Consider the following 72,089-nt stretch of genomic DNA (forward strand, 5'->3'; position numbering starts at 1 on the left):
CAATTCATTAAAGCATATCCTACACACAGCCATCTTCTATATGTTACACAGGAAATTCTACTTAACATTGAAAAGTACCAAGCAGAATCATACCTAATGCTAATATATAATAAACATAATTACTGCAATTTGTTACACATGATAGCAAGACCATTTCAAGCTATATTAAAATATATAGAAATGTTATTTGGCATATCATCCACTGGATGAGAGCTGAAAGAATAGGAGTGATGCACAAATATATAGAGGCTGGTAGGATAATGTAATTGGGTGGTAATGCGTAGTAATTGATTGGATGTCAACTGTATTTGACAAGGAAATTAGGTGACATCACAATTGCAGTCCAAGTTTGTATGTGATGCTGTTTAAGTGAGAACATGAACATTTTGCTGCTAGGACAGTGTATACAATGGCAGTTTATTCCATAGCTCTCCAGCTGTGAAGAGAGAATCAATGTTCCATACATGTTGCAAGGTTTAAGGATGGATACTATGTGACAAACTGAGATTCACAGATTATGTGGATGGTTTCCCAAAGATACATTGAGTTAATGAAAGGCAAACAGTTGGAATACTATAGATTATGAGCAAAGCATTGTGACTGTGTTAAGATAAGCAGCAATATGTTGGTGACTCTTGTGCAATCCTGAAGCAAACCTTGAAAAAATAAAACAAATACACTATATCTACTATTTTTAGCGCCCGCCCCAATGTCATTATTCAATACAGTTCATAAGTCAGCATTCAAGAGTTACACTCACAGTATTTATTTTCTTTTTCCAAATAAAGAATATATCCCGTAATTATTTTCCATGTATTCCCCCAGTCCTTTAACAACAAACCTACCACCCTGCAGTTTCTAATTCCCATTAATTAACTTCTACAGATGTTCAAAACAGTCTTCTTCCCTGGATCATTAATCTTTCTTACAACTGTAACACATTTTTCTAACACAAATAAAAATAACTTTTATGTATGATTTTTATCAAACTTTGGACAAATAACCATGACTTCAAAATTCTTTACATTTTGATCACTAATTTTCAGGATGGCATTTACTGGTACCTCCCTTGGGAACTATAGCACAGTCATTTCGTATTTGTTTGAAAATTGATTTTTTCACAGCCAATGCAAAGTTATCATTCATGAATTAATTGCATAATAACACATTGGAATCCATAACACAGTGCCCTAAGATGACTATGTGAAAATTTTGTTCCAAAAGAGATACCTAACAAATAAAGTTATGACTTGGCAAACATTTCCTATACCTCATTTTTCATCACAGATTTATAAATTGACATCTGTATAAGTATTTTTTAAAGTTTAATCAAACATATTACTGACTGCCAAACTTATGGTTTGCATGCAATATGGTGAATATTTTTGAAGGACTTTACTAAAGTTAAATTTTTTAGAAGTTTACAAAATATTGTTTATAGTGCCTCTCCTCATGACCAGTATTGCTGTTGGTCCTTGCAAATTTCTATCCTAAAAATGAGATTAGAGGGAAACATTATTTATCATGATGATTTCAAAATATCAAATTCCATAATGACCATTCAGGTATCATGATATAAAGCAACAAAACAAGTCTTATTCCTAAAACACTGGTAATTATCAACATTACTAGTATAAGTTAAGTTCACTTGTAAAATTTGTAATGTCCACCATCTAAATGATAGTTGCAAAATCCTGTCTGAGTCCTCACATATTTTATTATCAAATTCGTATAAGTAGCGTTACAATTTATTTCCAGTATATTACTAACTACCAAAGGTATTAATATGATATCACTTTATTAACATTTTCCTCTAACAAACTGATGTACAGTTAAGAAGCTCAGTATCTCTCAATTCTTAGCTACACACGAAGCGCAGCTTTTCATATGTTTTCCTTGAACAGGATTGTTTCTTCACTACCACATATAAGTAAAGCATGACTTAACTGTCTCTGTTCTTGTTTGGACTTCATTGTTTCTCAGATACCTAATTACATAACATGTTGATCTTGCATTAAATTTTATGATACTTTCTTTAACAATTTGTTTCTCCAAATCTATCTCACACCACATGGCTACCTATATTTAAGATTTTTGGCCTAAAAAAGTCTACAGATCAGGGTATGCTATCTTTCTCTCCCACTGGAATATAGATTGAGTTTCTGAGATTAATATGCACAGTGAAGAGACAAGTCAGCTCTGCTGTCACAGATGAGTGAGTGGCTGAGACAGTAATGGCATGAAATGTGATTCTGTGCCTGACTGATAAAGTCCAGATGGGAGGAGTGCATTCAAAAGGACCTGAGTCCATGTGGGAGGATCAAATTCAAAAGGATCTGAATCCAACCTTCTACTGTTTAGAAGGGTAACTTAATTTTGATAATTTCTGTCACTTAAACAAAGGGCTGACTGCAGTGTCTATAATAAGTGTTTATCTGGGTAGAGGTTTTTGCCCATGAGCACATGTCCAGGATTATTAGCCATTTGGTGGGAGCATGAGGACAGGAAGTTAGATCAGCAAACTTATTAGTCAGAGGGGTAGGAGGAATTTAGGGTATGAAGAGAGGTAGGCTTGTAATGTTATTAAGGAAGGGAGAGGGTGGTGGTAGAAGTATTTAAGGAAAAATGAGCTCAGGATTCAGACTACTTGGTGCAAGTCTTTGTGTCAGTAAGACACTTTTGCTAGTTTTCTGTTACCTTCTTGTCAGGCCAAGGCAGGTCCTGGGTTCTATGGACGGAGTAAGCCTGTGGTTTCTTCAAAGGGACTAGGTAAGTTTTTTGGGGAAGTCAAGGGTTAGGTAGACAAGGTGGAGATTCTAAATTTAGGAGTACTTAGTACAGCAGTGGTGGTGGTGTAGGAGTGCTGTGAATGATGGGATTGTAGAGTGGGTACTGGCTAGGCAGCTGGATAAGGTTTCAAGGAGACAGGTGGGGTGAGGCTTTGGGCTAGGGTTTTTATGTTTGAGTTTTTGTTAAGGAATTAGGGTACTCAGTGGAGGGTGATGGTTCTCTATTATGCATTTATTGCAGTTATCGCCCCTCTTCCCTTATGAGCTGTTTTTGCTTCTCGAGCACAGTCAGCCTGGTAGTTATAAATCCATCCCTTGATTGCCAGGAGAATATCTATCTATCTGTCTATCCATCTATCTGTCTATAAACAAATATATGTGGGTGCAATTGGTTCGACTGTCATATGCTTTTGATGATAGGTGGAAGTGCTGTGCTTTAAGGTTGAATGTACAGTTCATTGAATGGACATTTTACTGTGTGTGTGTGTGTGTGTGTGTGTGTGTGTGTGTGTGTGTGTGTGTGTGTGTGTGTGTGTGTGTGGAAACAGGTAAATATAATGTGTAATAGGTATGTATGTGTCTGGGGGGGGTTAGGGTTAGAGTAAGGGTTAGGTAAAGGGATGGTTTAAGTGTGCATGATCACAGGTGTTTAGAGTTAGGGTTTGGGTTAAGTTAGGGGATGGATTTAATGTATTTGGCTGGGTTTTGGGTAGTGCATTGGAAAAGGAAATGTGTTTCCTTTTTTGATGTACTGTGTGTCCATGTAGTGTATCAGCGATGTAATGATTGGTCAATGTGTTATAGATGCTGTTTTATGTTTTCATTGAATAACATGTCAACCAATCATTATGTAATCATATATATATATATATATATATATATATATATATATATATATATATATGAGGTTAAACATATTTTAGCATGGAGCAGTGGCGGTTAAGAGTTGGCAGGCTATTTAGAATGGGGCTTTGCATGCCTCAGTTGTTTTGCATTACACCAGTGAGCTATGGGTGTCAGGGCATGATGTTGACATACTTGTTGGATTGTATTATTTTGGTCTGCTTCTGGGAGGGGCCATGATAAATGCAGTGGATAATGAGTAATGATGTAAAACATAATAATAAAACAAAATACAGAAATGAAAGAAGTAATTCAATAAAAGCAAAGGCAGAGAACTGGAGAGGTAGGATGCAAGTTCATCAAGGGCAGAGTCGCGCGCGTGTGTGTGTGTGTATGTATGCGTGTGTGTGCATGCGTGCAAGCATGCGTGCATGCATACGTGTGTGTGTGTGTGTGTGTGTGTGTGTGTGTGTGTGTGTGTGTGTGTATGTGTATCTGTTTCCATTTCTTCCTCCTGTAACTATGACAAGCTTTCTTCAATGAACACGATATAATAATTACGTAATGTACAGTATCTTACCTCAAAGTATCTATGTAGCAGAATAGAGAAAACTATTTAAAATGCATTTGGTGGCTTTGAAACTGATTAGTGCATCCATATAAAAAAAGTTCGATGCATAAGGAGATTCTAAACAGGATGGACTGAAGAGTGTGTAGGTGAATTTACATGTGCAGAAGTGAGCGGGCATGCATGCACTCATGGGCACACTTCCACCTTTGCTCACATTTGCAGGTATTATGTTACTTTATTCATTTCACTTGTCGTTAATCAGGTGACTGCACTAGACACAAGACTGGGAAGTCCTTGAAACATTGCCTGATGGAGTTTCACAGGGCTAAAACTCTCATCTCCAACAAACCTAACTTCAATTTAAAATCTGTCCCCACTTCCTATTTAAAACAGCTATTGTCCAAGATTAAGCCCTGATCAGCACTGATACCCTACCAACAGAATACTTAAAACTAGTTGCTGCTGCCATTGCTTATCCAGTCTCCATTTTAAACAATTGATCTATCCACGAATCACATGTTCCAGCTCTCTGGGGAAAAAAAATTACATTATCCTAATTCACAGAGGGGTAACTCTAATGAAATAAACTACAGGCTGATTAATATCTTATCCTACATCACTAAAATACTTGTAAAATGCATCCAAAGGCAACTACTAGAATATCTACTACAGGAAAATCAGTTTACTATCAAAACTTGGAAACTGCATCGGTCGACCAGTATATAGTCTACTTGCAGTTTCCAAGTTGGCAGAATATTGACCCTAAATCGATTGACTACACTACAATGAATGGGTAGTGTAGGTTGATAATTTAGGTTTGACATTGGGCATGGAGGTCGCGCTTCAGTGAGAAACAGGGAATTAGCCAATTTCCTCACTGTATTGTCATCTTGGAGTTGGTCATTTTAATGTGCAGGGGGTGTTAGGGGCACAGCCCCCACATGGGGGGTGCAGGAGGCCTTATCCTCCCTACAACATAGTAGAATTAATGTACCATTGACTGTAGAGTTCTTCCCTATAATTGACATATATACAATGTGAATATGATCCGAATGGAGAGATAAAACATCAGCAAGCAAAAGAGAGTAGTAGTAACTGCAATTCAATTCATCCTCAACTCTGGGTCAGTACCTTCATGAGGTGGACCCTGTTTTCACAAAATCTCACCAAGGCGACATTGATATATAAACTGTATTTATATAGCATATATCATGGACAGAAGTAGGTCAAAAACTAAAAAAGATAGCTGGGTGCACAAGACCCAGGATAAAAAAGTACCCAATCCTGGTAGGCGAACTGGTGCCAAGACTGGAAAAAAAAACAGTATAGAATCCTCAAAATACGGAAACATTACTACAATGTGGCCAGGCCAGACTGAGGGGGAGGATGGCCCCCATCTTGTAGAAGGAAGTAGCAGTCCACAAAAATCCTAAAAACTGAAAGTCCAAAGAAGAGCCATAAAAATGATAAAGTGGACTATTGAGGATAAGAATGAAATTATGTATTGTTGCCATTATACAAAAAGTCCAGAATTTCCAGACACAAGATATGCAAAACGATTAAGAAAGAAATTAGAGGAAAGAAAAATACTTCCGGAAGAAAAACTGTCAGAAGCTTTAAATGAAAATTCCTGTCATTAGTACAACAAATTTGTGAAAAACAGTATATAGATCAAAAAAACTTGATCTGTTTGGAAAAAGAAGCATTTGAGGAAGTACAAAATATAAACAACAAAACCAAGAGATATTTGAAAAGTGCAAAAAAATATGGACATGGGAAAGAAAGAGAGATTTGCCATGGTGCAATATTTATGCAAAGGAGAATACTAAATTAATCAATGTAACAAAGTCAGCCCCAAAGATATTCAAAGGGAAATATAGGCAAAGGCATTCAGATATGGAAAATTTCACAATAAAAAATAATATCACTAAGATGGAACATAGAAAAGAAGATTAGTAAAGTAGAAGTTAAAAAAATAGAACATGAAGTTAGGGAGTGCCTGCAAAGTGAAGGATTTAGTGTAGAAGGTCTAACACAGGTTACATCACATCAGGATGGAGTGAGTCCCCAAAGTAGGGAGAAACAGGAAGATCAGGAAACATATGAAGAAGAAATATGGACATGGGAAAGAAAAAGAGATTTAATATGGTATATTATGTATGCAAAGGAGAAAGCAAAACTAACAAATACAAAAAGGGCAGCACCAAAGATATCTGAAGAGAAATACAGGCAAAGGAATCTGGACATGGAAAACTTTACAATACAAAAAAAAAAAAAAGAAGACAAAGAGGAAAAATAGAAAAGGAGATTTATAACGGAAACATTAAAGAAATAGAAAATGAGGTTATGGAGTACCTGCAAAGTGAATGATTCAGTGTAGAAAACCTAATTCAGAAAGCACCACAACAGGATGGAGTAATGGATATCCAAATTAAGGGGAAGCCAGTGGAACAGGAAGCAATTGGTCAGGTGCCATATGAAGATAATTTGGAGCCTTCCACAAGAAACCGGTATAAACATTCACTTGAAGCTAGACAGAAAGGAAAGGAACAGGGAACTGTGGAAACTCTGATGCAGTTAGTGTGAGGAGTGATAGGCCAGTGAGTTACCACGTGATAGAGAAAAGGATGGCACAGGATGAAATTAAAGAGAATGTGCCACAGGAAGATGCTGTAGAAAGTTCTGTAAAATGTCGCCAAGAACTGGAGAATAAGGGATGAACCCTCAGTTAGGACGAAAACGAGCCAAGAGAAAAGTTGCTTGATTTCATAGATATAGACAGATATATCACGATCAATGAAATAGACTGCAGAAGGTTAATAAAACCCCAAAAGTCAGAAGTCTGATAAAACAAATGAACACAGTAATTATGACTGTTCATAGAGATCCATGCGATATAACAGAAGTAAATATGATATATTACTGTGCAGCTAAATTAATAACTGACAAAGTTCTACCACAAGAACACAGAGTTGTGAGGGAAAGGATGGGGAGAAATCAAATACCATCATGGAAATGTTGACTAGAGAAAACTATAAAGCAGTTAAGACAAGAAGTGTCACTGTTAGAACACTATAGAAGAGGGAATAGATCAACAAAAATACTAAGAAAGATAGATGTGATAAAAACAATGCACAGTATTATAACAGACCAGGATCTATCCAGCACTATCACAAATAAACTAAAAATTTCAGCACAGATGGAAAAACTTAGAAGATGCAAAGCTAAATATAAAGGAAAAGTACAAAATAAACAATTTATTGATAACCCCAAAACATTTTATAGAGAACTGGAAAATAAGGTAAAAGGAATTGAAAGACTGCCAAAAAAAGAAGAAATAGATACATTTTGGAGAAGTATCTATGAAGACCCTGTGGAACATAACAAACATGCTAAATGGATAGAAGAAGTTAAAGAAAGAATAAGAGGTTTAAAGGTACAAGATATGAAGTGGGATGAAGTAACAGCCAGAAAGATTGAAACAAAGTTAAGAAAAGCCTCTAATTGGAAAACTCCAGGCCCAGATGTAGTACCTAACTTCTGGTTCAAAGTATTAACATCTTTGCATAAGGATTTAGCCATGAGTAAGAACTATTTATATGCATACCCTGAACAGACATCAACCTGGTTAACAACAGGAAAAACAATGCTCCTACTTAAGAGTGAACCTGCAAACTACCCTAAAAATTATAGACTAATAACTTGCCTTCTGACAATGTAAAAACTATACATTGGAACTGATGCCGACAGAGTTTATAGTCATTTAGAAGAAAGCTCAATTATGGCAGTAGAACAAAAGGGCAGTAAAAGAAAGTCATATGGAACAAAGGATCATTTGTTGTTAAATAAAGTCATAGTGGAGAACTGTAAAAAGGGGAAGAATCTAAGTATGGCATGGATTGACTACAAAAAGCATTTGATAGTATCCCACATTCATGGATAAAAGAGTGATTAAAATTGTATAAGATACACTGAGCAACTACATTACAGTGATCATGAAACAGTGGCAGACCACTTTTCAATTAAGCCATGATAAAGGACAAATTATTATTCCAGGGATAAAAATTCAAAGAGGGATATTTCAGGGTGACTCTTTGTCACCACTGCTGTTCTGCCTTGCCCTTAACTCATGACGCTGTCTACTTAACAGCTTAGGTCATGGCTATACTTTGGCTCCTAGAAAACAACAAAGTGCAAAGACTTCTCATCTTCTCTTTGTCGATGATTTAAAACTGCATAGCTCATCAGATGATGAACTGAAAGCACAACTGCAAGTTGTCAAAATGATTTCAGATGATATAAGAATGTCATTTGGTCTTGATAAATGTTCAAAAGCAACCTTTAAAGGAGGAAAACTGCAACACTAGGAAAACATCAGTTTGGAACAATAATGTGATATAAAAGAACATGAGCAAGAAGGAGTGCATAAATATTTGGGAACTGATGAAGGATCAGCAATAAAACATGAACAAATGTGAATAAAAGTTAGGAAGGAATACTTCAGAAGACTTAAATTAATCCTGAAAACAGCACTGACATCTAGGAACAAAACTGAAGCTATACACCAATTTGCTCTTCCTGTTCTAACTTACAGTTCTTGAGTGACTGATTTGCCCCAAAATGTGTTAGATAGATTAGACAGGAAAGCAAGAAGGCTGCTTCATGCTCACCAAATGATTTATGATAATAAATCTTGGTATGCTTTACAGATCAAAAAGGTTTCTTACCAACTCCTCCAAGGTCACTCTTGCAAATACTTAACTCTTTCCTAATTTGCCATACTCCGGTCCCATCCTCATCAATATACAGCCCACCCTCAGAGCAAAACTTGAGGTCTGCAATAATAATTAGGCCAGATTTGCAGCCAATTAGCCTTATAACTTTCATCAGTGCTCAGCCATAAAATCTCTGAACTGGCAGGAGTTCCTTCACCACTTCATGCTCAGCGAACTTCTCTTTGCTTATAACATGATATATAAACACATTTTCAGCAGCCATCACCATTTTCAAATACTACTGACCAGGCCACCTTCTTTGCTCTTCAGAACAGCATCTCCTTGAAATATACAAACCAATAAAGTTTATAGGGCAATGCCTCTAATCCAGCTCAATATCTAAATCTTGGATTTCAATTCCCTGTTCTATTAGATCAGTACCTAACAGTCATCTGTTCAAAAAATCTTTGAGAAACATTTTTCTCAACCACTGTCTAACATCAGACTAATATTTTCCCATCAATTTCTTTTCTCCTACCTTCCTGCTTTTACTCTCCCCACCTTCTTCCTTTCTCCAATTTCTCCTGCCCTTCACTACTACTCCATATTATCCATGCCCCTAAGTACAATTTACCATTTTTTCACTCCCCTGCACTTACTTTTCTTCATTTTCCTCTCTAAACTTATCTCTTGTGTTCATTCTCCTCTTCAAACTTATCCAATCTGTCAGTTCAGTCATAAAACATTTGATTTTCTCCAATTGCACTAACTAACTACATAGAAACAGTATTTATTTACCTGTTTTGGTCTAGTTTTTCTTTTTTGTTATCAGTTTTGGTTGTCCTTTAAATCCTAACTTTTTACTGTCCTCTAAAATTCACTATATGATTATCAGCTTAAAATATTATCATTATTGTCATTGTCTGTGCTTAGCAACTGTCTTAATCTTGTTAAAAATTACAGTTCTATATTGTTTCATTATCATGTTATAAAGTTTTGCACTGTATTTGATGGAGCTTTTTACCCCAGGCCTCTGTTGAAAATGGGATCCCAGTCAGACTGTCCCACTAAACAAATGAGAAATAAATAAAATAAAATAAAACCATGGGTAAGAATGGGTAGCTGGGTCATAGCAACAGACATTAGAGAGCAATGTAAAGCATTAATAGAAAATGGTGAGACAGATGGTAGGCCTTTATAGGATCAAGTGCTTTACTCATGTTTTACAACAAAAAGAGGGAGGCAATTGTTTTCCAGGCAGAGACTTTCACCCATGAGGTTCATAGCTGAATACTAGGCTTATGAACCCAGGGGCATTTTTAAGTCTAGCCTTGCTACCCAAATGGTTTCCAGCAACTTTTAGTACTCTAAAGGTGTTTAAAGGATATATTAAGACTTGTCAAGCCTTTACAGGGTACCTCTGTCCATTGGAGACATAGATTGCAGACTGCTTCTGTCTATTAGAGACACAGATTACAGTTCAGGGGCAAATTTCCAATTCCCAATGGTCCAAGTTACACTTGAGTTGGGCTAGGGAAGAACTCTGATTCATGTAGATGGGAAGCCTATTCCACAGAAAGGGTAATTTCTTAAATAAGTACCTGTCCCTCCAAAATGTCTTTTTTTGTCACAGATTAGGATTAAGTCCTTAGATGAGGTCATTCTGATGCTATTTGTTTTGTAGATATGCAGAAGGTTCATTATGGTGGTATCCAAAGATGCCTTGTAGATGTGACAAAGATCACCTCAATATTGTCTGTAGGAGGCAGTAGTGGGATAGCATTTTGAGATATTTTGTGTAGGAAATGTTACTTAGACCCCATATTCTCTTTGTGAGGAACCTCTGTGGATATTGTAGTTGTTGCATTTGCCTGGTCAGGTGCATACTGGAAGACACATTGTATTCAATGACTGGTCTGATGAGGGCTGAGTACAGTAGAATAATGACATCTTTACAGTGGAATAATGACATTCTAGATGCCATGGCCATGCTTATAAGTTGTGCAACATAGAAAGAATTCCTTACCACTGCAGACATATGTTGATCAAAAGCCAGAATATTGTTTATATATGTTCCCACGTCCCTGATTACTAGGATTTTCTTAGGGATTTATTATCAATGTGGTAGTTACCATGGATAGCCAACCTCCCAAAGGATACTATTACGTATTTCTTGACGTTAAGTTTTAGACCATGACTGTGACACCAGTTATTAGTGTTTGTCAGGTGTTTCTGGAGGTTATTATTGTCTTTGGATGATTCTATGAGTGCACCCAGTTTGCAGTCATCTACAAATTTGGTCAGCTAGTGGCCCTTGATGTTGGCCTTGATTTCAGAGAAGTAGATGACAAACAGCAGCGGATCCAACATGGAGCCTTGAAGGGCTCCAGTAGTGACCAGTTTTTTTGTGGATGTGGAATCCCCTATCTTAACTTCCTGGGTTCTATCTGCAAGCCAATTGGCTACTCAAAGGATGATATAGGGATTTATGCCTAATTCTATGAGGTTTTTTTTTTTTTTTACAATGACTGAATGGGGTACTGTGTTGAAAGGCTTGGACAGGCCAAGTGAGGCAGTATACACCATTTTGCCCTCATTAGTTGCTTTGGCAACTTTCTCAAAGAAATCCATCAGTTAAGTATGCATGATTCTATCCTTGATGAAGCCAAACTGGGTTGGATCCAGTGTGGGAAAGTTTCTTTTGTAATTTATCATTTCCATCATAATTCTTTTATGGCTTTACATATAAGACTGGTCAGGCTTATGGAGCTGTAGTTATCAGGGTCTGTAGATGAGATGATCTTCCCTTGTGCAGAGACATGATAGTTGTAGTCTTCCATTTTCTGGGAATAAAGTCTGCCTCTAGGCTGCAGTTAAATAATGATTCTAGTGGTCTTGATAGGTCATGTTTCACAGTATTTAAGAGGCAACCTGGGATATTATTGGGCCTGTCAAAGCCATATTCTTGGCTTGGAGAGTGCAGTGAGGCCCTGTTCTCGAGGGATAGTTGGGGAATTATCTGTAATGGTATTTCCCAGTGGACTGTCTGGGCTGACAGTAAAACTGGAGGTAAAATTGTTGGAAAAAATATTTGCTACAGCTTCTTGTTCCATTTAGATGGCTCCATTTACACTTAGCTTGGCACATTGTTGTGTACTGCCTTTGAGGTTGTGGATGCGGTTGAAGAAAGCCTTATGATAGTGGAGGCTGTCTTAACCTCAAAGTTGGCTTTGGTAGCCATGATTTGTCCTAAGAGTTGCTAGTTCAGTTTTATGATTGAGTTTTTGTCTAGCTGTGTACTGCATTTCCTAATTTTTTTCTGTGATTTTCTTCCTCTTGTTATACATCCTATTGATGTTGGTATTTCATGAGAGTGGATTCTTCTTTGAGTTTTTCCTGTGTTTCTTTCTGGTAGGCACAACTTTCTCGATACAGCTGTTAATATGATTGGTCAGAGTAACTATGAACAGTTCCACACAGGCAGTTGGGTTCATAGGGTTTGGGGGAGAGGCTTAAAATTTTGCCAGGATATTGATTAACTCATTCCCTTCAATGGAGCTCTTTTGAGTTTGTACTCTAAACCGCATCAGATGTGGGCTGAGCTTATTAAAAAATAAAGTTAGCACCTCACAGTTCAAACAAATGTTTATATCTATAGAACTATAAGTGTTACTAGAAAACTGTAAATGGCAACTTTTCAACACAAAGTAAACTTTACAATGGTTGTATTCATTCAATTCTAGGTCTTAAACTGGAATTTATAAGTCACAATAACCAGAGTAAATATAAATTATGTAGTAATGTATAAACTGCTTATGATATCTCAGTAACCATTCATACAAGACACATACTGCCAGCTGTATTTTTTATGTAGCTGTGAGCTTTCATAGGAGCCTACACAGTTTTGTCTGTGTCATTTGATCAATAAGATATTTAGAAAAATATTACAATTATTACAATAGTGAGAAATAGTGTAGTAATAATATTCAATATCTCTTTATCTGCATTACATAATACTTAAGGTAAAGAGGAGCAATAAAAGTGCCCTACTAGAAAACTGTCAGCTATACTGGCAAATTAAAACCCATGCATACAGAACTCCATGGGCTAAATGCCAACTGGTGGATGACCAGTGTTTTAACTCTGAGGAAAGTGACAAAGCATACTACTGATAACTCTTGGAACTGCCTGGACTAATTTCCTGTTAAAGATATATGTGGGTCTCCACAGCAATTCTCTTTAGCAATGGACAGTAAGACCCTCACCATACTGACTGAATAAGATTTTCTGGTGACTATCCACACTATGATTTAAGCTACAATTCCAGGACACATTTGTTCATAGGTTCATAGGTTGATATTAGGCTATCTGCCCTAGGGCATTTATAAGCATAGCCAGAGTGTGTTTGGCTTTTGCCACCCTTTTAGATTAGTTGACTGTGCCTCTGTATAGTAGGTCACAGAAGATAGCCCTTTTGAGGTTAGTTTACTGTGCCTCTGTCTAGTAGGGACACAGAAGAGATCCCAGGGGTAAACCTACGATCTCCCATCCACTCATCAAGATTTCTCTTGAAGAGGGTCATTGAGGGATTCTGCCTAACATGGATTGGGATTTTGTTCCAGAGTGAGGGGAGCCTCTGGGATATGAATCTGTCCCTCCAGCATGTCCTATTTATTTCTGTGCTGAGGTTTAAGTCCCTGGAACGTATAGCTCTAAGAGATTTGATTTCCTGAGGTGGAGCATGTCCATTAATTCTGGGTTGGACATGGCTTTATACATCAGGCACCGATCGCCTCTGAGTAGGCGGTAAGCAACTGAGTAGAGCTGGAGTTTCTTTAGCCTAACTGCGTAGGGCATCCCTTGATCCTCTTGGTGAGGTACTTTTGGGGTCTTTCCAGTTTCTGCAGGTGTCGGGTAAGGTACATCCCAAATGGGGCATTGTATTCAATTATGGGCCTGATGAGTGATGAGCAGAGGGGCACAATGACCTCTTTGATCTAGATATAAACCCTTTTGTGATAAGGTGGGCTATATAGAAGGTCTTTCTAACCACTTTGGAAACGTGATTGTCAAAGGAGAGATTGCTATCTACTTCGGTCCCCAAATCCCTAATTACTTCTTCCATACTTAATGGATTACCACCTATGTGGTAATTTGTGGGCACTTTGTTTTTCCCAAAGGTGATGACTATGCACTTTTTGGCATTTAGCTTTAGGCCATGGCTCTGGCACCAGTTATCCGTCTCTGTGAGACCCTTTTGGAGGATGCTTGTGTCAGTCGGCGAGTCGATTATGGTACCCAGTTTGCAGTCATCTGTGAACTTGGTCAGCCATAGTCCTCCCATGTTAGCCTGTACCTCAGAGAAATATATACTGAACAAGAGAGGTCCCAGGACTGAGCCTTGTGGGACACCACTTGTAATTGGTTTAGAGTCTGACATGGCACCTGCAATTCTGACCATGTGGGTTCTATCCCTGAGCCAGTTTGCAACCCATCCTATGACATAGGGGTTGATATTTAAGCTGGTGAGCTTATTTATGATGCCCGAGTGGGGTATTGTGTTGAAGGCTTTTGCGAGGTCCAGGTAGGCTGTGTGGACTACCTTCCCTTCATCTATGGCCATGGTGACTGTTTCAAAGAAGTCGACCAGGTTCAAGAGGCAAGATCTGCCCTTAACAAAGCCAAATTGGGTAGGATCCAGTGTTTGGAGGTTCCCAATGTCTTTGTTTATGAGTTTCATGATGATACTCTCCATAGCTTTGCAGACCAGGCTAGTCAGGCTTTTCCGGGGTCTGTTGTGGCACCACCTTTGTGGAGTGGGACCACTGTTGCTGCACGCCATTCCTTGGGTACATTTCCTGTAGTAAGGCTGAGATTGAACAGTGACTTTATGTGAGGGTTCAGTTCTTCTTGCAGTTCGTGTAAGAAGCAGCCCGGGACACCGTCTGGTCCTATTGATGCTGTGTATTTTTGCTTTGGAGAGGGCAGCTCTCACCTGTGCATCAGTGATGTCAAGGAGGCTACACTCTGTTGGGATAGACATTTGCTCTTTTGGGGGGGAAGTGGGGGTAGTTTGCACTGAACCTGTCTGCCAGGATGTTGGCAATGTCCGTGGGTTCAGTGTATTTTTTGTCATTTTGAACTAACTCAGAGCATATCTGGGAGTTGCCACCCAGGTTCCTGAAATAACTAAAGAAGGCCTTGTGATTATCTTTAGCATCTTGTGTAATTTTTCTTTCGAAGCTGGCCTTAGATGATTTTATGAGGGATCATAGTTTCTTGCTAGTACTGATCGGAGATGCCTTCCCTTTTTGGGATTTTGCTCTATCATGTAGTAGCTTCCTCCTTCTGTTGTATAGCTTATTTATGGCTGGGGTCCACTAGACAGGTCTCCTGCCTTTGGAGGAATGAGTCTTGGTTTTATTTGGGATAGCACAATCCATGCATTCCTGTAGATGTCCATAGAAAGTGTTTGTAAAGGATTCTGCAGTTTGGGCCATATTTTCCACTGGCCCGGGGCTTTGAAAGACTCCACCTCAGTTTTGAGAAGTGTGAAGTTTGCTTTTGAGAAGTTCTTCACCGTGGTTTCCTTGGCTGGGGGTAGGGACGGTATATGGATGTCCAGTGAGATTAATTTATGGTCAGATCTTACCAATGAGGGGTATACCTCTAGTATGGAACATAGAGTCCCCATGTTGGTGATGATCAGGTCCAATATGTTTTCCCCTCTTGTGGGAGTGGTGACCAGTTGTTCCATAGCATTTGAGTTTATAAATTCTAGGAAGTGTTGGGCGAGGGTGTTGGGGCTTGAGTAGTGCTCCCAGTCTGTGTTTGGGTAGTTGAAGTCACCCAATATAATGGTGTTTGGAGAGACCTTCATATTCTCCAGTGTTCTCAGGAAAGCCGAGTGGGGCTCCTGAGTTTGGGAGGGTGGTCTGTAGCAGGTTACAAACTGAAAGGCAGTTTTGCCCACTGTTAGTTGCACATGGATGGTCTCCGATGCTTCATGCAGTGCCACTAACCTGGAGGTGTGTGTATCTTTGATGAATATGGATACTCCCCCTCCTTTTGTGGTTCGGTCCGAGTTTTGGGGCCGAAAAGCATGGTATGAGGTATAACCTGGTAGTGCCGGGGTGCTCTTGGGAGCCTTGAACCAGGTTTCTGTTACTGCACAGATATCGATATTCTCCATACTGAGGAGAGCCTCGAGTGCATGCATCTTGAGGTTTAGACTTCTGGCGTTGAGCAGTATTACCCTTAGTTTCTTTTTCTTTGTGTTGTCTATGGAGGTGGGCTTGTCTTTTGAGCCTTGCCTAAAAAAGGCACTAAGGGGGTGGCAAGAGCCTTAGCCAGTATTCGATAGCCCAGGGGTGACAGGTGCAAGCCATCCCTAGCGAAGCAATGTGGCTTGTCGAGCATGTCATCCCAGGCTGACAGACACTGGATCCCCTTTGAATGACACCAATACTTTAGCCAATTGTTAAAATTGATCATTTTGTCTTTATACTGTGGCATCATTCTTGGTGAGGGTAAGATGCTACTCAAGGTCAGGGTCATACCAGCCTGGGCTAAATGATCAGAGAGCTCCTCTATGTCTCTTTTCATGTAGTCCAGGGAGGTACGTCTCAGGTCATTCACACCAGCATGGACAATGACAGAGTCATATTTGTATTTGCTTTGGAGTGACCTGAGTGCTTGTGTTATGTGGCACATCCTAGCACCCGACAGGCAGCTTACAGTGACCTTCTCCTTGTTCAGCCTGCCGAGTGGGACGTCAGTGTGTCTGACAATAGAGTCACCTATTACAAGTGTATTAGGTGTGTTGTTTAGCCTTAAGGGCTGTGACTGTGTGGCACACTGACTTTGTGAACTATGTGATACGTGGGTATTGTTGTGGGGTAGCAGTTGCTTGGATGTCTGCTTTGGAGGTCTCTGCTGCTTGGGCAGATTTTTATTTAGAGCCTCCAAGTATGTTTTTGTGTTTATGTGTTTGGTTTTCTGTTGCGATAGGTCTATGTGAGACTGGATTTGTGGTGTGTGTGGTTACCTTCTCCTCCTGACTGACTGCACCAATATTGGGTTGAGAGAGCTCAGCCTCCAGTTTGGCTATATAGTTGCATCTCTCACATATATTTGAGCTTGTAGGGAGGAAGAGAGGGTGGTCTGTGTACATAAGGCAGTTGAAACATTGCCTCAAGATTCCCAGATTCACCAGCTGGAGAGTAAACCCGAAATTGACTTTTGGACATGCCAGAATAGTATAAGGAACTACTTTTTGACTGATCAAAAAGGACCAATAGGGAGCCAAGTACTTAAAGGGAGTATAAGAGGGTGTAGTGCTTTGTTTTATTAGTGTTTACTTATAAGATTACTTATACGAGCAACTGCAGGGCTTTAGAATGAAAATAGAGTGCTTACTTTGAGATTTAGAACAGTTCTAAGGGAAAAAGTGAAGAGCAGACTTTGTGGATCCGGGAATAGTTTAAACCCATTTAAGCGGCACTGCCCGATGCTGCGCTATGCGCAAAATCATGCCAAACTGCACAAATGCAGGTTCTAAATCAGGGGAAACTGAAAGAGATAGGAATTGACCCAGAGCGACCAATAAGCTACTAGTTTCAGGGCTGAGACCACTCCTCCAGGGACAGATAGGCTGCTCAAAGCTCCCCACTCTCACTGGTGAACAGAGAAGCTTCCTCCTATCCACGTAAGGATATGGGCAACACAGGAAACTATACCACGGTCTGGAATTCAGCAAAACCTGAAATCTGGACTAATCTAGTTCAGCAAAGGCAGGAAAAGAGAATATTTTTTTTGTTTTGTTTTTTTCAGGAAACAGCAGAAAAACACACATAAAACACTGTAAATGCTATAAACAGTTTAGTGCACTTTAGTGTGTAGCCTACAACAGTTATACAATACAAAAATGACTTAAATTGATATAAAACAAGTGCAAAAACTGTAAAAAGCAGAAGGCAAATGCAATTTAAACTTTTTAAAGCACAGATCAGTTAGAAATTTACTTTTTAGGTGGGAAAAGGCAGTCAGAGCATAAAAAAGACAGATAAAAAAATACTTAAATCTGGAAAAGTCTCTCTTGGGTCTCTCTGTTGCCTGTATCACTCTGCAGGACACCACGAGGAGCTGTGCGGAGTTGTATACTGGCACAAACCGCGCAAATGCAGGTTTTAAAGCAGGGAAACTGAAAGAGATAGGAATTGACCCAAAACGGCCAATAAGCTACTAGTTTCAGAGCTGAGACCACTCCTCCAGGGACAGATAGGCTGCTCAAAGCTCCCTCTCTCACAGGCGAACAGCGAAACTTCCTTCTATCCAAGTAAGGTAATGGCAACACAGAAACTTATAACACAGCCCTGGATTCAGCAATAACCTGAAAACTGAACTATACTAGTTCAGAAAGGTGGGGGACACGTATATAATTTTTTTTTCAGAAAATAGAGCAGATACAATCAAAATTAGCCCAAAAAGGCCAATAAACTACTAACGTCTGGGCTGAAACCACTCCTCCAGGAACAGATAGCCTGCTCAAAGCTCCCCTCTCTCACAGGTGAACAGAGAAACTTCCTTCTATCCAAGTAAGGTATGGCAACACAGAAACTTGTAACACAACCCTGGATTCAGCAATAACATGAAAACTGGACTATACTAGTTCAGAAAGGTGAGAAACAAGTATATATATATATATATATATATATATATATATATATATATATATATATATATATATATATATATATATATATATATATATATATATATATATATATATATATATATATATATCTTCCAGAAAATAGAGCAGATACAATCAAAACAACACTTTACCCAATTAACCAGTTAAAAAGCTTAAAACTGAGCCTTGTTTCAGCAGTCTTCAATCAGACAAGTTCTAACTGCACAGTCCTGCCACTAGGGTACAGAGAAACCTTCTCCAAAAAAGACGGCCTGGGTCAGTGCACAAGTCATACAAACAAAGCTAGATCCAGCTGGCCTGAATCTAGTCTATGCTACAGCAAACAAGGTGTACCAATTTCAGAAAGAAACAGTTCAAATAAGCATGCAGAATAAGCCTTTAACCAGAAATTCCCAGCTCAGAAGGGCAGAATCTAGCCTCTCCTCCCACAAGAGTGCAGACCACAAACCTTCTTAATGTAAAATAACTGGCCTGAAGCCCAAGTCCTTAACCTAGAACTAATACACTTTTAGAATAACAGACACTGAGCCTTCAATCAGCAGTTCCCAACTTAGAAGGATGTACGCTGCATGTCCTGCCACAACATTGCAGACCACAAACCTTCTTAATGTAAAACAACTGGTTTGAAGCCCAAGTGCTTAAACCAAGGGCCTTAGGATAACAGTTACAATTTAATCAGGCTACTAACAAGCAGTAATAAAGGCAGCAGAATAAATTTAATTGAGTACTTTTAAAAGAGGCAAAAGCAAAATAAGGTAATAAAGTAGGAAGAAACACAAATACAGTAAGGCAGATGTAGTGCAAATTTTTTTTTTTTTTTGAGATGGAGGAAACAGAGCAGATTAAGATACTATAGGGGAATGCCATTCCCAAGTGCTCTCTCTGTACACCGCAGAGGAGATGGGACTGGTAAGAGTATCCAAAATCAAAACATGATCTCACTGTACTCAGTTGAGTGAGTGAATTAGATGGGTCCAGGAGGAGTGTGCAAAAAGAGATTTACAGCAGGGGCGGGCAATTCCAAAGCCACCAAGATTAACACCACAAGAAGAAACAGAGAGAGGGGGTGGGGCACTAACTGCAGCAATTCAGAGACACAATTTTTACTGAATCCAAGACGCACAATATTTACTCACTCAAATCTTAAATAAGTGCAGAAAACATACTTAAATCAGCTTGTGTCCAGTTGATATATGCAGACAAGCCTCAGTAGCCAGCAACTCGATTTAAAATGATTACTAGAAATGTAACCAACACAGATTTTAATGCTAGCAGAAACCCCCAAGCTAATTAACACTAACAAAGGAATTTCAAGCGGTCTAACAACTTTCAGTGAGCTCAGATGGCTAACTGCAGAGATTCAGAGACACAATATTTACTGAATCCAAGACATACAATATTTACTCACTCAAATCTTAAATAAGTGCAGAAAATATACTTAAATCAGCTTGTGTCCAGTTGATATATGCAGACAAGTCTCAGTAGCCAGTAACTCAATTTAAAATTGTGATTATGATCTTAGTATGTATCATGTGAGCTTCTGGAATTTATGCTTAATTTTAGTTTTATTTTTTATTAAATGAAAGGGCCATTAACCCTGTAAAAGTGGACCATCACCTGAATGCTGCAATTTTAAAACATTTTAATTGTTTTTTGTTGTATTTTTTTTTTTTGCATTTTTTATTTTAGCTTTTGATACATGTTTAGTTTTAAATACTTTCTCAGATGATGAAGGTGCATAAAAGTGCATTTAAATCATACACTGACATTTAGTAACACTTGGGTCAGATTCAATAAAGCCTACACTAAGTGTTCACTATGTGTACACGATCATCATCTTCTTTCGGCTGTTCCCATTAGGGGTCGCCACAGCGGATCATCCGTTTCCATTTCTTCCTGTCCTCTGCATCATGCTCTTTCACACCAGCCGCCTGCATGTCATCTCTCACCACATCCATAAACCTTATCTTAGGCCTTCCGTTTTTCCTCTTACCTGGCAGCTCCATCCTTAGCATCCTTTTCCCAATATACCCAGCATCCCTCCTCAGCACATGTCCAAACCAACGCAATCTCGCCTCTCTTGCTTTGTCTCCAAACTGTCCAACCTGAGCTGACCCTCTAATATACTGATTCCTAATCCTGTCCATCCTAGTCACACCCAGTGCAAATCTTAACATCTTTAACTCTGCCAGATCCAGCTCTGACTCCTGCCTTTTCGTCAATGCTACCGTCTCCAACCCATATAACATAGCTGGTCTCACTACCCTCTTGTAGACCTTCCCTTTCACTCTTACTGGTACCTGTCTGTCACAAATCACTCTTGACGCTCTTCTCCAACCATTCCACCCTGCCTGTACTCTCTTCTTCACCTCTCTTCCACACTCACCATTACTCTGAACTGTTGATCCCAAGTACTTAAACTCATCCACCTTTACCAACTCTACTCCCTGCATCCTCACCATTCCTCTACCCTCCTTCTCATTTACACACATATATTATGTTTTAGCCCACCTAACCTTCATTCCTCTCCTCTCTAAAGCATATCTCCACCTCTCCAGGGTCTCCTCAACCTGGTCCCTACTCTCACTACATATCACAATGTCATCTGCAAACATCATAGTCCACGGGGCCTCCTGTCTAATCTCATCTGTCAACCTGTCCATCACCACTGCAAATAAGAAAGGGCTCAGAGCTGATCCTTGATGTAAACCCACCTCCACCTTAAACATATCTGTCACTCCCACCGCAGTCCTCACCAATGTCACACTACCCTTGTACATATCCTGTACCACTCTTACATACTTCTCTGCCACTCCTGACTTCCTCATACAATACCACAACTCCTCTCTAGGCACCCTGTCATATGCTTTCTCTAAGTCCACAAAGACACAATGCAACTCCTTCTGACCTTCTCTGTATTTCTCCAACAACACTCTCAGAGCAAATATTGCATCTGTAGTGCTCTTTCCTGTCATGAAACCATACTGCTGATCAATAATCATCACCTCCATTCTTAACCTAGCTTCCACTACACTGTCCCATAACTTCAAGCTGTGACTGATCAATTTTATCCCTCTGTAATTAGTGCAGCTCTGCACTTCACTCTTATTCTTAGGTACCAAAACACTTTTTCTCCACTCCTCAGGCATCCTCTGACTTTCCAAAATTTCATTAAACAATCTTGTTAAAAATTCCACTGCCATTTCTCCTAAGCACATCCATGCTTCCACTGGTATGTCATCTGGGCCAACAGCCTTTCCATTCTTCATCCTCTTCATAGCTGTCCTTACTTCTTCCTTGCTAATCTGCTTCACTTTCTAATTCACTATACCTACATCATCCAACCTTCTCTCTCTCATTCTCTTCATTCATCAGCCCTTCAAAGTAATCTTTCCATCTACTCAACACACTCTCCTCACTTGTGAGTGCATTTCCCTCACTGTCCTTTATCACCCTTACCTGCTGCACATCTTTCCTAGCTCTGTCCCTCTGTCTAGTCAGTCGGTACAGGTCCTTTTCTCCCTCTTTAGTGTCCAATCTCTCATACAACTCTCTATATGCCTTATCCTTAGCCTTCACCACCTCTCTCTTTGCCATGCGCCTCATCTCCTTATACTCATGTCTACTTTCTTCATCTCTTTGACAATCCCACTTCTTCTTCGCCAGCCTCTTCCTCTGCATACTCTCCTGTACTTCCTCATTCCACCACCATGTCTCCTTGTCCTCCTTCCTATGTCCAGATGTCACAACAAGCACCTTCCTAGCAGTCTCCCTTACTAGCTCTGCTGTAGTTACCCAGCTATTCGGTAACTCTTCATTGCCTCCCAGTGCCTGTCTTAACTCTTCCCTGAACTCCACACATATACACGATATGTATTCAATAAAATTCTTATCACATTTTTTGTGCTTTCTAGTCTCTCAGAAAGATTACATTAAGTGTACATGTTGTCTTCACTTTGTGGTTATCTGTATGAATCCCTGTCAATATTTAAAGCTGCAAGAATATCAGTAGGAAAACTAAAATCAGGAGGAGGAAGGTGTTAGTTATGTCTGCATTGTCTTTTCACTCAAAATAGTGTACACTTAGTGTAGGCTTTATTGAATCTGGCCCTATTGGTTTTGGCCTGAAATTTAAAAATTGTATTACATTTCTTTCTTTTGTTCAGTTATTTGGGAGTGTACACATGAAAGATAAACCTGTTCATATCTGGTTGGCTGAAAAAGTGATCCATGCTAATTAGGTGAAAGCCACATACCCAATGTGATGCAAGACAGGCTCAGGCCAATCATAGCTTTTATGCTAATTAGGTGAAAGCTGGACACCCAATCCAATGCAAGACTGGTTCAGGCCAATCACAACCCTCCTCCAGTGTCAAGCCCCTCCCCTACTAAACCTAGTTGTATATAAGTCAACATTTCACTGGCTTGCTACTGCATGAAAAATGACTTATCCATCATTATTAATAAAGGATTTGGATGTCAGCTTATAAATGGTCTCCACTCTTTACTGAGAGAAGTCAAGCAGCCATCAACATATGATTATTATACTACTTTTTGAGAGGCTCCAAGTGGGTTAGATCTGCAGGAAATGTTTCTTAAAAATCTTTTTAAAGTTTGTAGCCTCCTAACAGCCCTTTTCAGGACTATACATTTGGTATTTTTATGTTTGTCCCTTTTCACCTGTTAGCAACCAAGAAGTGGTTGGATAAGCAAGGTCCACACCCTCAGGTGGGCTGTAGATTTTATCTGCACTAAACAAAGGACAAATATCATTACAGTTGTGTTTACTGTTGTGTAAGATTTAAGATAAATCTTCTAATTTCTTGTATGTTGCATGGTTTTGCAATTATTAATGTAAATATGACTAAGCAATATTTCACACATAGAAGCATCAGTAGGATGCAACTGCAGAAATGCCTGGAGGAGTCACTAAGCTGTAATGAGTTAATACTAGGAAGTTCACTTTAGAATACTTTCTAAAATTTCCAGTCTTAGCTGGGGTCCCATTTTTATTTTTATTTCAAAGGAGATGACTTTATGGTCTGATCTTACTACAGAGGATGTTATGCTAGGAGGGGTGCAAAGTTCTCTGATGTTTGTAAGGACCACATAGAGGATATTTGAATTCCTAGTGGGCATAAATACTAGCTTGAACAGGCTGTTCATGTTTAAAAGTCCAGGGATCTTTGGATCAGCAGTTTTGGAGTAGTGTAAAATTGTTAAAGCCTCCCTTGAATAAGGTAATGGTTAAAATCAGTAGTGTCTCCAGTATATTTAAGTATGCTGTGACGATTGGGGAGAGATGGGTGAAGGCTGCCAGCCTAGTCAAATAGAATTTGATATGTAATTCTGGCATTTGTAAATAAATGTAAAATACAGGCATGTTTCTTGAGTGTAAAGAATACTGTGAAATGTGGAACTGCAAAATATGTGACAACATTGTACTATACTGGCCCAGTGAAGCAAGTTGTGATCCTTTCATATTAGAATTCAGCTCCAGTGCTGCTGGATGAAAGTTTCAGGCCCATTGTTTTAAGGCTAAAGTTTATGACCAGAATTTAGATGTGGTAGATGCTTTATTGTTTTAGTTTCTGCTAGAATATATATGTGAAATGCCTTGTATTGTTGTAAGTTTCTGAGTAGGTGTTAGATTGCTAAATAATGCAGTTTCTGGCCTGAGAACTCAGACCAGTTGTTAAGATGATGCAATATGAATACTGGGAAAATGTAATTGTTAAAAATTATGTAATTTTTGGAGGTCCTTAGAGACATGTTTGTTAGTAATGTTTAAATACTATTTCTCACAAGAGACAGAGACATCTAACTTATCAGCACTCTGCCTTGTGCTCACATGTAAGTTTTAGCACTGCGATTTCTTGTAGGAATAGTTAAAGCTAGTAAAGATTAATTGGGTATTTTTCTTTGAAATCAGACCTGTCCTACAGTATTATTTTAAGTTTCTGTGTGATCTGTGAACTCTTAGATATCTCTCTATTATTTATTATTACATATTTTTAAAACCTTCTACCTGTGGCTGATTTGTGTAGAGATAAGCTCTAGTGTACACTGCATATTAAGAGAGGTTATTGTAATAGGCCACTCTAAAGTAAGCCTCGACTGTTAGTCATACTACCATTGGATAGTAATATTGCACAGTAATAATTGGACACCCTTTTAAGGGCCTTTTAGTAGCTGATATTATTGACTGGGTGGTGGCAGTAATTACTACCGTATAGTCTGGGTAAAGGGGCACAGTTGGAGAATCTGTGATCAGCCTTTCCCAGGAGTGTCTGTGAAGTTGTATAAATACTTATCTCAAAGTGTGTGTGTGTGTGTGTGTGTGTTGTGTCGGCTACTTGGCAGGGACACGAAGCACTGGTTGGACAGAGAGGGTACTGGAGGTTTTAGCTTGCCCAGTTAGGCTGAGACCTGGACCCTATAGCTGTGCCAGTGGGGAGTCTTACTGGGGACCTGGTGAGCAAGTGAGCAGCCAGCCCCAGACAGACTGTGATCTCTGTGTGCCCTTAAGGGAAATTGTACTTTACTGTGTGTATTAGTTATCCTTTCCTCTTCTATGAGATGACCTCCCTGGTGTTAGTGGTGAGGATTGAGGCTCCTTGATTGTTGGGCCAGGGCACGGTTGTCACATATACATTGTGGGATTTCTGTGTCATAGAGGAGGAAGTATAACTTGCAAGATTATGGTAAGGGACTTTGGTTATGGTAATTTGGATAAGGTGAAGTTCAACTTCATCATAACGTTTGATCAGCCTTGAAGTATGATAGTTTTTTATATATATATTGAGACACCTTCATCCTTTTCCCTTCCTGTACAGTAGCTAGTCTAAATGTGTGGAAAGCATTGTAGCCATACACTGCTGGCGTATTCTCCAGAACTTTAAATATCTTGGTAACTGCACAAATATTTACATTCTCCAGTCTGAGGAGAGCTTGCAGGGGGTGGAGTGTCTAGCTTAGACTTCTTGCAATGAACATTAATGCCTTTAGATTTTTTTAATTTGGTTTTGCTATGTTGGATGGTTTGTCAGGATGACATTGCCTCAAAAGGCACCATGTCTTAGCCAATACTTGAAAGCCTAGGCAGGACAGATTCAAACCAGCCCTGAGAAAGCAACATGGCTTGTTGACTATATCCTTCCATGCAGACAAAACCTCTATCCCCTCAAACTGACATCACAAACTAAGGCAATTATTAAAGGTAATCATCTTCACTTGATATTATGGCATCATCTTTGGAGAAGGTACAATGCTTCTCAATGCTAGGCTCATACCAGCCTGAGACACATAGTCCAAGAGTTCTATCATGTCCCTCTTTATATAGTCCTGGGAAATAGGTCTTAGGTTGCTTAAATCTACATGGACCATGACTTAGACATATTGGTACCTGAGGTTCAATGACCTGAGTGCATGTGTGATCTGGTGGATCCTGGCAACTGATAGGTAAGTGACAGTGACTCTCTCCTAGTGAGTGGGACATCTGTGTGTCTTACAGTGAAATTACCGATGACCAAGATATTCAGTGGTGTGTTGGATTGCCTTAAAAGCTTGGAGTTTGAGACACCTTTAGATGTGAAAGCATGTGTTGGATTGGGTGTTGTTTTGCTAGATTGCTTTTGGGGTGACTGAGACTATTTGTTTTTGGTGCAATGTCTAGCTCATTCAAGCCTATAGTGCCTTTTTTGTATACTTCCAGTTCACACCCACAGCTCCTTATGGCATCTAGAACTTTTTACGATTATGGCTTTATTTACTAAGTGACTATCCAGCTAATGATAGGTAATACTAGAAACTGCAAGGACTTATTAACAAAATGATACCAAGGCTGTTAATCTATGATATATTGCAGTAGAGAAATTAATCACCATTAATTGCTTATTATTCATACTTTCATAGTTATATTCATATTTTTATTTTATATCACACTAGTCCTGATATATTGGTAGTTATTTGTTAGTAATTATGAAAATAAATAATATTTCCATATGTACTTAGTACTTCAGAAAACAAGTGACTTACAAACTGTTGCATGATGTCAGCTGAAACCTTATATGTTGTCGAAGAAAACTGTCTTTCAAATTTGCACTGTAAGTTGCATATCTTGAGAAATATTCTGTGTTATTTATTCTACTAATTATACAATTAAGCATATATTTAAATATTTCTGTGAGTATCTCAATAAACATACATTAGTAGAAACATTTCTTGTTGTCATGTGGAAGCTTATGTCTGGTTAACAAAACCGTTATGAGAATATATATCTAGGTTATACAGTTTCCAAAATATGATAAATTGTTTGCAAAAGTTTAGCAAAAAAATATGACTTTGGGTTTGTGTGCATTACAATATATTATAGTAATAACCCCACGCCTGGATGTGGGTAATGCTAGATTTACCCACTGTTGGTGTGGTTTGGTCAGGTCACAAGGGCTTTTTTTTTTTGTTTTGTTTTTAATTAAAATAATGAAATGTGGAGATTTCAAATGAATGGGAAAGATGTGAGAGAAAATATTAGGATAATCAGGTATGTTTTTCTAGTTTTGTATAATGAACCTGATTATCCTTGTATTTGTCTCTGTCCCATCTCTCTTGTTCATTTTAAGTCTCTGTTTTTTTTAAGTTTATTTTTTTTAATGAAAACAAAAAGTAAAATGGCAAAGCATATATTAATAAAAGAAAGTCCAGGCGACCGGACTTGTTTCCATTGGTATATGCTGAATTTACAATGGGCACTCTGGTTGGGCTGACCAATCAGCTTGTTCTTTTTGAATGTTAATGGCCAGTCATTGTATAATATAGTACATATGGAAAGACTACGAATGCACTGGCTGTTATCAATGTAAAGAATACTTCTTACTAATAACATTGCAGTTTGTACAGTTTTAATAGCTTTTGTTGTTCACATAATATTTACTTTTGTTTATCTTATCCTTTTTAAGTTTATTTTTCAGAAAATGCCCTGGAATGCAAGATGTGTTTAGGCTGCTAAAGGTGTGACCTTTCACAAGTGTTAATGAGCTAGGAGGCCTTTGAGGGTTAGGAGATTACATTTTAGAGCCTATATTGGTCTAAGTGTCTAATCCATATTATGTGTGGTGGATGTGGTGCACACAGTTATGACAACCTGATTGCTATTCTGAGCACTTGTAAGTGAGAGTCTTGCCTCCAGTGACATTGTGTAAATAGAAATCTCACATACTATATCAGTTTGTCTTAGAATTAGTTGTCATTAAACATGATACAATTGCTACATTGCCTCAGGACACCCATCTCCACCAAACTGCCTACAGAGAGAGATTAGGAAAGTGCATGTCTATGGTTTATGAGAACTACAAAGGGGTGGTAAAAGAAGGGGCTACTGCAGGCTAGCTTAGGTGCTGTGAGAGTAGAGCAAATGTCTTGAATATGCATGACTAATTTCATGAGGCAGTGCTGCTCAACATGAAAACTAGTCGCTCTTTGTGCAGCTGAGTACTGTGTATAGTTTCAGATGTAGTTTTGTACAGAAAATTAAGTTTCTGAGACCCTGAGTCTACACAGGGCATTGGTAACTACAGCTGCATAATAAGCAGTGTCACACAAAGGCACCTCATTTGTAGAGGCAGTGAAAACTGACTAAGCAAAGCAAATGGCCCATCTCAGAACATCTTATAAAGGACATTTGTCTCAGCCTTTCTTCTTATGTCTGACAAATGGTTACAAATCCTTTCTTTTAAACTACAATTGGTCTTACCAACATAATAACTCGGGCACAGATTACAAGTTGGTATATATGTCACTTTACTTGTGTTGCAGTTTGCGTGACAGTTCAGCTCATACTCTCTACCCATATTCGGATGTACAAAATTAGCATCCCCACTAATCAAATTGCAGTATGTGCAACTCAGACAAGGATATATATATATATATATATATATATATATATATATATATATATACATATATATATATATATATATATATATATATATATATATATATATATATCATATTTCTTTATCTGATGAATCTCTCTTTGCTCTTTATAACACAGTGTTTGCCTAAGATTATTAGCTCTTTTATAACTAAACTTAAAGCTTCTCAGGTATATTATTATAAGCTTATTCAGAAGGAAGGTGAAGGTAATCACTTTAGGTTTAAGGTGATGGAAGTTGTTACTAATGACTGTTATAGAGGAGGGGGCACTGTTAATAATGAAAGAGCTGAATACAAATGGATACAAGTATTAAGAGCAGACCGTCATCCAGGTTTAAAAATATCTGTCTCCTTAAAGTGTATACTTAAGGCAATGCCTATTACATAAAACTTCTTTAAATGAACATATTTTATTGTTTCTTTAGTAGCATTGTTTATGTATATAAATGCCCATAGATAATTAAATGTGATTTAATTCATTTAGATATATATTCATTAGTCTGATGTAAGCAACAGGAAGTGACATAATTTTTTAAAAGTTTATCTGAGAATTTTTTAGATATATTGTGTTATCTTTTTAGCTCTGTTTTTTATTCATAGATAAGGTTATATATACACAACTAGCTTTAAATTAGTTTTAAATGCATGTGATTATTAATTATGTTTAGTACATATATTTAAGGATGTGATGTATGCAAAAGGAAGTGACACTTGAGGAAAGTCTCATAATGAAAGCTTTTTTTTGTGTGAAGCTTATGTTTGTCAATAAATATTCATCTGTGGTATTCGGAAAGTTTTTTTCATTCTTAGGTTCATAGGTTCATAGGTTCATACTAGGCTATCTGCCCTAGGGCATTTATAAGCCTAGTCAGAGTGTGTTTGGCTTTTGCCACCCAATTTAAATGAGTTTTACTATGCCCTTTTTCAAGGTTAGTTTACTGTGCCTCTGTCTAGCAGTGACACAGAAGTGATCCCCGGGGTAAACCTACGATCTCCCATCCATTTGTCAAGATTCCTCTTGAAGAGAGTCAGTGAGGGACTCTGCCTAACATGGACTGGGATTCTATTCCAGAGTGAAGGGAGCCTCTGGGTTATGAATCTGTCCCTTCAGCATGTCCTATTTATTTCTGGGCTGAGGTTCAAGTCCCTCGAGCACGTAGCTCGAAGGGATTTGGATTTTCTGAGGTGAAGCATGTCCATTAATTCTGGGTTGGACATGGCTTTATATGTCAGGCATAGATCACCTCTAAGTAGGCGGTATGCCACTGAGTAGAGCTGGAGTTTCTATAACCAAGCAGCATATGGCATCTGTTTGAGCCCCTTGATCCTCTTGGTGAAGTGCTTTTGGGGTCTTTCTAGTTGCTGCAGGTGTTGGGTAAGGTACATCCCGAATGGGGCATTGTATTCAATTATGGGCCTGATGAGGCATGAGTAAAGGGGCACAATGACCTCCCTTGATCTAGATGTGAATCCCTTCATGATAAGGTGGACTATATAGAAGGTTTTTCTAACCACTTTGGCCACGTGGTTGTCAAAGGAGAGATTGCTATCAACTTGGGTCCCCAGGTCCCAAATTACTTCTTCCATACTTAATGGTTTTCCACCTATGTGGTAATTTGTGGGCACTTTGTTTTTGCCAAAGGGGATGACTATACACTTTTTGGCATTTAGCTTGAGGCCATGGCTCTTGCACCAGTTATCTGTTTCAATGAGACCCTTTTGGAGGATGCTTGTGTCAGCTGGAGAGTCAATTATGGTGCCCAGTTTGCAATCATCTGCGAACTTGGTCAGCTATAGTCTTCCCGTGTTGGCCTGTACCTCCAAAAAATATATACCGAACAAGAGAGGTCCCAGGACTGAGCCTTGTGGGACGCCGCTTGTAACTGGTTTGGAGTCTGACATGGCTCCAGCAATTCTGACCATGTGAATTCTGTCCTTGAGCCAGTTTGCAACCCATCTTATGACATAAGGGTTTATATTTAAGCTGGAGAGCTTATCTATGATGCCCGATTGGGGTATTGTATCGAAGGCTTTTGTGAGGTTCAGGTAGGCTGTGTGGACCACCTTCCCCTCGTCAATGGCCTTGGTGACTGTTTCAAAGAAATTGACCAGGTTTGAAAGGCAGGATCTGCCCTTAACAAAGCCGAATTGGGTAGGATCCAGTGTCTGTAGGTCCCCAATATCTTTATTTATGAGTTCCATAATGATCCTCTCCATAGCTTTGCAGACCAGGCTAGTCAGGCTTATGGGGCAGTAGTTTCCAGGGTCGGTTGAGGGACCACCTTTGTGGAGAGGGACCACTGTTGCTGTACGCCATTCTTTGAGTACATATCCTGTAGTAAGGCTGAGATTGAGCAGTAGCTTTATGTTGGGGTTCAGCCCTTCTTGGAGTTCATGTAGGATGCAGTCCGGGACACCGTCTGGTCCCACTGATGCTGTGTTTTTTGCTTTGGAGAGGGCGGCTCCTACCTGTGCATCTGAGATGTCAGGGGGGGAGCACTCAGCTGGGATAGATATTTGCTCTTTTGGGGAGGGGGGAGTTTGCACTGAACCTGTCAGCCAGGATGTTGGCAATGAGTGGGTTCAGTGTATTTTTTGTCATTTTGGACTAACTCTGAGCATACCTGGGAGTTACCACCCAGGCTCCTAACATAACTAAAGAAAGCCTTGTGATTATCTTTAGTGTCCGGTGCAATTTTTCTCTCGAAGCTGGCCTTATATGATTTTATGAGGGACAGTAGTTTTTTGCTAATACTGATCAGAGATGTCTTCCCTTTTAGGGATTTTGCTCTATCATGTAGTAGCTTCCTCCTTCTGTTGCATAGTTTATTTATGGCTGAGGTCCACCAGACAGGACGCCTGCCTTTGGGGGATTGGGTCTTGGTTTTATTTAGGATTGCATGATCCATGCATTCCTGGAGGTGTCCATAGAATGCTGTTATAAAGGATTCTGCAGTTTGGACCGTAGTTTCCACTGGCCCGGGGGGTTTGAAGGATTCCACCTCAGTTTTGAGGAGTGAGAAGTTTGCTTTAGAGAAGTTTTTCACTGTGGTTTTCGGGGCTGGGGTTGGGGTCAGGATGTGGACATCCAGTGAGATTAATTTATGGTCCGATCTTACCAGTGAGGGGTATACTTCTGGTATGGAGCATAGAGTCCCCATGTTGGTGATGATCAGGTCCAGTATGTTTTCCCCTCTTGTGGGAGTGGTGACTAGTTGTTCCATAGCATTTGAGTTTATAAATTCTAGGAACCTTTGGGCTAGGGTATTGGGGCTTGAGTAATGCTCCCAGTCTATGTTTGGGTAGTTGAAGTCTCCCAATATAATGGTGTTTGGAGAGACCTTCATATTTTCCAGTGTTCTCAGGAAAGCCGAGTGGGGTTCCTGAGTTTGGGAGGGTGGTCTGTAGCAGGCTATAAACTGAAAGGCAGTTTTACCCATTGTTAGTTGCACATGGATGGTCTCCGATGCTTCGTGCAGTGCCACCAACCTGAAGGTGTGGGTATCTTTGATGAATATGGATACTCCCCCTCCTTTTGTGGTTCAGTCCAAGTTTTGGGGCCGAAAAACATGGTATGAGGTATAACCTGGTAGTGCTGGGGAGATCTCAGGAGCCTTGAACCAGGTTTCTGTCACTGCACAGACATCGATGCTTTCCATGCTGAGGAGAGCTTCAAGTGCATGCACCTTGAGGTTTAAACTTCTGGCGTTGAGTAGCATTACCCTTAGTTTCTTTTTCCTTGTGTTATCTATGAAGGTGAGTTTGTCTTTTGAGCCTTGCCTAAAAAAGGCACTATGGGTGTGGCAAGAGCCTTTGCCAATATCTGAAAGCCTAGGGGTGACAGGTGCAAGCTGCCCCTAGCGAAGCAATGTGGCTTGTCGAGCATGTCATCCCAGGCTGACAGGCACTGGATCCCCTTTGAATGACACCAAAACTTTAGCCAATTGTTGAAATTGATCATCTTATCTTTATATTGTGGCATCATTCTTGGTGTGGGTAAGATGCTACTCAAGGTCAGGGTCATACCGGCCTGAGCTACATGCTCAGAGAACTCCTCTATGTCTCCTTTCATGTAGTCCAGGGAGGTACGTCTCAAGTCATTCACACCAGCATGGACAATGACTGAGTCATATTTGTACTTGCCTTGGAGTGACCTGAGTGCTTGTGTTATGTGGCGAATCCTAGCGCCCGACAGGCAGCTCACCGTGACCTTCTCCTTGTTCAGCCTGGTGAGTGGGACGTCAGTGTGTCTGACAATAGAATCACCTATTACAAGTGTATCAGGTGTGTTGTTTAGCCTTAAGGGCTGTGACTGTTCGGCACACTGGCTTTGTGAACTATGTGATGCATGTGTTCTGTTTTGGGGTAGCGGTTGCTTGGATGTCTGCTTTGGAGGTCTCTGCTGCTTAGGCAGATTTTTATTTAGAGCCTCCGAGTATGTTTTTGTGTGTTTATGTGTTTGGTTTGCTGTTGTGGTAGATCTATGTGGGACTGGAATTGTGGTGTGTGTGGTGACCTTCTCCTCCTGACTGGTTACGCCAGTACTGAGTTGAGAGAGCTCAGCCTCCAGTTTGGCTATATGGTTGCATCTCTCACATATGTTAGAACTTGTTGGGAGGAGGAGAGGGTTGTCTGTGTACATGAGACAGTTGTAACATTGCCTCAAGATTCCCAGATTCACCAGCTGTACTGGAGAGGAAACTGATAACTGACCTTTGGACATGCTAGAATAGTATAGGGAACTCTTTTATAATTGAATCAAAAGGGCCAATGGGGAACAGAGTACTCAAAGGGAGTATGTGAGGATGTAGTGCTTTTAATTTTTTTGTACTAACTTATAGAATTGCTTGTATGAGCAAGTGCTGGGCTTTAGATTAAGAATAGGGTGTTTATTTTGAGAGCTAGAGCAGTTTTAAGGGAAAAAGTGAAGAGTAGACTTTGTGGAGCCGAGAATGGTTTAAACCCGATTAAGTGGCGCTGTGCTATGCACAAAATTGCGCAAAGCCGAGCTAAAGCGGGTTTTATACAGGGGGACTTGAAAAAGCTAGAAATTGGCCTATAAGATTCTTGTGCTGGGTTCACTCCTCCAGGGACAGATAGGCTGCTCTAAGCTCCCCACTCCCACTGGTGAACAAAGAAGCTTCCTTTTATCCAAGAAAAGAAATGGGCAACACAGGAACTATCCAAAAGTCCAGAATACAGCAAAGCCTGTATTAGGGACTATTCTAGGTCAGGAAAGGCGGGAAACAAGGATCATTTTTTTTGTTATTTTGCTTTTTAGTACACAAACAGCAGAAAATGCAGTAATTATCTAACACAGGCCAGCGCACTTGAGTGTGTAGCCTCAACAGGTAAATTCAACAAACAGGGCAAACTTTTAAAGTGCAGGTAAAAATAACTGTAAAACAGCTTTAAACAGGCAAAAGAGCAGATATTCTCGCTTTTCAGTGAGAATGGACAGTCTCTTAGGTAATAGCAAAAAAAAATATACTTAATCAGGTAAGCAGTAGCTCTTTTTGTCTCTCTGCTACTAGCACCACTCTGCAGGACAACGAGGAGCTTTGCTGCGTAGGAACAAGTGCAAAAACCGTGCCAAAGCGGGTTTTATACAGGGGGACTTGAAAGAGCTAGAAATTGGCCCAAAACGGCCAATAGACTACAAGATTCTTGTGCTGGGAACACTCCTCCAGGGATAGATAGGCTGCTCTAAGCTCCCCACTGCCACTGGTGAACAAAGAAGCCTCCTTAGCCTTATGAATATTGAGGACAATACATTTCATTATAGGATTATTGTACCATTCATAACCATAGTGGAAAAGTATTAGAAAATACGCCAGATAATCTGCTTAAACTGGGAAACCGGTAGTAATGGAAAGCACTGAAGCTTGGGAGTCTGTTCATATACTTATCAGAATGTTATGCTGACAGTGTAGTTTGACAGCTGCAAGCTCATTTTGACAGCGTTGGCAAGCTACAGAGGGTGTATAATAATTCATCGAAATACGTATTCATCGAATATGTATTCAACAAAGGCTAAACAGCGATATTCATTACAGTGAGGCATGGAATTTTTCCCAGGGTTAGGAACCACTTGCCCTCTCACACTCAGGAACACACACTGCAATAAATCAACCCCCCCATGTGAGGAGCCCCCCACAACTATATATATATATATATATATATATATATATATATATATATATATATATATATATGGGTTCACTACATAATCCAGAACTTTTGAAATACCGAATTTCAAAAGCTCGAGACTATAAACCCAAAACCCCTAAATACCGAAACTACACAATCGCGAAATTTAAAATCCCTAACATCTAACACATATACAGCACACACATGCACACAGCTTCCCCCACAATCAAGCATATCACACTACGCTACAGATAAGAAGGGGGCAAGGCCCCCTGCACCCCCATGTGGGGGTCTGCTCCCCCCACTTAAATATTCTTACTCCGAGATCACTCAAACAGACACACAAGGCAAACTCACACCCACACGTTACAGTCCCTCACACATACACACACACATCACAGTCACAACATACACTTACACACACTAAATCCCCGCACAAACAGACTTACACACACATACTTACCTGAACCGCAACACCAGAAGAGCTAATTCAGTATCTCGAAACATCGGGATTTTGAATTTCGCGCTTCTGGTCTTTTGGTATTCTGGGGTTTCGGCTACATGGTCTCGAGCTTTTGAAATTCTGTATTTCAAAATTTTGAGATTATGTAGTGAACCCATGTATATATATATATATATATATATATATATATATATATATATATATATATATATATATATATATATATATATACCAACTCTGAGATGCACTACAGTGGGGAAAAGGGCAAATTTGTGCTGATGGCCCAGTGGTTCTTAACTTTCGGAAACATTCAGTGCTTCGCTGTAATGAATTTTGCTGTTTTGCCATCAATGAATATGTATTTCGATGAAGTGATATAGAACCATTGCATGTAGCGATGTTTTCTTAGCAATTGTATACACATACAGTCTGCCTTTCAAAAGGAGTATAACTAACTTACTTAGATCTTATGTTAATATTTTTGTTAATTTCTTTTATTAGGGGATGCTTCCTTAATACCCTCTCATACTCTACACCTTTTAAAATGAAAAATAGTAGGTACAGTCCTAGAGTCAGGAAATTAAGGGCATTGCAGCTGTCCCATACAAATGAAATTAATGATCTAGTTGTCTAAATACATACATATCTATCTATCTATCTATCTATCTATCTATCTATCTATCTATCTATCTATCTATCTTTCTGTTTATATCTATCTATCTATCTATCTATCTATCTATCTATCTATCTATCTATCTATCTATCTATCTTTCTGTTTATATCTATCTATCTATCTATCTATCTATCTATCTATCTATCTATCACTAGAATGTTTCTTCTTGACGTTAATAGATCAATTATGACTGCATTAATTATTTCATTTTACATGAACCAAGTCAGGGTAAAAGCATTAAAAAGATGTCTCTGAAGGTCAGAGTATGCAACACTATTTTGGGCTGACACTTGCACACTCAGGTGGTTGTTTTTAGTGGCACACAATCATGGCACAAAACATTAAAGAAAGGCATAGCTACCCAACATACAATGAAGGTAGCAGTTACCAGACCCAAACATTGGTGAGGAGTAGAAATGCGAACCAGCAGGCTACATCTCTAATTAAAGGCAATGTGAGGCCTTACTGACCTCACTCTGGATACTCTCTACATCCTATCAGTCTTGGTTTCAGCCAGCTCCTCTACAGGTGGTCTTGGAAAAATTCATCGAGTATCAGTATCATGAAAAAAATAGCAGAAGACCCCAAGGTTGCTTACTGTTTCTCAGAGAAAATCATTGCTGGTGCAATTTCTCAGTATACACTTACATGATTCACTTGTTTAGGGAGATTTCTCCCTGCTTCTTTATAGCGTGACCATGGAGTTGGTATATATAAGTTTGGATGGCTTTGTTTCCATATCGTGGGTGCAGGGGATCTTGTACTCCTGCAAAAAATGCTTAAAGATATTTCTGTTTTGCCCTTCTGTGTTACGGGTGTTATTTTTTTGAATTTCATCTCCTTGAAGTAATGGAACTCAGCAGTTCACACGCCATTACAGTCAAATAATAAACATTTTATATCATTGTAACACCTATGTGGTATTGAAATGATTAACTAAGACAAAATAGTTGTATACACATTTCTGATTGGTAGGTTAATAATTTTAACATATGCAGCTTGTATCAGGTATTTTATAAAGCAGCTGCATAAATGGATAACATAGTGTTGTAAATAACTTCAAAAGGCCTTTAAAATAAAAATATAGACATTTTTGGTAGGAGTATCTGAAAGAGAAAGAAATGAGATGAATAACTAATTAATTTCTTCCTGATACAGTGGAAGATTTCATTTAGAAGAAGCTTTAATTAGTTTAAATGTTTGTAACATGCACAATCCTTTACTGTAAGCCACTTTAGATAATAGATAAGATTTGAATTAATTTATTTGGAGGCAGCCAGCAGCCCTACCTGGAAGGCAATTCATTATGTTCACACTTTCAGCAGTACCCAGTCTTTTATTTATTTAAAGTGTAATTGCAGTTGCCTTTGCAAAGTTAAAGAAACAAAGCAGTGACCAACTTCAAACCCACAGAAGGTACAATTAACTTATACTTGGAACATTGCAAAACCTCCGAAATATATATTTAGGATAGCATCCTTGATGCTGCTATAGAGAGGAAAGAACCATCTCTATTTCTCCTTTTGCAGAATTCAGTACAAGTCAGTAGAAGCACCCACCATTAATGTACATTCAATCTGCATGCTATCTTTCCCATATTCATTCAACAGGACTATCTTCATAAAAACAGATTTCCTGAGCAAGAAAATGCATAAGCCTGACTAATTTTACATATGAGTGCTTTCTTTCCACAGAAGGTGTTGACTGATGACTTATAAACATATATGCCCTAGCAGTTTATGTTTGTATTTAGAGCATCATCTGATGCTTTGTGATCCATGTTTCTATTTATTCTGATCAGGTTATCCATGCTGAAATTAAAATACATAGGGATTAAGATGGTAGCAAATTCAAATTGAAATCCAGCTGCCATGGTAAGTAACTCCATGCTTGACATACCAGCAGGAGTGTGAAAGAAAACTCCTGGTTTGATTTTCAGCAGCAAGTTTTAATGCTTCTCCAATCAGGCTGCTCTTTATTCCACAGCAAGGTCTGAGGCACCTAATTCAGGCTTTGCTCAGATGAAGGTAGTCATGTGCACACTTAACAGAAGTTTTAATAAAAATAGTGATTTTTTTCACAGTTTTCAGGTAGATAGAAAAATCATTTTTATTTATGTACCTCCTGTTAAACACTCTAGAATGCACCTTCCAAAATGGTAATGTGGTCTTTCTTTACAGTTTAAAACAGCACTTGTAGCAACGCTTGTTACCACTAACATTTTCTCACAAGAATAAACTGCAGGAACTGTTTTTTTTTTTCTCCTGAAGTCAAACCTGCATACTACCAAACAAAAGCTTCAGTTGATGCAAATATTTATAACTTTAAAAATTATCCTTAAAATAATATACCAACAGTCATAGCATTTTTAGCAGAATTGTTAATTAACAAGTAAATGAACAAATATTTCTGAAACAGACAGCATTATTTACATACAAAAATGTCATTCAAATCGTATATTAAAAACTGTGCAGTTTCTTAAAGTTATGTTAGAATTTTCTTGCAGGTGCTGTTTGCCTTTTGTAATCAAACTGACTTGGCTTGTTTCATTTAGTCCTATTTGAGAATGTGGGAAATTAAGATAAGTATGGAGAAATAAGTAAAAACTGAATTTTTATATAGCATCCGCCTATGTGTGACTGCAGGCAGAATGAAAAAAAAAATAATGTTACAAAACACGTAGGGGGCGTAGCTCAATGAAGACGACAGTGGATCTAATACTGCATGGCATGCAAAATCCATGAATTCTGAAGACTGCGGTCCACTTTAGCATGATGTTTAAGGTGAGAAAGCAAGACTAGATAGAGAAAGCAAAACCATTTTAACTAAGAAAAGAGGTGGGATATTAATGGGCAACAATTTTCAATTTCATTTTCATATTTAAATTTATATTAAGTATGTATTGTCTAGGCACTGCTGCAAATATGAATGTATTAAGATAATCAACAGGTAAACAAAATCACATAATGAAAGATAATTATAGTTGAGGCAACTAGTCATGCATGACAAGGAGAGAAAAAAAACAAAATGTTGCAAAAGCCTGGGCCTTGGCCATCGCAAAGTTAGGCTTGATAGGGTTGGATTTTAACATGGTCTTTAAACAAATGTGGATTGGGACAGCTTTCAACCAATCAGGCAAGTGTTTCTAAAGGTAAGGCATCAGGTAAGCAAAGGATCATTTACTAGAAGATTTAAACAAATATTTGGAACTGTAATAGAACAAGGGAAGATGAGCATTGGGAATGAGAAAGCTTGTACCAGCTAAAGAGCTCCTTAAGGTGGGTTGGGGTGAAGCTGAGCTTATTCAAATTAGTAGCAGCTAAGCCAGGATTATTCAGTACTGGGGTAACCCTGTCTTCCTTAAATAATGATGGAAGAACTCCATTCAAAAGAGTTAGCCTAGTAACCTAGAAAAGGACCATGGCTACTATGTTTAGGAATGATCATACAAGCTTGTTGGACAAGGGACCAATATACAGGTACTTTAATGCATTTTGTAGACCAGAGATAAAAAACTTATCATAATCAGGGATATTGAACTCAGACTGAGCAAAATGACAGCCACTCAACTGTGCTGCTGCAAGAGATTAGGAATTACCAGGACCAAGAATAAACTTGAAGAATGCCAGCTTAGTGTCAAGAGATGAGAGGAAAGTTTAACATTTTCTGCAGAAAAAAATTATAGGTGGACAGGCAGGAATACCAACAGAGCCATTCCACCACAGAGAGAGATGATAACTGTTGATTTGCTACTGTCAAGATTTTCTGAGGCAAGAAAAGACACTACTTATTAGTGAATTCAGTCTGGTAGACTGAATAGTGATTATCCAACTACTGCATGTCCTCCAGCAGATGAACCTGGTGTCATCTGTACTCCAACCTTTGTTTTACCCATCTTGGATCTTGGAAGTTAAGCTCATACTATGGCTCATATGCATAAGACTGACAGGATGAATGTGACATGGGGCCAGAAAGTCAACAGAGACTCTCAAGGACTTACTATGTACTTCAATAGCCTCATCAACATTGCTGGCCCTAAACCTCTGCATGAATTGATGCAGAGTGGAAATCAGTGAGTCACTTGTGTAATGAGACTCAAGTTTTAACAAACCATAAGCCCTTAGCCAAAGATTACCACCTTGGAGATATCCACTCAGAAGTATAGGCCAATCAACTTGACAGACTCCACCACTTATTTACTGATTATAATTTATAGATGGAACACCATGTCCAGCCTATGTCCATGTATGTTAGTAGCACATGTAACCACATCAACAAACACAAAACCCTGTAGAAGACACATGAATGCTTAAAGTCGCCATGAATTTACCATCATGTTAATGTAATTATAGAGGAGGCAGTGAAGTCAACAAGCTCCTAAAAGAACACTCTTGCACTACTGGGTGGACACTGGACAAGTCGCTGTCTACATTTTCCTCCTGTTCCATGTCATATTCAAGAGAGTTGGTGGCCCCAGCCCTGATCTCCTTCAGCTCAAAGGTAGTAAGATGGAAGATGGCTACTCCACCAATAAATGTTTTTCAAACATCTGATACTGCAAGACCAAAAACCCAGGTTGCAAAATGGTGACAAGAACAGGCTTTCAGCAGCTAAAACAGACAGAGGGACTTGCAACAGCCACTATTCCAATCATTGCATAGCATTTAAACAAAAAGAGAGAATATGTCAGTCAGCTTTTCATGTCACAGCAATCTCATACAATAATGGTGGCATTATGGTTAACACAGTTGTAAAGCTTAGGGTGCCCACCATGGCAGTACTGATTCAGGTTCGAGTACCAGCCACACTGATAGAAGATCAGACTATGGAGGCTGGAGTGAGTGAAGGATCACTGGCGTACATTATTTACAGAGAGGGCAGGCGATTAGAAGAAGCACAGTGACTGTTGTAACCTCTCCCTACCTGCTGTTCTCATATTTTGCAACTTTGTACTAAGACAGACAAGGCATAGTGGGAAGCATATAACTTAAGATTGACACACTCTTACACTGTGACAGGTATCTCATATCAAGTTCTTTTTATCAGAACAAATGAGAAATGACAGACAACACTATGGTACCTGCTGGCTGAGATCAGCAAAGGGGAGAGACAAGTAATCATCATCATCATAATAATAATCTCTCTCTCTCTTTTGGCTTTTTCCCAGTTAGGGTTCACCGCAGTGGATCACCTTGTCCACTCATGATTGGCAATGGAGTTCTACGGTGTCGAGTTGCCAGCCCGGCGCCCAACCTTCCACGGAAGGCACACAAACGCATGCACCCACGCCTAGGGCCAACTTTTTTAGCATATCCAATCCACTTGCAGCATGTCTTTGGGGATGTGGGAAGAAACTGGAGCACCTGGAGGAAACCCACACGACCACAGGGAAGCTGTGAAGACACCCCAGCAGATGATCGAACCGGAGAGCCTCTTGCTGTGAGGTGACAATGCTAACCGCTGCACCACTGCGGCTGTCATAATAATAATAATAATAATAATAATAATAATAATAATAATAATAATAATAATAAATAATAGCAATGATTCCAGTTTTTTATTGTGGTTATTATTCATCCTGAAACATAAAATTCAAGCTGAATTTAAAATCACCCTGTTGACAGTGAAGCTTAAGCAGGTTTGTTTCAGACCTGTTTATAAGTGTTAGGAATGCACTTTTCTATTGACTGGTTGCAATTTGCACCAACAGAACACCGGCCATCAGATCTATTCTCATTCATCACACACTGCATGTGAAGAAATTGCATTTCTGGTGGTTTTACTATCTAATTTAATTTCTGAGGTTTAGTTTCTAATTATGAACAGCTGAAGTGTTTCATCTTGCTTTACTCAATTTTATTATAGCTTTAGACATAATAATAATTATAATAATAATAATCATACAGGGTTGATGAGAAAAGCAATGATTATCATATGAATGCAATTTGTTTCTTTTTCTTATTCATTCTATGTGCTGGTCTCAGGCTTTAAAGGTCAAAAAGCACCAACGCAGCTGTAAGATTTTCTTCACACAGTGTATATGTTACACACGCTAATATAAAAAGTTTGCTGCCTGAGTTGTTCTTTCTTCCAGCAGGGAGGTATACAGTTTAGAAAAATGGGTCAGCCCTTACGAAGCTTAGCAGATCAAAAGAGTAAGTTAATAATTATCTGATAGCAGTGAATATTTGTTTACATAAATTTGTCTTCTTGCTTGTAGGCACAATGGCATTTATAATTTGAAATCCAGTGCTGAAAAATGGCACGTACAAAATGTTGCACTTTTGTGATCTCTTATGTCTTTGGTTCAAGACCACATCCATAAGAAAGCTGATTGTATGTATTAAATGACAGCTAAAATAATTATTCTGGTATGAGTTTAAAGGAACACACAGGAGGAGTGTAAGATATGCAGCAAAAGGCACCCTTTGATTTAAACTGCAGTCTGCAGAGCTGCACTCACTCCAGTTTTACCTGCTGACTGCATGGAGGGAGTCCTTGATTTGCCTTCCCCCCTCCTCCCATTTACTTTACCAGCAGTCCAAGCTTTAACCCACAGAAAGTAAAGGCAATTTCTGCATGGTCCTGGGCAAGCCAGTCCGGGCACATAATCAATGTGATTTTAACACTTTCATCACCATATTAAAGTAAAATTTTACTAACAATCATCCATCCCTCTTTCTGTTCCCCTCCACTGCTAGATCATAGAACAAAATACACCCTTAGATTTAAATTACTTTCCACAGAGTTGTAAGGAGGTTTATGTTTGTTTTATTTTATATGTTACGAAATATGTTTTGTAAACATGCTAACTTACTTACTTTATTAATTGATGTAATCGATATTTTGACTTATGAGTGTTTCTCTTTCTAGTTTCTCTGTTTATTACGTATACGTGCAAGCAGGTTTATTTGTTTGAATTATACATAATTTTGAGGTCAGTTTATGTTTTCTAATGGTCTTAAGGTATTAACTATCTTGAGGTGAGTGCTGCAATAAGTTCTACTATACATTATGTAATGTGTTACATTTAATTAGTTAATTCTTGTGTTTAGTTTGATAATAATAGTAACCAGATTTCCTAAAGGCCATTGGTTTTGTTGTTTGCTACACATTAAAAATGATGCATTGATTACTCCCTGTCATTATTTTAAATGGCTTTTATGATCAGAAATTTAACCTTGAACACTTATTTCTGAACTTGAAGCTGAACTCCCATACCTTTAACATAAAGGGGGCTTAGTTTTGGTTAATTTTTATTTTTTTTTTTGTCTGATCACCACTGTGCTTAGACTGTCTGACCTCTACATCCCCTGCATCACCATGCATAGTTTCATAGATTGAAGAGCGGTGTGTTCTGAATTGCTGTCCAGTTCTCCAGCCACCCCATGGGATCTCTCAACTGACCTCTCACCCACTTCTGACCACCCATTAAAGGTACACACAACTTCAACAAACTTACAACCCACATCCTCAACCACCTTAATATGACATTTTGCCACCCTAAACTGCCATCCAGCCTTATATAAGACCCCTAACAAATAACACATCATTCACAAACCCTTCACTTTCCCATATGCACTCTCTATTCACGTCCCAACAGCACTTATACCTGCCATTTACATATACTACTCTCTTTTTACCCCTACTCTCCATAATATTTCTCCACCTCACCATCTTACTCCTCCTCCCTCTAACCCACTAACTTTATCATCAGTAACATCTTGTCAACCTTCCCTTCACTACCCTACCAGAAAGCCCTAAAATCGCCCATTTCAACACAAGATCTACCCAACTCTTTTGCACACTCCATTCTCACCTACCACTCATGCACAACTCCAAATACAAACTCCCTGTACCTTACCATTTCCAAATCTACTAACCCTCAACAACCCCACCTTAAAATTCCTAAACACCTCTATAAATTCAGCCCATCTTGCTGATATCCCTCCTAAGATCCAACATTGAATCCAGTCCAGGTACCTCCCAACATACAACACCCACAACTTTCCCCATACAGCTCCACCCTCTGTTGTGCATTAATTAACTTCCAAAGCATTTCTGATGAATTTGAACAAATAAACTCCTTCCTTGCAACCCACTCAGCTGTCACTGAAACATGGCACAAACAAACCAAGCCCAGTTTTCAACATGCACTCTCCTCCTATAGATGCAGCCAAGACATGAGTCCGTACATAAGGCAAGGTGAAGGCACTCTCATTCTTTACAAAAACACTTTTACTCAACTATTGCTGCTCAAACAAATGCCTCCTCAGATACTGAACCCAAATGGATCTTTCTAAAACTTCCCTCCTGGAGAAATATTAACCTTCTAATAGCAGTCACTTACCTTCCTCTTCTAGCCTATCTTAAAAAAAATGAAATTCTTTACACTTACTATCATCTCAACTTCATTCAAGCATAAAAATGTTATTCTAGGTGATTTTAACTTAAGCTAACTTAGTCCCCTCAGAAATGACATTGCTGTATTCCTAGCCAATCTCAACCTCATACTACTTCACCATTCTGTTCTCACCCTGCTACTTTCCTTCTATGTGTGTGTCTTTCGGCTTTTCCCGGTTAGGGGTCACCACAGCGGAACTCCGGTCCGCTAATGATTGGTAGTTGATTTTTATGTGCTGAGTTACCAGCCCTGATGCACAACCTTCAACGAAGGTACGCCCATTCACGCATGTCTCCACGCAGAAGACGCTCTAGCTGAGAATCTAACCGGACAACGTCTTACTGTGAGGCGACAACACTACCGCAGCACCATACTACTAAAAATAATCTACATTTGTGTTTCTACCCTCTTAATAAAATGTGCTCACTGTTTCAATTGTCTGTGGGAATCTCTATCTTTTTTGATTATTCCATGTTTGTGAATTAGTTCCGTTTTATTTTTCTTTTTGTGAATTTCTTCATCAGGACTGTGCCTACAAATGGTCTGTTGTAATCAGTGTACTTCCCAGAGAAACAAACTAAATGAAGTCCTCTCCTCCAAAAAATGAATGCTCTCCTCCAAAAAAAGGAAGCCAATCTGGTGGTCCCCTGGCATAAACAAACTGTACAACAGAAGGAGAAAACTGATTTGGAATGAGGTGAAGTCCCAAGCCTGGAAAAACTCCGTTATCAGCCTCAACAAAAAGTTGAGATCCCTCATCAAATCCTCTAATGCTAGTTATGAAAACAGAATTGCAGCAGATAGTTAAGGCAACCACAAGGCCTTCTATAATTATGTAAAGAATCTCCACAGCAATAACCAGATTTGCTCGGAACTATTGCACAATGGCACCTCATATACCGAGCCAACAGATATTGCCAATATAATGGCTGACAGATTCAGTGCCAACTTTACCCCTCTCTCCCCCACTAAAGGACCAATCACAATACCAGTAGATTGCCAGGCACCCAGTATTACTGCAGCACAGGGTAAAACAGCACTGTGCAAGGCCAAGAATACAGCTTCTATGGGACCTGACAATATCCCTGGCTGTGTTCTACATGAACTACAGAGTGAACTGGCACCTCACCTATGTGCCCTGTTCAATCATAGCCTCACCTCAGGCTTTGTCCCTACCAAATGGCGCACTGCTGCAGTCATCCCTCTCCACAAAGGAGGAGCGATTACAGACCCTGGGAACTATTGCCCCATTAGCCTGACGAGTCTGAAATGCAAAGGTATGGAACACATCATTATGACCCTAATAAACAAGGATATAGGGAATCTCCAAACTCTGGATCCCACACAGTTTGGTCTTTTGAAGGGTAGATCATGCCTGCTCAACCTAGTCAACTTCTTTGAGTCAGTGACCAGAGCTGTGGATGAAGGCAAGGTGGTTCATACAGCCTACCTTGATCTAGTCAAGGCCTTTGATACCATTCCCCACACAGGAATCATAGAAAACTCACTAAGCTAGGCATCAATCCCTATCTCACTAGGTGGGTTGTAAACTCGCTGACAGATAGAATATCCCATGTGAAAGTAGCTGACTCAAAGTCAGACTGCTGACCATTCATGAGTGGAGTCCCACAAGGTTCGGTCCTGGGTCCTCTCCTGTTTGATATCTATTTCTCTGAAGTCCAAGCCACATGAAGGGACTCTGGCTGACAGATGATTATAAGTTGGGTGCCATAATTAACTCCCCAAGTGATGTTGACATCCTACAGAAAGGCCTTACTGAGACCAACGACTGGTGTCAGAACCATGGCCTTAAGCTCAATGCCAAAAATTGTGTTGTAATCCCCTTTGGGTAAAACCTGGTTCCCATGAATTACCACATCGATGGTAGTCCACTGAACACAGACAGCATTATAAGAGAGCTGGGAACACAGGTTGACAACAACCTCTCTTTTGATCACCACATTGCCACTGTGGTCAGAAAGTCCTTCTATGTGGCACATCTGATTACTAAGGGTTTTGCATCCAGGAAGAAAGAGGTCATTGTCTCCCTCTACTCTTCCCTCATTAGGCCAATCATTGAGTACAATGCCCCATTTGGCATGTACTTCACTAGACACTTGCAACAACTGGAGAGGCCACAAATGTACCTCACAAAGAGGATCCTAGGCCTTAAACACTTGTCCTATATGGACAGACTCAAAAAACTCCAACTATTCTCTGTCTCATATCACCTACTTAGAGGCAATCTCTGCCTGATGTACAAAGCCATGTCTAACCCAGCTCTGTTAGAAATGCTACATCTAAAGAAATCCCAGTCCCTCCACACTACATGCTCCAGAGACCTCAACCTCATTACCACAATAAACAGAACAAGCTCAAGGGACAGGTTCATAACCCAGAGGCTGCCCATTCTATGGAACAGACTTCCCATACATGTCAAGAGGAGTGCCTCACTGTCCTTCTTCAAGAGAAATCTTGATGCGTGGATGGGAAATAGAAAAGTCACTCTGGGGATCACTCCAGTGACTCTACTCGACAGGCACTGGGAACTAAGGTCGGGTGGCATGATGCCAGAGTAATCCTATGGTCTAGGCTAGTAAAGGCTCCAGGGCCATTAGCCTAGTACATTCCTATGAACCTATAAGTATACCAAAATTCTACCACAAGGTCATTTGTTTCGCTTCTGTAAAAATGGAGATGCCGGATTTGTGTCTTCTTTCTTTAAATTATTGGTGCCACTAGAATGTTGGTCATGTAGTGTGGTTTTCTGTTTAGCAGACAGCTTCAATAATCACTTGCAATGAGGGGAATTCAGAAAAATTTTTAAAGGGGTATATCAAGCCTGAAAAGAGGGGCATTCCTTCAAATATAGATACATTATGTGCCGGGGTAAATCAGGTCTAAAAATATGTATGTTTCTCCAAAATAGGGACAGTTTAGATGTCTGATGGCAATGTAATAATGTGACACCTTTTTATACAATTTTTGTTTTATGCCATGTTACAAAGTCCAGAAGATGAGTCAGACCTGCTATTAGCAGAGGACAAAACAGACATGGAGCATGCCCACTGCCTGCAGAATCATACTCCAAGGATGAGGGAGAATGCCACTGTGATGATTACAGGCCAGGAACATTCGACACAGTTAATTCAACAGAATGCCATGGCAACCTCCACTTCCAGCTGCAGACGACCTGTGGGACCAGATATGGGATGTTGAGATGTACATCTTCTGCACTCTGATGCAAGAAATCATGGAAAACATTTTCCAAGACAAAGCATGGGCCATGTATAAGTCCTCCCAGGAGATTTCTAGTGAGCTCATTAGTGAACATTGACCCAACCAATGAGGTGCCTCTGGAAGAATAAGTATAGTTTCTGTAGACTACTCATGTAATGTTCTCGCATAGGTTTACCACACTTGGGTTGATGGGGGGGGGGGTCATTGTACTGGCACATATTTGTGCACATTACTCAATACGATGATCATTCTTTCCTTTTGGTACATGTCCTCTGTGCAGCACATTTCACAGTATAGTTTATATTTACGCATGGCATTTGACTGTTGAAAGATGCATTGTTCTTAACGGTCATAATATATAACAGCTCCTTTCACAAAGTTAAACTGTATTCCTCACTACTGGGAGTATTACAGACATTCTTGGTTCTCTCCACTGACAAGTGCAGGAGTTTATTACTAATGTCTTTGTATGCCTACCATTGTTTGCATTCTGTGTATGCATGGTTATGTTTCACTATATCTAGGTACAGTCTCACTTGACTCTTGCCTGTATCTACAATGCTTTCATATTGACATACTCTGCACAAGTGATGACATGCACAGCTGATAGAGTATGGCATGCATGTTCCTTTCATTGCAGTGTTCTGTATGGGCCATGCACACATTCCTTTTTCATGTATTACTGCAATAATAGCATATGCACCTGAGATGAGGAGAATATTTTTTTTCTGTTTTGTCATTGTACTTCTCTACTTCTCTTGCTGACAAAGTGTCTCTTCTGGGACTGTTATGTTCATCCCTGGATGAGTCAATGATTTTTGCCCATTATGTACCTCCGAGACATGTGCGCAACTATTGTCCTATATGCCTTTATTTCCCCAAAGTTTGCTATCACATATGTGCATGATGTACAGTCTCCTAATATTGTCCACATTGAAAGGCATTTAGTTCCATTGACATGAACAATGCTACAAGTACATGTTATATTTACTGGACTGTGAGTATGTGTCTCCTCTGTGCACTTCTGTATTGCAGTACTACTGTGGGTATGCTGTCATGCACATCTGCTGTCTGTGCGATTATTCTGACTCACTTCCAGAGAAGTATGCACATTGTGCATTGGTTACACTGCAGCTATGTCCTGAATGCACATTTTACCCCTTTACATTTATCAAAACATGATGTAAATTCCCTGCATTACACATTCATATGGTAACACGGTTAAACTCTAGCCACCTATGTGCCACACACATGTGCTAATCCACATTGTGGTAGAAGATAGGTTTCTGCACCTGCATTTCCTAATTTCCCTTCAAATACATATGCATGATACATTTGCATATGTTTTGCAGGTTTCCCACATGCTTTATAGGTTAGCACACATTACTATTCTTTCTCATTTGTGAATGTGCCTGTGTTACAGGGAGGTTGTGTTGTACATGACTGTGTTGTTTGTTTACTTTGTACACACATATGCCTTACTTGCTGTCACATATGCATGTTACATGCATATACCATTTCTGTATCATCCTGGTTCCACAATTGTGTGGACTGTTCACTGCACTTTGGCTTTGTGCTGTTTTACTGGACAAGTGGATGTGTGATGCTTTTTCTGAAGACATCACTATAATTCTTGTTTAGTGTATAAGCATGTTTCACGATGGTTGTTGTGCATTATATGAGAGCTCTTTATATGACCTCCCTCATACCCACATATATGTATTTTACCCACATGGTACACTTATGCATGGCTTATGTCTATGATGGCAAGATATTTCGCTGTACAATTATGTGACAGTTGCATTACTGACCTATGACAATACTGTGCTTTAAGTGCAGTTTGCCTGTTCAGATGCAGATGACACGTGTGCACCACACAGGCACAATATTGACATAGCCGAGCCATAACTTCCACTTGTGTGTTTTCTGCAATGAGGTCACGTGAACTCATTTGGCCTCATTATACATATTCTTGATGTAGTGGTGGTATATATGTGTAATTATGTTTGTTTCTACTTAAGTGGTTGCCTCCTTCCCCTGTAACTGCAGTAAATTGACTCTTACATTAGAGCTGTAATACTTACCTTATAGCTTTAGGACACCTTAGGAAACCTTGTAAACTTCAATAGACCTGCTACATTCGCCCTCGCTATGCTCGGGCTCTCTTTGCTCCCCTCCCTGCCCCCAATTCCCTCCCGCCACCAGTACCTCTAAATTTATAGTACTATAGCCACTCCCCCACTTTCTAGATCCTATTTGCTTTCATCTGGGATAATTCCACCCACCCCTATTCTACTACCTACATTTAATATCACCTATTAGCTTTCATCTGGCATTCTCCTATCCCCCCTTCCAGTACCTTTACCTCACCACTCTATCTTCTGGTGTTGCATCACCAGGTAAAACAGTTCCTTCACTCACTAGCTGAATCACATATAATGATATACTCCTCTTTACTACCCCTCTTGTTCACACCCCTCTTGTTCACACCATACCTCCTTACCTTGTATGAAAACCAGTTTCTTATGGGATTTCAGGTCCCAAAAGGCCATACTATCACCCCAGCTGTAAATCCTTCCACCTTCAACCATACTTACAGTACCAGATCCTATCCAACATCTTGTTCAGTCTATCAACATCTCAACCCCAGGCACATTAGCTCTAGATCCAAAACTACCACAAACTAATAAACAAATTCCTGAAGTTCATCACCAAGTATAGACTCAACCTAATACTTGGTGGTGATATTCACCCCAACCCTGGCCCACTCACTTCAGATACACATACCCCCTCTACTTGTAATCTAAGCTACAAACCTACAATTTATATGCCAACTAACTCTCTCATAGTCTGTCATCTCAATATTAGAAGCATTAATAACAAGGTACATGAATTGCATGCACTTCTGGATGTCCACTCCCCTGAGATTCTCAGTTTATCTGAAACCTGGTTAAAACCTAACACTAAAGACAATGAAGTGTTACCACCTGGGTACAACATACACAGGCTGGATCGTGCTTCGAGGAAGGGGGGTGGGGTAGCTGTACTCTATAAATCTGAGTTGAATGTCACCATAGATATAATACAACCTCCTCAGATTAATAACTCTGAGATTCTTGCCACCAAATTGCAACTTAATAAAAATAAATGCATTAATATCATCTGTATGTACATTCCCCAAGGTAACAATATATCTACATTTGAAGATATCCTGCACTGGTTATCATGTCACTACCCCAAGAAACCCTACTACTTGGAGACTTTAACATAGACTGGGGCACCTGTTCCTTAGAATCCCCAACCACCCATATTATCCTGCATGCATTTACACAAATCATATCCACCCCTACCAGGATAGGTAAACCCAACCAAAAAGAAAGTATACTTGACTGGGTACTCATAAACAATCACCCCCAACTGTACACCTCTGGTACCCTCCTTAATGGCCTAAGCAATCACCTTCTCACATATGTAATTAAGCATAAAACCATTAATTCCCAACAACCCTTACTCAGAAAGGTTAGAAACAATAAAAACTTTGACCCTGCCAAATTCCAACAAGAACTAAACTCATGTAATTGGTCTATTCTAAAACACCTCCCCTTAGAGGAAGCAGTAGCATACTTTAACAACAAATTCCTTGAGATCCTTGATTTGCATGCACCTGTTCGTTCAAAGAGAACCAAGGCAAAAACTGCACCATGGCTTTCTATAGAGTCTAAACTCAAAATTACCCTTAGAAACAAAGCATGGGCTTTATGGCGTTCTTCTAAAGACCCTCAAGATCACATTAAATACAGGCAATCCAGGAACGAAACCAAAAAATCTATTTTACAAGACAAAAAACAATACTACTGTAATTTACAGACAGTAAATCAAAATAACCCTCAGAAGTTTTGGGCAGGTTTAAATAATCTACTACATCCTGGACAAACTTCAACCCCAATCCCTGCTGCTACTATTGATAAAACCCCTGAAGATGTTTCTGATAGTTTTAACCAATTCTTTACTGAGACAATCCAAGCCCTAGCTAGCAAACTACCTCCTAGCTCCCCTGGTCCTGAAAGTAGCACCCCTAGAAACCTACTTGCGTTCAGCTTCCGACCAGTCGCCACTTCACTTATCCGTACCTTGATCAAAAAATTAAAACCCACTACACTTTCTGCTGATCAACTCCCTGCCGAGTACCTACAAAAATCAGCTGATGCTATTGCTTATCCCATCTCAATACTAATCAATTGAACCATAGTAGAAGCTAAAATTCCCACCATCTGGAAAATATCCTATGTAATCCCACTTCACAAAGGAGGCAGCTCTACTGAAATCTCCAATTATAGGCCAATAGTTATACTCTCTCCACTTGCAAAGATTATGGAAAAATGTATTCATAGACAATTCATGCACCACCTAATCCAAAATCGCCTTATGGCAGACACTCAGCATGGCTTCCGTCCTCATCACAGCACTACTTCAGCCCTCCTAGCCTTTACTAACACCATAAACCATAATCGCAACAATAATTATATATCCTCAGCCCTCTTTTTGGATCTTTCCAAGGCATTCGATATGGTTGATCACCAACTTTTAATCCACACCCTGCAAACATTCTGTCTAGATACTGGATCCCTCCAATGGTTTCAATCCTACCTGAATGGTCGACAGCAGGCTGTCCTCTGGCAGAACAAACTCTCTAACCTTCTACCTAACACCCTCGGAGTACCACAAGGCTCTATACTAGGGCCCTTGCTGTTCTCCATCTTCATTAACGACCTTTATACTGTCATCCCAAAAGTCAGCTGTATCCAATATGCTGATGACTCTACTCTGATTTGCTCAGCCACATCTCCAGTAGAGTTTTGGTCAGCTACCCAGGCCACCTTTAATACAATAGAAAACTGGCTTTCTGAACATCGTCTGATCCTAAATCCCAAAAAAAACTAAAATGCTGTTATTTTCACCAACACGTAGGTCTACCGCTTTCACCTTTACCATAAAATCAAATGATGGCACAATAATCTCCCCTGACCCATCTACAAAACTATTAGGTGTCATCATAGACAATAATCTCAAATTTGACCTACATGTTAACCAAACTATCAAAACCATCAATAAAAACTAGGGTCACTTTACAGAATAAAAGCCTTCCTAACCCTCCAGCTAAAATTGCCATAGCTCACTCTCACCTTCTTTCAACCCTTCTGTATGCATCCCTCTACTCGAATTTGAACAAGACTGTCCTTAACAAACTCTCAGTTTGCTACAACCACATTGCCAGGTTTGCCACTGGGCTGCCTTTTAGGACACATCATTGCATCAATCTAAATCAGCTTAGTTGGCTTGAACTACCTAGTCTAATCCAGTATAACCAACTGATTATGGCCTATAAAATCCTCTATAATCCGGACAATACTCCTGCACTTAAAAATATTATCACCCCCTATAACAACCCTAGACCGCTTCGATCCTCTAACAAACTACTAATTCAGACTAGCAAAATTAATAACACAGCCGGTGATTCTCTCTTTGCAAACTCTGTAAGTAGATCCTGGAACTCTCTTCCAGCTGATATTACCTTACTTTCCACCTTAGGTCAATTTAAAACTAGACTCAAACAACATTTGTCACTTAACTGGCTATGTCAATGTATCAAGCCTGGCTAACTCGAATGTGTAAAAATCTGTTAACCAGTTTACTGTGTAATTTAATTTAAACCTGACTTGCACTCAGGATTAACTGTAACCTGTGGAACTTGTTTAACTTGCTTACTTATGTAATCTCTGTAAATAGTCTGTTTGTAATATGTAATGCTGGTATTATGTAATGCTGTACCTGCTTACCCATGGAGCTTTTCTCCCTGGGCCTCCGCTGAAAATGGACATGCATCCAGTCGGACTATCCCAGTCAACAAATGTAAAATAAAATAAAAATGATTGCTGCATTTCAGGAATGGACATGTTGTACATGCTGCATGTATGACAGTTATTCACTCATGTTAAACCTGTACTCTGTCATTACTGTAGCAGGCTTATAATGTTTCCTGTGCCTAGGCTGTGAAGTGTCTCCTAACCTGTAGTTCAGTTTTAATACTCACTTGACAGTAACATAGTCATTTCTTCTGTGACATGAGCAAGGGAGCCCGCAGGATTTTTTGCAGGGGGGTGCAAACACAAGCCCCGCCCACACTGCCCCACCCCCTATGCTGCCCCGCCCACTCACCCCCCCACCCACCCACCCACACAGCCATTCCAGTGTCCCATTACTTGGCTATTTCTCCCCATTTTATAGAAATTGTTCAAATCTGTGTGCATACTTGTTTTATGCTTTACTTCTACAATGACTGCAGATATCTGGATTTCATTTACAACTTTTATTTCAAATTTTATAGCACAAACACTGACAGACATTTACTAAACCTAAACAAAGCAATAGTCTTACAATGAAAACAGACTTAGCATTAAAACTTCTCTACCTTTGAAACCCACATTTAATGAAACAGCATTGAAACCCACATTTCACGAACATGCATCTGGCCAGTGGCAGGGTAAGTTTACCTTTGGCCCGTTTCCAAATCATAGGCTCCTTGCACACATTTTTAGAAACATGCAAGAGTTCTTCGATTCACCTTCCTGACTATTATACTACATAATAATTGAATTATATCCCTTGTATAACACAGCACCACTTGTTAGAGCGCGTTTTAAATTTATAATTGAGCATCTTTCCTTTAAGTAATGAAACAAATCATATGAACCAATAATGACAGCCTCCCCAATTCAGAACATTTCAACCATAAAGGAACACTCAAACTTCTGTCATAAAATCCACCAATATCAATCAGTATGCAGAATCTCTGCAGAAGTAAAAGTCATTTGAATAATTCCACATTAAAAGAGATCTGAAATCAATGAAGAAGTTGTTGCTAGAAAAAAACTTTATATTTCTGTGTTTCATTTACAAATTTAGTGCCTGTTGCCCTTGGAGAATAAATTGCATGTGCTACATTAAAATAAATGGTAAGTTGATATATTGCAATAGGGAATGGGTGGCAGGCTGAAAAGCAGGTTCATAGTTATTATCCAAAGGAGGACATACTAAGAACTGCAGTACCATACCCCCTTAAAATACAAATGTACATGCTGTATGAATAGAATCTACAGCCCTTTGCATCAAGATGCATGTATGCTACCTGCTGTGCTAACACTGCTTTAAAATTCTATACCACAATAATGATACCATTTGCTAAACAAAACAGTTGCACATAAATTCCACCTGTTACAGCTAACTAGAGCATTTCTCTGTCACACACACACCTCAACTTTAGTGCAAGAAATACATAAACAGATTGATTTTTTCAAAGTTACAACAACTGTAAACTCTGTGAACATGGTGTGCATTTGCTTTTGACAGAAAGGTATAAGGGAACTCATGGCTATGTATATAGTTGAATCTCTCTGTACTGAAGTACTCCCTACCATGATGCTGCTTAACTAGTGTGTTTGCATTCAGAAACTTACAGTTTTTATACTGAATTTTTATAGCTACATGAATTAGAAAATAACCAATTTCCTTTTCAGAGCCTAAGCTAAAAAGTACACTCCTTACAAGCACTGCTTCCCCTGGTAAACATATATATATATATATATATATATATATATATATATATATATATATATATAATCTATATATCTATGCGCATCAGAGACCTAGTTTAAGACAGATGACAGCACTCCTTTAATGCAGGATTTCAATACCTGCCACAACTTCAGGCCTATCACCAGAGATGAAAAGGTGATGGTGTCTACATATTCTTAAACAACATATTCTTAAACAACATTTCATCTCCAGACTTGCTATGTGAGATAATGACGTGGAATTCCTCTGCATCTAGCTTAGCATTAACAAAACTCCTTACTGTGTCATACCTAACTATAGGTCCCCTCTATGTACCCCATCAGTCCACATCTCCTACCTAACTAATATGGTGTCCCTATGCATTAAGCCAACACCATTATTCTAGGAGACTTCAATCACATTTTCTTTCAAAATTGCCATTTTGAGGAAGGATTATTAGGGGAGAGCAACATTTTGAGCCAAAATTGGGGACAATGGAGAGGTTTGGATATTCCTAATTCTACAAAGCGATTTGCACATACCTCTCAACCTCTTAATGCAGGAAATCTGGACAAGGCTTAATATATTGGGGGAACATACAAACACTAAAAATTGCTCTTGTATAAACTTGACAGTTGATAGAATAACAGGTCTTGCATTAGCATGCATTTTTCTGAAGGTTATGATGTCTGAAACTCAAATGTCTCATTTAGTGACTTCATTGTATGAGGAACAAACCAAAAATAAGCAAATATCTATTCATTCTGCAAAGATATGGACAACTGAGAGGTATAGTTCAACCAGGGCTGTCTGAGTTTGCTCCAGTATCACATAGTCCCAACACATCAGCAAACCAAACACATAAATACACAAAAACATACTCTGAGGCTCTAAATAAAAATCTACCTAAGCAACAGAGACCTCCAAGCAAACGCTACCTCAAAACAAAACATGCACAACACATAGCCCACAAAGTCAGTGTGCCAAGCAACCACAGCCCATAAGGCTGAATAACAAACCTGATACTCCTTGTAATAGGTGACTCTATTGTCAGACACACTGACATCCTGCTCACCAGGCTGAATAAAGAGAAGGTCACAGTGAGCTGCCTGTCGGGTGCTAGGATCCACCACATAACGCAAGCACTCAGGTCACTCCAAAGCAAATACAAATATGACTCAGTCATTGTACATGCTGGTGTGAATGACCTGAGGCATACCTCCCTGGACTACATAAAAAGAGACAGAGGAGCTCTATGATCATGTAGCCCAGGCTGGTATGACCCTGACCTTGAGCAGCATCTTACCCTCACCTAGAATGATGCCACAGTGCAAAGACAAAATGATAGATTTTAACAATTGGCTAAAATTTTGGTGTCATTCAAAGGGGATCCAGTGTCTGTCAGCCTGGGATGACATGCTCGACAAGCCAATGTTGCTTCGCTGGGGACGGCTTGCACCCATCACCACTGGGCTTTCGGATATTGGCAAAGGCTCTTGCCACCCCCATAGTGCCTTTTTTAGGCAAGGCTCCCACCCCCATAGACAGCACAAGGAACAAGAAACTAAGGGTAATGCTGCTAAATGCCAGAAGTCTTAACCTCAAGATGCACGCACTCGAAGCTCTCCTCAGTATGGAGAATATCAATATCTGTGCAGTGACAGAAACCTGGTTCAAGGCTCCAGAGAGCACCCCAGCACTACCAAGCTATACCTCATATCATGCTTTTCGACCCCAAAACCCGGACCGAACCACAAAAGGAGGGGGAGTTTCCCTATTTATCAAGGATATCCACACCTCCAGGTTAGTGGCATTGCAGGAAGTATCGGAGACCATCCATGTGCAACTAACCGTGGGCAAGACTACTTTTCAGTTTATAGCATCCTACAGACCACCCTCTCAAAGTCAGGCATCCCACTCGGCTTTCCTGAAAACATTGGAGAACATGAAGATCTCTCCGAACACCATTATATTGGGCAACTTCAACTACCCAAACATTGACTGGGAGCGCTACTCAAGCTCCAGCACCTTAGCCCAAAGGTTCCTGGAAATTATAAACTCAAATTCTATGGAACAACTAGTCACCACCCCCACAAGAGGGGACAACATACTAGACCTGATCATTACCAACATGGGGAATCTATGCTCCACACCAGAAGTATATCCCTCATTGGTAAGATCAGACCATAAATTAATTTCACTGGATGACCACATCCCGAACCCACCCCCAGCCCAGAAAACCACAGTGAAAAACTTCTCAAAAGCGAACTTCTCACTTCTCAAAACCAAAGTGGAATCCTTCAAGGCCCCAGGGCCAGTGGAAACTAGGGCCCAAACTGCAGAATCCTATATAAACGCATTCTACGGACATCTCCAGAAATGCATGAATCATGCTATCCCAAACAAAACCAAGACCCAATCATCCAAAGGCAGGCGTCCAGTCTGGTGGACCCCTGCCATAAATAAACTGTACAACAGAAGGAGGAAGCTACTATATGATAGAGCAAAATCCATAATAGGGAAGGCATCTCTGATCAGTACTAGCAAAAAATTACAATCCCTCAAAATCCTCCAAGGCCAGCTTCGAGAGAAAAATTGCACAGGACACCAAAGACAATCATAAGGCTTTTTTCAGTTATGTTAGAAACCTGGGATGCAACTCCCAGACTTGTTCTGAGTTGATTCTAAATGATAAAAAATGCACTGAACCCACAGACATCGCCAATATCCTGGCAGACAGGTTCAGTGCAAACTTCTCCACCCCCTCCCCCCCAAAAGAGCAAGTATCTATCCCGGCAGAGGGCTGTCTCCCAAACATCTCTGATGCTCAGGTGAAGGCTGCCCTCTCCAAAGCAAAAAACACTGCTTCCATGGGACCAGATGACGTCCCAGGTTGCGTCCTACATGAACTCCAAGAGGAACTAATCCCTCAAATAAAACAGCTATACAATCTCAGCCTCACTACAGGATATGTGCCCAAAGAATGGTGTACAGCAACAGTGGTCCCACTCCACAAAGGTGGAGCCTCTACGGACCCTGGAAATTATCGCCCCATAAGCCTGACTAGCTTAGTCTGCAAGGCTATGTAGAGGATCATCATGGAGCTCATAAACAAAGACATTGGGGACCTACAGACACTAGATCCTACCAAGTTCGGCTTTGTCAAGTGATAGAAAATGTCGCCTAACCCCAGCCGCATTTAGCCGATCCACTCATTTACTATATGCACCCCCCCCCCATACTGCATTACAAATACTAGCTCCCACCTGGTTATGTTTCCACAGATTTATCTATATGTCTACCAGGTTGACTAAAATGTGTGTGTGTGTGTGTGTGTGTGTGTGTGTGTGTGTGTGTGTGTGTGTGTGTGTGTGTGCTTGCACGTACATGTCTATGTCTGTGTATGTGAGTGCCTGCTTCTGTTGGTGTGCTTTGGAAGTATGGAAACTTGCTTTGAATAGTTGTGAACATATTTTTGAAGCTGACCAACACTTAAAGCTTTTCATTCTGGACTTGTAGACCATGCTAAGATTTGGTCAGGGAAAATCACTTGGAATAATAGAGACCCATCTCATTACTCTCAGCTTTGTAAAATACCAGAAAAATGACTAATCAACTAAAAGACTGTTTCTGCAAGTATACTCTCTTTACAAACTACCGACAACGTTTAAAGGACCACAGCACACTTGTCCTACTCACATGCATTAGCAGTCTCCTTAGAAATACAGATGCAGAAAAATAGGCAACAGTGATCTACAATGACCTTTCTAAAGAATTTTACTCTTTGCACACCATAAAATCTACCTACAAAGTACTGGTTAACAGCACTCTCTCTCAACCACTTTCAGTCTCCTCTGGCAAGCATCAGGATCCAGACTGCCTCCAGTCTTATTTACTAGCTTTGTTAATGCATTTGTATCCCTATTCCCAAACTTGGACCACATTCTTCATGCTAAAATCCCACCTATATAGCACTCTGATACATCTCCCAGCTTCATCTATGCAGTACTTTCACTTAACCACTTGTATATATGTTAGCCATGTTAACAGGCATGGGACTTATTATGAATAAAACAAACTGATACAATGACTTTTGGAAACCCAAAAAGACTTTTGTGAAGTACAGACAGGCTGCATCCTTGCACCCTCTTTGACAGCTAACAATGTTAATGTAATATAAATGCCTTAGAATTACGTCAGGGACATTTGTTATAAAGCCCCACAAACTTTGATGAGATACTAATCTCAGCAAACGTACTCCAGATGACTGCATAAAATAAAACGCTTAAAGACAAGAGAAATACTGCAAGTAGAGACAAACAAGACTTAGGTGGATAAGTAGCTTTGCTTTTTAACTTCTAAGGTATTTGTAGTACCTTGTAGTAATTTATGCACTTTTTTCTTCGTACCATTTGCATTATAATAATAACCACAACAGAACACAAGAACACACTTAAAAAGTTTCTCAGTCCAGTCCACTTCCCAGAAATAATACTAAGCCATGGACAACAGGTTTTACTACCCATGCTGCTCCGAGCAAAGCATGAATTTCTTACTAAGGCCCATTCATTCATTCATCTTCTGAGACATGTTTTATCCTAGTCAGGATCACTAAGGAAGCAGGGTTTATCTTAGCAATCAGCAGACAAAACACAGAAACCAGTGCTAGACAGGATGCATGTATATGTACAGACAGACACACACAAACACACCATATACAATGGACATCTACTGGCAATTTACAGGCCTCTCAATTCTCCTGTCCATCCATCCATTACCTCCTTTTTGCACATGGTGGTCAGAGTGCCACATCAATAGTGACAGTCATCTAGAGGCAATGATCACAGTGCCAGGAGGCTAGCCCTGCCTTGGCCGTCATTCCATATCTCTCACACACATGGCCTATTTAGAGTGTCCAATCTACCCTACTGCAGGTCTTTGGAATGTGGGAGGAAGTTGGAGCACCTGCAAAAAACCCCTCAGAATACACGGAGGACATGCAGACTCTGCGCAGAAGGCACCCAAGTCCAGAATCAAACTGGAAAACTTCCTGCTGTGAGATGACAATGCCAACTGCATCTGTAGGATACATGGAATAAAACTGGAGGTCCATGGTGGCAGAGCGGTGCAGTGGCTAGTGCTGCTGCCTCACACCACTTGGTTTTCTAGTTCAGTTCCCAGTCGATATGCCCTCTGTGTACAATTTGCATGTTTATCCTTTATCTTATCCATTTGGGTTTTCCACAGGGTCTCCGCTCTTCTCCCAATTTCCAAAGGCATACTGATACTTGAAAAAAAAGAGGGATCCTCTAAATTGCCTGCAAGCATGCTGGTAAAAAACATGCCCTGCAGTGGACTGGAATCACACCCAGATCTGGACTTCCTGACTGCCAAGATAAGCCCAAACTCGCTCATCACCTCCTGCACTGGATAAAGCAGGTATCCAAGAATGAATGGATAAATCGCACAATGAAAACATTAACCTGCATACATATATATAAATGTGTGTGCACATAAAGAGTCTGCACTTAACGTAAATTCATTATCTTTGTGTGTGCAATGATTCAAGATTTTCGAGGGACTGATTCATGCAACTTGAGAACACTAACAAAAACTCACACTTTCAGTACGTTTTCTATGGCTCCTGTAAGAGTTAACAACAGTGTAGTGTGATATACAACTCTCAGCTGTCCCTGATTTTCCAGGATGTCCCCGACTATGTCACAAATGTTATCTTTGCCCCTATTAATTCCTCCTAAGACTAGTGACATTTGGAGAAATGGTGGTGAGCTACACCTACTAAATAATGACAGTAATTGGAGTTACAGACTTGTTTTACTTCACTATATATCAATTCACATTATCTTATTTTAATAACATCTCAGGTTAACAGTACTGTCTTTTTAAAAAAGTGTCCCTGATTATTTCTGGATGTGTCCCTATTTAGTTGACAGCTATAACACAACAGTCAGGTACGCCGAAGAAAGCATCACCTGCAAGAAAAGTACTTTTTCAAAACAAACACCGCAATAAGGAAATAAAACTGAACTGCAATTTTCATTCGGTGGCTGCCTAGCCGTTTTCACTGGAAGTTAACAGCCAGTACCCATCTTTGCCAACATACAACCCACTCACCTCAACAAACTGAAACAGTGCGATACACACTTACTCTGAATTAAGTGTCCCATCTTCCGCTCATTTCCTCCCGCTTGCGAATCCGTCCGTTTCAATTCCCGCTCATGGTCCCATTTTCTGCTTGCAAACCCCAAAACCGTCCATCCGAGTTCCCGCTTACAAAACTCGAAAATATGTGCGTGATGATGTCAGCACGCCCGCGACCATTCTTCTTAAAGAAGAACACATGATGTCAGCACGGACTTCTTTCTTCTTAAAGAAGAACGTCCAAAAACAAAAACAAAAACTTTTTAAAATTATAATAGTCAGCCGATTCCAGGGGGGTGCAAGTGCACCCCCTTGCACCTGCCTGCGGGCGCCCTTGGACATGAGGGAATTCTGCTTGGCTTGGTAGACAACTATTTGCCTCATTAATGCAAGGTTGGTTGTTCTATACTGACATCTGCTTCTGTGAGCCAACATTTCTTTGTGTGGCTCTCTGTGACCTGTTCATAGTTTCATACTAGGCTATCTGCCCTAGGGCATTTATAAGCCTAGCCAGAGTGTGTGTGGCTTTCACCACCCCTTAGGATGAGAATACTATACCCATTAGTTTGCTGTGCCTCTGTCCAGCAGTGATACAGAGATGATTCCCGGGGTAAACCTACGATCTCCCATCCACTCGTCAAGATTTCTCTTGAACAGAGTCAGTGAGGGGCTCTGCCTCACATGGACTGGGATTCTGTTCCTTAATGTAGGGAGTCTCTGGGTGATGAATCTGTCCCTCCAGCATGTCCTATTTATATCCGTGTTGAGGTTTAAGTCTCTTGCTCTCGTGGCTCTGGTGGATTTGGAATTTTTGAGGTGGAGCATGTCCATTAATTCCGGGTTGGACATGGCCTTGTATGTCAGGCACAGATCACCTCTGAGCAGACAGTATGCGACTGAATGGAGCTGGAGTTTCTTCAGTTGGGCATCGTATGACATATGTTTGAGCCCCTTTATCCTTTTGGTGAGGAACTTTTGGGGTCTTTCCAACTGCTGCAGGTGTCGGGTAAGGTACATTCCGAATGGGGCGTTGTACTCAATCATTGGTCTGATAAGTGAAGAGTACAGGGTACAATGACCTCTCCTGATCTGGATGTGAATCCCTTCATGATCAGGTGGGCAATGTAGAAGGTCTTCCTAACCACTTTGGCAATGTGAGTGTCAAATGAGAGGTTACTGTCAACTTGGGTCCCCAGGTCCCTAATAACTTCTTCCGTGTTTAATGGATTACCACCTATGTGGTAATTAGGGGTTACCTTGTTTTTCCCAAAGGGTATGACTATACATTTTTTGGCATTTAGCTTAAGGCCATGGCTCTGGCACCAGTTATCCATTTCTATGAGACCTTTCTGGAGGATGTCTGTGTCTGGTGGAGTGTCAATTATGGTGCCCAGTTTGCAGTCATCTGCAAATTTTGTCAGCCACAATCCCCCTATGTTTGCCTGCACTTCAGAAAAATAAATGCCGAACAAGAGGGGGCCCAGGACTGAGTCCTGTGGGACACTGCTCGTGACCGGCTTAGAGTCTGACATGGCACCAGCAACTCTAACCCTGTGTGTTCTGTCCTTGAGCCAGTTTGCAACCCATCTTGTGACATATGGGTTTACATCTAAGCTGGTGAGCTTTTCTATGATGCCCAAGTGGGGTATTGTGTCGAATGCTTTTGCTAGGTCAAGGTAGGCTGTGTGAACTGCCTTACCCTCATCAATGGCCTTAGTGACTGTTTCAAAAGTCGACCAAGTTCAAGAGGCAGGATCTGCCCTTGACAAAGCCAAATTGGGTAGGATCCAGTGTCTGTAGGTCCCCAATGTCTTTATTTATGAGTTCCATTATGATCCTCTCCATAGCTTTGCAGACAAGGCTCGTCAAGCTTATGGGGCGGTAATTTCCAGGGTCCGTAGAAGCACCGCCTTTGTGGAGTGGGACCACAGTTGCCGTCGCCATTCTTTGGGTACGTATCCTGTAGTAAGGCTAAGATTAAACAGCAGCCTTATGTGTGGGTTTAGTTCCTCATTGAGTTCGTGTAGCACACAGCCGGGGACACCGTCCGGTCCCATTGATGCTGTGTTTTTTGCTTTAGAGAGAGCAGCTCTCACCTGGGCATCTGAGATGTTTGGGAGGCTAGACTCTGGTGGGATAGATATTTCTCCTTTTGTGGGGGAGGGAGGGGAGAAATTTGCACTGAACCTGTCTGCCAGTATGTTGGCAATGTCTGTGGGTTCAGTGATTTTTTTATCATTTTGGACTAATTCTGAGCCTATCTGGGAGTTTCCACCCAGGTTTCTAACATAGCTAAAGAAGGCTTTATGATTGTCTTTTGTGTCATTGTGTCATGTGGATTACTGATTTGTGCATATGTCCAGTGTTGACACCCAAGGGCATGGTAACAGATATATCTGAGTCTGCGCTACATCCTTCTTTTAGAGCAGGCATCACTATCTGTCTTACACATAAAAATATTTCTGATCCTAGCCAGGAGAAGTAGGGCAGTGGATGTTTAACATATGCCAGTATAGCTAGCTGAAGTTTTATAAAGAAATATCTGTCATTTGTATATCAAACTGATGTGTACATATGTTTGTGTTGACAAATGCATTTGTAAAGCTGCTTGTGTTAAAAATGTACTTGCTGAACAGAAAATTAAATATACTTGTATGTCAGACTGTATTATAACTATTGAAACTAATATCGTAACAGAGGATACTGGAAGAGAAGAGGTTAAGCTCTCCTCCAGCTAACTTTGAAAAATAGTATGAAATTTAATTACTTAATTTAGGCCATAAATATTGTATCATACAGTACTGATTTCAGCCAGAGATGAAATGTCTGTGCCAGAGAATGGTTTATTAGCTCCTGTAGGAAGACTGGAAGTGTTTTATTGTTTTATGACTTCTGGAAGCTGCAACAGATCTTAGCAAAGCTATATGTGTGTGTGTGTGGCAACACATATATGCAAGATTCCAGTTCAGTTCTCAGTAATGGGGGTAGTATGGGAACCAGAAGTCAGATGACCAAATGTGTGTGATGTCATTCTGTAATCCTTCATAAAAATTATGTTTTTATACTAGATGAGACTGAAGTCTCAGAGTAGTCCATTTTTGGAACCTAACATAGAAGGATCTCTCACCCACCTCATCTTGCCTTGCTCTAGTAAGTGACCAGGGGAATAGCAATTCTTTAGATCAGTCAAGAAAATATAGTGAAATTGGTTAAACAATAGTTTTCTGTATCTATGTGAATCTATTCATCTGTGTTATTTTAAGATTTCCTGTGAATGAAATGCTGCTGCTTATTGTAAATAGAGATTTCATACTTTCACGTTTTTTATTAATTATTATTACATGTATTTAAAATTTTCATTGTGGCTGGTCCTTTAGAAAATATTTTAACTTTAAGAGTACTTATATCTATTTGGTTACTATGTGGTCACTCCTGAAAGCTATACTTTATTGATCAAAGACCATCATTGGTATTAATATTAATTTCACTCAGTATAATTAGGTACCCTTGTAAGATCCTTAGAGTAGCTGGCTTTGAAGTGTCTGATAGCAGTCTAACTACCTTATAGTCTGGGCAGAAGGGGCATAGCTAATACATCTGTGCCAGCCTTTTCCAGGTGTGTGTGTGTGTGTGTGTGTGTGTGTGTGTGTGTGTGTGTGTGTGTGTGTGTGCAAATCAAATCTCCAAGACTATGTGTTTCAACTGCTTGGAGCAGGGCCATAAAGCACTGCTTTCACAGAGAGGGTGCTGGAGAACTTGGTTTGGACACTCAGCTGAGGACTCAACTCTACAGCTGTGCCAGTGGGGACTCTTATTGGGGGCCTGGAGAGAGACAGAGATAGGGAAATCCAGACCCCAGACTGATTGTGTTCCCTGTAGGCTCTTAAGGGAAATTGTGCTTGATGCACACAGCTGCATTTGGAAATACTGTGTGTATCTATTTTTGTTCTAAGTGAACGTCCCTATCCAGTGTCAGTGATGAGGATTAAGGCTCTTTGATTACTGGCCCAGACAGGGACATCACAACACTTACATACTACACCTAATTAGTGTATTACATTGCTTCGTGCAAATTTTGTACTAACTCAATGCATTCTGCAGGGTTATGCTGATCTTTTGGACTCTGGCATACTGAGGTATTCCTGTGTTTTATATGGTTACTAACTAAGTACAGTTACAACTGCTATAAAAATATGCTAATGCATCACTGAACATTTTGCATATAGCCAACAAATGTGGACTTTACCATAATAAATTCCCTGATAAGAAAGACATTCAGGTGGAATAGTTTAAAGGGGGTGTGCAGAAAGGGAATTTCCATCTAGAAAATTCCATGTTTAATTTTATGAGGCTCTGAGAATGAATAAGTTGTTTCAGAACTATAGGAAGGGGAATACGTTTCTAGGAAAGTCTGAAAACAAAATTGTTCATATTGTATAACTCTCAGAGGAATAAAAAGTAAGTATCCTTTGAAATGATAGCTTGCTTCTTCATATTTCACAAAATGTGAAAGAAGGGGATGATAACTGTAACAAGATACTATAATTATCAGAACACTGTGAGAGATATTAAACTACAGTTCTTGCAGATTCATTTCTCTGTATTTAACTTTCACACAACACATTCCCAAATGGATGTTTTTGGCACATTTGTAATGCTTCTCCAGTGTTTAGCATAACAAAACACTTTGAGTACTTGTGCTGAACTTTTGAGAAAGGAATAAACCACGAGCTAAGCATAACTGCAGTTCAACATCTAATTAACATTCAGTGTGACAAAACAAAGACTATTAAAGAAAAGCATGCCACATAGGAAACCCCAAAAAACTCAAGCACTTGAGTATAGACACAGTTGTCTTAGAAAACTGCACATAAATGTATCTGGTAACATTCCTTTGTGTGGCACTACTACAGAAAATAATGCAAAGAGATGATATTCACCCCCACACATACACACACAGAGTACAAAAGACAGGCTAACTACACACACACACACACACACACACACACACACACACACACACACACTGCAAAAGACAGGTTAACTGGTAACAGCTATAATATACATAGATGCTGACTGAGCAATTGCATCAACATGGTACGCAACTGTGAAATGTGAAAAAAATACATCACACATATACTTTATAATTATTACTTTATTTTATTGTTTTTATTTTTACATTTGTTAACCAGGTTAGTCTGACTGGACCCAGAGAGCCCTTTTTCAGAGGAGACCTGAGGAGAAAAGCTCCAGGAAAGTAATTAAAAAATAAGGAAAACCTAACAATTCAAGTTGTGAGATACTTAACAGTACAAAAACAGAGAGAAATATACAATACAAATATATACAAAGCAAAAGTACAGTATTTTGAGAATGCAGTAACAATATGTTTGAGAAATTTGGTTAGCATTACATTATTTACAAGGAGTGTAGCAATGTCTAAAATAAAATAAAAAAATTGAGAGAAACATCATGGTATAGTACAACAAAGATGCATTTAATAGCATAGGTACTAACTGCAGAGAGAGTAATATATGTAGACAGTTTAGGTAGATACCAAACAGGTATATTAATTGAGAGAAGAAGAAATGAAAATTATATGAATATTATGAAAATGAGCAACATGAACAGCCAATTAAGATGCACCTTCTATATCACCTAACAAGCAAATGAACAACACACTGCTCAGGAGTAGCAATACTGCATGAAAGATGGTGTGCATGAAAAAAACTATATCCATCAATGAAGACACAATAACAGCAACTTCCGCAGTATTTGCCAAGCAGCAAGACCATACTGAAGTATTAGAAATGGAATTGATAGTAATGTCCGTGTGCGTGTGTGTGAAGAAAATAAAATTGCTCAAATTTCCAACCAAAATGCAAGAACAATGACTGTAAATATACCAAACATGTAAACATTCATCCTTATACCCAGTGTCTTCCATTCTACTTACAAACCATGCCAGCAGCAGCATTGTTACAGGTTCAGTGGAAAAGCACACAGATACAACCTATCATTGTCATTATCATAATCATCATCAACCCCCCTTTTTCCTCATTTTCTGCATGAGAATGGGGATGTCATATCAACTGTTGCTGTCTCTCTATTTAATGCCACTCTTTCCTTCTTTGACACTCATGCCTGACTGTCACACAGTCCATCCACCTCTTTGCAGGATGCCCTCATTTCCTCTTACCTTTTTCCTGTCTGTCCCAAATCTCATTTACCAGATTGTCTTCTGCTTTTCTGCATGTGTGCCTGAACCACAGTCATCTCTCTTTGATCTTTTCTACAATTGGAGTTACTTTGGCTTTTGTGCTTATATCCATATTCCTTTGCCTTTTCCACAGTGTGCATCCTACCCCCCATGTAAGGCACTTTATCTGCATCATCTCTAGCTTCCTCAACTGCTCTGCCTTTACAGCCTAGGTTTCTGTACAGCACAGTAATAATAGCCGCACCACTGTTTTGTACACATTACTTTTCAGCTTCGATGGCATTCTTATGTCATACACTACCCCTAACACTCTGTGCAAACTGGCCTTAGAGCTCCTGATTCTAGATTTGATCTCCTCATTCAGAATTCCATTCTTGTCAACCACCCCTCCCAGATACTTGAAACTATTAACCTTTTCCACTGTTTTCCCTTCTATCTCAGTTCTCAGTTTTTGATTTCCCGCAATTACTGCCATTGCAACTGTCTTTCTTTAGACAGTTTTATCCCATGTGCCTTCAGTTTTGCATTCCATTCCACTACCCTTTGTTGAAGCTGTCAATCAGAGTTTTCCTGTAATGCCGCATTTTATTTATTTATTTATTTATTTTACATTTGTTTACCGGGAAAGTCCAACTGGACTAGCTCCATTTACAGCAGATGCCCAGGGAGAAAAGATCCACAATTATAACAATAATACATGTTTTATACAGAATTATAACAACATTGTCTGTAAACAGCAATTCTTTTGGTCTGTCCCCTCAGGCCTGTTTGCTTGTGTAGTCCATCACCAGTAGGAACAGCAGTGGGCTCAGAGTTTATCCCTGATGCACACCAACTGCCACTGAGAATCTGTCTGTGAGACTGAACACTGTTCATACTTGCGTCATTGGGTCCTTGTACATAGCTTGCACTAATTCTGCCAGTCTTTCTGGGACTTTGAACCACTGCAGGATTGCCCAAATCACCTTTCTTAGGACCTTGTCATATGTTTACTCTAAGTCTAGGAATGCCCAGTTAGACTATTTCCTCATCTCTAACTTCTTCTCAAGTGTCTATCTCATTGCAAATGTATGTTCAGTTATGCTGCATCATAATCTGAATCTGAACTGCTCATCTCCCATCTTACTCCACTATTCTGCATATTCAGTTATCAAACACTGGCTCCAGAACTTTCATGCAGTGTAATTGTAATTTGATACCTCTATAGTGCCCACAGTTGTGAATGTCCCCTTTATTCCTGAACACTGTCACTAGTATGCTTATTCTCCCATCATCTGGGATACCTCTTTCTTGCCATACCTCTATGAGTACCCTCAGGAGCCATTTCTCACCTATCTCACCCAACATTTTTATAATATCTGCTGTGACCTCATCTGAGTCTGCTGCTTTTCCTGATTTCATTTTCCTTAGTACTGTTCTTACTTATTTTATGGTGGGTTCATTCTCTTATTCCACCATAGGCTGTTTCTGGGGCAGTATAGCTTTTGGGGGGTTTTCTTCATTCATAAGCTGCCGGAAGTACTCCCTTTACCTCCCTTTGATGTCCCGTGGACTGGTAACCAGGTTGGCATCCCTTATGAGGGGTATCTGATTATCTTATTTATCTTTCTCTCTTTGCTTTGCATCATGATATAGTTTCTTTGTGCCATCTACTAAGTCACTTTTCAGAAGCTGGTAGAGTGCCACTGGTGCCTTGTCCTTGGCTATTACAACTCCTGTTTTAGCCTCTTTGTTAGCCAACCAGTATTCCTCCCTAGCCTGGTCATTATTTTCTATCTCTCACTTTTCCCTGCACTCCTTCTTTCTTTTGATGACTTCCTGGACTTCTTCAGTCCACCACCAGCTTTCATAATGTACCTTACTTTCATACCTGGCTTGGCCATGTATTTTTTGTATAGTCCTCACACATGCTGTATTGATGTACTGCCATTCATGTTCAACTCCACCTATTTCATCCTCTTCTTGGGGTGCTAGAGACCTGAGTAATTTCTTAAACTGCTGTGCTTTCTCTCCAGTCAACGTCCAGGTCTTCAACCTGGTCTTTACTGAATTAGAGGCTTCTTTGACTACTGCTTGCAGCTGATTCTGGCAACCAGTGGTTTAACCTGTGGGCTGATTGTTTCACTGACGATGGCTTTGCAACTGCTGATTCTACCACACTGCTCTTTCCTTACTAGGATGAATTCTACCTGAGTTACATGTTGACTGCTGTTGTATGTGATCTTGTTTGTCTCTCTTGCTGAATTATGTGTTGGTCACCAGCAGACCATTTGCAATACAGACATCTGGAATGGTCTCTCTGTCTTTATTTCTATTGCCCTACCCATGAGGACCCAGGTAGTCCTCATATCCCCTTCTGTCTGTCCCAATATGGGCATTCAAGCCACCCATTATCAACATCAATTGCTCAGACATCAATTGCTGTCTGAATGCACTCTTTTCCTCACTGTCACAACACTGCTATGGGGCATTGGCTGAGATAATGAATACTGCCCTTTCATTACACTGGAGTCTGACTGCCATTAAGTCTGTCATTAACTCTGATGATATCCCTCACTGTTTGCTGAATCCTCTTCATCCCTATTCCTACATCATTTCTAACCTGTCCTTCTCTTGATAGTAGACTATGGATCCCAAGCCAAGTGGCTTTGCTGCATTGCCCTTCCATCTTCTGGATACAAAGTATGCCCAGCGTCCTTCTTACCATCATGTCTTCTACTTCCAAGCTTCACCATGACAGTGAATGCAACACTGAGTGTAGCAATTCTTAGTTTGCGTTTGGTAGGTTGATTGGTTTTATGTCCATCTTTTGCTTAAGCAGAGCTATCCCACGTAACCCAAACTGGGCAAATGAACATCAGCCAGCCTTACAATTTGCACTCACTGGCCAATTGGGGCATGTACACCTATCCCTGTATTAGCATGGGTCTCTGGTGTAGATCTGAATTGACTGGGTCCTCAATCCCCTCATCCCTGGTAAATAACCATGCCCATTTGGTGACTTTAGTCAACAAAACCGAATTACCATGAGACATATTTTACACCATCAAGTGGTTTCCCCTGCCATGATGTGCAGTCTGTGATCTGTGTTCTGTCTTAATCAACTTTTTTGACTTATCACTTATGACAAAGGCAATCTCATCCATCTATATAAATGAAAACAAACTATATTAACATATTATCAGTTATAAGCATTATACGAGATATATAATTTTCTATACAGTCATTGTCAATCCAACATTACATAGCTCACTGAATTCTCACCTTCCCTTGAACATAATTCCTCCTCTAAAACATTATTCTGCATGTATTATTCCCATATTTGAATGATGAAGAACTCAAGCTGAAAAGCATCTCAACAATAGTTTAATAAACAACTAACTTCAGCATACAAAGTTTTCAGGCATAGTCCTTCTTCATGCATAATCAACAGTTAACTCAATCCAGTTACAAAAACGTTTTAGGTTTAAAAAGCCATCATTCATATGGGCAATGGCAGATCATTGACAGCAATTCGATCTGAACAGGCAAGGACTGAATTATTCCAAACTACAAGTAAGTCTTGTAGGGAATGACATGAAATCATTGTTGTAACTGCAGACTCTACTCCAGGTTTTGTCTCTGGAAGAGAATGGATAACAGAATCTATCTCACTTTATTTACAAACTATATTAATGAATTATATGGGTAAAGTAAAAAGTTATATCAAGGATACAAAAGACTTCCTAGTGAAATTTTATAATTGGTATGAGACATACTATGAAAGAGGTTTATTTTTAGTAACCTTGGATATAAATTTACATTTCACTGTTATTCCCAATGAGTATGGGATGGAGGTAATAAGATGTTTTTAACAGAAGAAACTGAAATGGATGGTATAAATATTGAAATTATTTGTCAGCTGTTGGAGATAGTACTTAATATTTTCATTTTTAATAATCAATTATATTGCAGAAATCTGGTGTAGTGATGGGGACTCCTATAGCTAATTGTTATGCTAATTTGGTGTTCAATCAATGGGAGAAAGAAGTGATATATGATGATACCATGGAGTTGCTGACCATATCCTTTTCTATGTATATTTCGTAGATGACATGTTTGTCATTTGGGGAGGTAGTAAAGATGAGCTAACTGGTTTTGTAAATTGCTTGAATGAATCAACCAGTTTCCTGAGATTTACATCTATGTCTTGTAGAAATTCTATTGAGTTTCTGGATGCTAAAGAAAACTGAAGAGAGTTCAACAACAAATGTTTATAGAAACAATGTGCATACTAATCAATATACACATAAAAATAGTATGCACACACCCCATATTTTTGATGGCATAGTTAAGACTCAAATGTTGAGAACTAGTAGACTTAAATCAGAGGAAACAAAATGTAAAGAACAAATGTTGGAGTTAGTAAAAAATTTAAAGAGAGGGGAATATAACAAGGAAACTTTGCATAAAATTATGGGCGAAACGAAAGATAGAGCAGGTACAGCAAGACCATTTTTTAGTAACAGTGAAGGAGTACAAGGGGCAGTGAATAAAATAAACTTAAAATCTAATAGATTGAGATATGTAACCACCTATAATAGTAGAACATCTGAAGTTA

Source organism: Protopterus annectens, chromosome 2.part0 (assembly GCF_019279795.1).
Source record: "Protopterus annectens isolate FY-2018-M chromosome 2.part0, PAN1.0, whole genome shotgun sequence".
Classification (NCBI taxonomy): Eukaryota; Metazoa; Chordata; order Ceratodontiformes; family Protopteridae; genus Protopterus; species Protopterus annectens.